Source organism: Hoplias malabaricus, chromosome 11 (genome assembly GCF_029633855.1).
Source record: "Hoplias malabaricus isolate fHopMal1 chromosome 11, fHopMal1.hap1, whole genome shotgun sequence".
NCBI lineage: Eukaryota > Metazoa > Chordata > Actinopteri > Characiformes > Erythrinidae > Hoplias > Hoplias malabaricus.
In genome coordinates this window covers 14,042,797-14,101,701 of record NC_089810.1, presented here as the reverse complement: position 1 = coordinate 14,101,701, position 58,905 = coordinate 14,042,797, and the positions used below count along the sequence as shown (strand labels likewise).

General features: G+C 39.3%; 4 protein-coding genes across 5 annotated transcripts; 3 read left to right on the top strand and 1 right to left on the bottom strand.

Moving 5' to 3' along the window:
• Window positions 1–4,787: 4,787 nt before the first annotated feature.
• On the top strand, window positions 4,788–14,167 carry wash1 (WAS protein family homolog 1). The gene is made up of 11 exons (XM_066685666.1): window positions 4,788–4,916; window positions 5,788–5,928; window positions 8,704–8,815; window positions 8,994–9,140; window positions 9,715–9,851; window positions 9,938–10,073; window positions 10,927–11,134; window positions 11,278–11,472; window positions 11,558–11,716; window positions 12,567–12,635; window positions 12,726–14,167. The coding sequence occupies exons 1-11, from the start codon at window positions 4,909–4,911 to the stop codon at window positions 12,872–12,874; spliced, it is 1,461 nt and encodes a 486-aa protein (XP_066541763.1). The 5' UTR covers window positions 4,788–4,908; the 3' UTR covers window positions 12,875–14,167.
• Window positions 14,168–14,189: 22 nt separating this feature from the next.
• Window positions 14,190–29,241, bottom strand: ddx11 (DEAD/H (Asp-Glu-Ala-Asp/His) box helicase 11). 2 transcript variants are annotated; one of them, XM_066685665.1, is made up of 26 exons: window positions 29,104–29,241; window positions 26,958–27,203; window positions 26,744–26,830; window positions 26,510–26,652; window positions 26,378–26,423; window positions 26,167–26,274; window positions 25,315–25,402; window positions 24,943–25,148; window positions 24,080–24,232; window positions 23,796–23,842; window positions 23,522–23,601; window positions 23,383–23,424; window positions 22,174–22,241; window positions 22,007–22,045; window positions 21,799–21,925; window positions 20,285–20,413; window positions 20,051–20,163; window positions 19,023–19,095; window positions 18,805–18,908; window positions 18,165–18,314; window positions 17,999–18,067; window positions 17,526–17,626; window positions 16,525–16,609; window positions 16,351–16,426; window positions 16,034–16,188; window positions 14,190–14,514 (listed from the first exon to the last, which is right to left on the bottom strand). In XM_066685665.1, exons 2-26 carry the CDS (start codon window positions 27,162–27,164, stop codon window positions 14,479–14,481), a joined length of 2,532 nt encoding a protein of 843 aa, XP_066541762.1. In that variant the 5' UTR covers window positions 27,165–27,203; window positions 29,104–29,241; the 3' UTR covers window positions 14,190–14,478. The 2 variants fall into 2 exon arrangements, with proteins under 2 accessions (XP_066541762.1, XP_066541761.1); XM_066685664.1 differs by lacking the exon at window positions 29,104–29,241 and adding an exon at window positions 27,681–28,121.
• LOC136710048 (peptidyl-prolyl cis-trans isomerase FKBP4-like) lies at window positions 28,682–34,362 on the top strand. Its single transcript, XM_066685667.1, has 10 exons — window positions 28,682–29,095; window positions 31,721–31,865; window positions 31,969–32,111; window positions 32,237–32,357; window positions 32,595–32,751; window positions 32,919–33,009; window positions 33,109–33,192; window positions 33,306–33,491; window positions 33,636–33,875; window positions 33,982–34,362. Exons 1-10 carry the CDS (start codon window positions 29,009–29,011, stop codon window positions 34,063–34,065), a joined length of 1,338 nt encoding a protein of 445 aa, XP_066541764.1. The 5' UTR covers window positions 28,682–29,008; the 3' UTR covers window positions 34,066–34,362.
• An 8,251-nt stretch (window positions 34,363–42,613) lies between these two features.
• LOC136709515 (peptidyl-prolyl cis-trans isomerase FKBP4-like) lies at window positions 42,614–51,540 on the top strand. Its single transcript, XM_066684810.1, has 10 exons — window positions 42,614–43,021; window positions 44,845–44,989; window positions 45,093–45,235; window positions 45,363–45,483; window positions 49,160–49,316; window positions 49,484–49,574; window positions 49,674–49,757; window positions 49,871–50,056; window positions 50,179–50,418; window positions 50,525–51,540. Exons 1-10 carry the CDS (start codon window positions 42,932–42,934, stop codon window positions 50,606–50,608), a joined length of 1,341 nt encoding a protein of 446 aa, XP_066540907.1. The 5' UTR covers window positions 42,614–42,931; the 3' UTR covers window positions 50,609–51,540.
• Window positions 51,541–58,905: the final 7,365 nt, after the last annotated feature.

Sequence of the window (58,905 nt, the reverse complement as noted above, 5' to 3'; positions counted from 1 at the left end):
GTGGGAGGAAACCGGAGCACCCGGAGGAAACCCACGTGGACACGGGGAGAACACACCAACTCTTCACAGACAGTCACCCGGAGCGGGACTTGAACCCACAACCTCCAGGTCCCTGGAGCTGTGTAACTGCGACACTACCTGCTGCGTCACTATGCCGCCTCTGATTCCAATTAATTAAGGTCTTTCACAATTTACTGTGTGTAATATTGTGACATAATTCAGGAAATCTAGATAAACCTCAGTCTGTTTAGGGGAAGACTGGATACTACTGTTAATTGTGAATAATCTTCAAGCCCTCAGACTGCTCTGAATGAGACACAGTCATGGTATAACAATAGCCACTTATGACAGTTGTCATGTAATGAGGCTGCAAGATGAGTGATACCACAGATGTGGAAGTATAGTCTGATTTTATAGAGACATTTGTTGACATCAAGGGAACATATTTACAGGGTATTTATTTGAGAAGGACAATGGCAGGCCTCATTATAAACACTGTAAAACAGTATGGCATCGTAGACACAGAGTGAATGCTGCCAAAAAAGCACCAAACTATCCACATATACCAATAGGAGAGTGTCTGCCATTCAATAAAGAACCTTTAACACAAGGCTGGTATAAAAATGCCAAACTGACATTTGCACATGATCACCAGGTCAAAAAGACAGCCTTTTGGAGAAGTACTCTCTGGTCAGATAAAACAATAGTTAAACTGTTTGGCAGTAAGTTTAAAATACGGAGGAAGAAGCCAGAGGCATTTGATTAAAAGGATACCATCCCAGCTGTGAACCAAGTCCCTTTCTGGGAAAAGGACTAATGCAGTTCAAAAAGTGCAAATCTCATTTCCAAAAAAGTTTGGGACACAATGCATAATGTAAATTAAAATAAAATGCAAAGATGTGCAAATAATTTAAACCCTATATTTATTTAATGACGCTACAAAGACAATATTTTTGGAGGATATTTGCCAAATTTAATGCCAAAAACACATTTTTTAAAAGTTGTGACAGGGGGATGTTTACCCGTGTTTTGCATCACCTCTATATTTAACAACATGCTGTAAGTGTTTGGGAACTGAGGAAATCAGTGGCTGAACTTTTGAAAGTGAAATTTTCCCATTTTTGCCTGATATAGGATTTCAGCTGCTCAACAGCTTGTGGCCTCCTCTACGCAGGATTATCATTTCATAACACACCAGTTGTTTTCTGTCTGATTGTTACATTATTTTACCCTTTCATGTTTTATTATTTTGGTTTTAAGTTTAAAGCTTGGACTAGTTCAGAACCCAGTCTGTTTTTACTAAGTAGCCATGCTGTTGTAATCATTGCAGAATGTGGATCATTTCAGCAAGACAAGGCCTTTCCGAAAAATAAATAAATAAATTCTGGATGGCAGCCTGTTGCTCCAAACCCTGTATATATACTTTTCAGCATTAATAATGCCTTAACAAATGTGCAAGTCACCCATGCTATGTGAACTAATGCCCCCTCATACCATCATAGACACTGGCTTTTGAGCTGTGTGCTTAAACCAGACGGTCCCTCTCTTCTTTAGCCTGGAGTATGTAACATCCATGAGTTTCTAAAATAATAAAAAAAATTGATTTGTCAGACCACAGGATGCTTTTTCAAACTTCATCTACAGTCATTGCCGAAAATGTAAGCACCCCTGAAATTTCCAGAAAATTTATTAATAAAATTTATATATTTTCACATAAAAAAACAAAAATGTGCCAGACAAAATTATTGGCACATTTTCAAAATTGTGGGTAAAATAACTTTGTTTCAAGCATGTGATGCTTGTTTAAACTCACCTTTGGCAAGTAACAGATGTGGGCAATATAAAAATCACACCTGAAACCAGATAAAAAAGAAAGAAGTATTTCTTCTGGGAGAAATACTTAATTTTCTGCAAACATTTCAGGGGTGCCAACACTTCGGCCATAACTGTTAATTGTGAATAATCTTCAAGCCCTCAGACTGATCTGAATGAGACACAGTCATTCCAACTTGAATGATCTCTGGACCAGAAATGTCACTGGCATTTCTAGAGCTTGCTTACATCTGGTTTCTTCTTTGTATTTGTAAGATGTTACTTGCATTTTTGGATGCAGCGATGAACTGAGATTATTGATAATGATTTTGGGAAGTGTTACTGAACCCATGCTTTGATTTCTGCTATAGAAACATGTCTTGTTTTAATTCAAGGCCAATACTGGTTTTGGGCAATGTCCCTTGAATGTAGGGATTTCTCATCCATCCATCCACCCATTATCCACCGCTTATCCGGGTCCGGGTCGCGGGGGAAGCAGTCGGAGCAAAGAAACCCAGACCTCCCTCTCCCCAGCCACCACCTCCAGCTCCTCCGGGGGTATACCGAGGCGTTCCCAGGCCAGTCGAGACATGTAGTCTCTCCAGCGTGTTTTTGGTCTGCCCCGGGGCCTCCTCCCCGTTGGACATGCCCAGAACACCTCACCAGGAAGGCGTCCAGGAGGCATCCGAACCAGATGCCCGAACCACCTCAACTGGCTCCTCTCGACATGGAGGAGCAGCGGCTCCACTCCGAGTCTCTCCCGGATGTCCGAGCTCCTAACTCTGTCTCCACCTTAATGTGGTGGAGGGGTTTGCGTGCCTGCGTGAGCCTAGGAGCTATGTTGTCGGGGCAATAGCCCCTGGTAGGATCTCCCAAGGCAAATTGGTCCTAGGTGATGGGCCAGACAAAGAAGAACAGGGACACAGCCTCCCTTGCCCCTTGAGTAGGGTTACCGGGGCCTCACCCTGGAGACAGGCCTGGGGGAGGGGCCCCTTGGCAAGCGCCTGGTTGCCAGACTTTCACTCACGGGGTCCGGCCGGGCTCAGCCTGAAGGAGTAACATGGGTCCACTCTCCCATGGGCCCACCACCTGTGTGAGAGGTAGTAATCCAGGTCTGGTGCACTGTGGATCGGGTGGTAGCCGGGGCATGGAACGTAGGGATTTCTCAGAATATTTTTCATCTTTATTATGCACTATAGATGAAGAAATACCCATTTTTTAAATTTATTTATTTATTTATTTTGTGCCATCCAAACTTTTTTAGTAACATGTTGCTGGCATCTAATACAAAATGGGCATATATTTGTCAGTCTGTTCAAAACATTTACATTTACATTTATGCATTTGGCTTTTATCCAAAGCGACTTACAAAAGAGGATCTAACATTCGAACTACAGCACAAATTATACAAAATACCTTACATTTAGTGCAGTATGCCAGGAAGTAATAAGTGCATTAAAGAAAGACATTCAGTGCAAAAGATACTCTCGGAAGAGTTGGGTTTTCAAGGATTTCTTGAATGCGGGAGGGTTTCTGTTGCTCTAATAGTGCTTGGAAGCTCGTTCCTCGTTCCACTTTAAAAAAAATGTAATCAATTGCTGTGCGTATTTCCATCACAAATTTACTAAATAATCCATAGATGAAAAATATGTTTGTTATGCGCATGAAATTTCTAGTGTATCCTAAAACTCATGCAAGGATTTCGAAATATGAACTATGCCAATTATAAATGAGTCTTTAAAAAAATAGGGGGGAAAAAATTGCAGAGTCTTTGAACCACAGTAGTTTTTTCCTCTCTGCTTTTGCTCTCAGTACTTTCACAACACCATCTGTGATGCTCATCCAGGCTGACTTATATTAGCCCACATTAAATATGGAAAAATAATAGGTTGCCAGAAAAAGGCTACTGCAGGTTATGCTCCATTATTTCAGCCACTGACTCCATCACATATGAGAAGGTTTGGATTTAGACTAAATTTATGTTGTGAATGTTTCTCTTATCCACCTGTAATTAGGGCAAGGTGGGTATACTGAAGCATCAATACTTAAAAAAACTTGATAGGATATTTTGTTGTATTTGACGCTAACACTGGAAATAAATTTGTAAGAATGTTTTCCTTTATCTTCTTTAGTGAACATTCTACAGTTTCATCCTCTAAATGGTCAGATTATATAGCAGTTCATTTGATTAGTGTGGTGCATTATACAATCTAATTGGTCAATGAGAACATTGGACATTTATCTTTGTGTATATTTATTTATTTATTTATTTATTTATTTATTAAACACAATGTCCCACCTTTTCCAGGGTGTGAGCTGAAAAGGAAATACACATAATATAGGAACACAGCTCCAGGGACCTGGAGGTTGTGGGTTCGATTCCCGCTCCGGGTGACTGTCTGTGAGGAGTTGGTGTGTTCTCCCCGTGTCCGCGTGGGTTTCCTCCGGGTGCTCCGGATTCCTCCCACAGTCCAAAAACACACGTTGGTAGGTGGATTGGCGACTCAAAAGTGTCCATAGGAGTGAATGTGTGTCTGTGAAGGACTGGCGCCCCCTCCAGGGTGTATTCCCGCCTTGTGCCCAATGATTCCAGGTAGGCTCTGGACCCACCGCGACCCTGAACTGGATAAGCGCTTACAGATAATGAATGAACGAACATAATATAGGAACTACTTTTTCTTCCGCCGTCCCTATATGCTTGAATGTGCGGTGACTGCTCTGCAGTTTATTTGGAGAAGTTTCTATAAAAAAATCCTCATAGGAAATATAAAAGATTTCGTTTTATGTACGTAAGCAGTGTTTTACAATTATCAGTAACAAAATTACCTAAGGACAGCGTCAACATTATTTTGTATGGAACTAAAAATAGAATGAATGCTATTACCCAGCCTTGTTCAGAAGCATGGTTCAGTGAGCAGTTGTCCACAAACTTTCGGACAAATGACTTATTTCCGCCATAGAGAGCTCAGCCGTGTGATCCTCCGCCTCATGTGACCAGTGGATGCGGAAGTTTTGATGTGGAGAATCGGGGCTGTGTTTACAGCAGAGACGGACTCGGATTTTCGCTGTTGTAACAGTTTAGAGCTCCAAGTGTAAATGGTCAGGTAAAGATGCACGTTACTTTATCATGCATCACACAATTTTGTTTTGCAGAGCTGTATGACAAGAAACTGCCCGTTTTTTGTTCGAACATTCCGTTCCCCCTTAAAAGGTGCAGTGCGTAATGTTAACGGCTGTAGCTACGTTTTAAGGTGGTACGGGCAATTTGATTTAGAGAGAAGACAACTTTAGCCTAGTTTGTTTTCGTTATCCTTGGTAAAGTCTGATATAAAAACAGAACCGCTGTTCTTTTTACTGGGCTGCCTTTTCTGTCCGCTTAGATGAATAAAAATATTGGATTCACACTCGTTTTCCAGCGCTTTTTAATTAGTTAAGACTAATTTTTTTGAGAGTGTACAATCAATTATACCCAAGGGCAGCGTTATTACTTTTAATTTATTTGCAACTGAACTCCCTTTTAATTCACTGTTTATTTTGCATATTAAATACTACTGGTATAGGATATTTGGGCCGTTTATTTCACCACCTGTGAAAAGAAAAAATTGAAATAAAAATATGTAGGTTCACAAGCTTACATCCAACCACTTCGGTTTGAATCCTCAACCGTTTAATTACAAAGAAATAAATAATAATAAAGTGATTCAATAATGAAATAACAACATTCCCTTTTAATGTACAAGAAATGCTCAAAGCTCATTAAATCATGTGACTTCATCAGACACTGGCTTCAATGCCCAGCACGTGTGGTGAATACCTAGAGAGGGAGAAACTAGTATGAAATTATATCAAGAACAGAATATGGGGTATTTATAATGGTGTGTTAGGTCTGAGCACTGTTCTGCATGCATTGGAGTTGTTCATGTTGACACATGGCATGATTCAGTGATGATGATGATGATGATGATGTGTTTATAGGATGACTCAGAAATATCACTTTGAGGGGCAGGTTTACTCTGTCCCTCTGATCCAGCAGGACTTGAGGAGAGAAGAGGCTGTGCACCAGATCACTGAGGCTCTACAGTACTTGGAATATATCTCAACAGACATCTTCACCAGGTACCACTCTTTGAGATCAAGCATGTCTTGATCAGATATTCATGGTCAGGGATTTGGCTTTATCAGTAACTACCTAGCACTTGTTTCTGTTTGTAAGGTGCAAAGCAGTGGATGCCTGTGATGACCTAAGTGAAGGCCATTGTTTTTATGTTGAAGCTGTTATAATATTTCAGTAGATTGAAACTTATTGGGTGACATCATATTTAAATCAAATCAAAGTTCAGCAGTACATTTATCCTATGATCCTGATTTTAAAAGAAGCACTCATGTTGGAGCTCTAGGTTTTTGCTAAAATCTGATATTAGTTGTGCTTATATTTTAGTGTGTTTTGTGGTTGTGCCATGGCACTTGTTGTAATAATTATTTTTAATTTTATTATATTTTTATTTATTTCCAATTTGAGTTTGACATGGACATGTCCCTGTTTACTGCTTTGTTGCATCCTCTCTTATTTAGAAAGTGAAATATCTTCCAATTCTTGCTTGACATAAGATTCCATCTGCTCAAATCTGGGTCTATGTTATAATATTTTAAATTTCATAATGAGCCAAATTTTTTCTGAGTTAGTTTAGCACTTCTCTTTTGCTATGGGACAGTGCTGTTGTAATTCATGCAGAATGTGTATTGGTATTATCTTACTGAAATAAGCAAGGTCTGGATGGCAGAATGTTTCTCTCAAATCTGTTGATATCTTTCTGTATTAATGGTGAATTCACAGATGTGCAATTCACTCATGCCATGTGCACAAATGCACCCTCATATCATCATCATGGATGCTGGCTCTTGGACTGTGTTTTTATAACAAGTCGGATGAGCCCTTTCCTCTTTAGTCTGGAATTTCTGATAATGTGCAATTATTTGTCATTGCACAACGTAGAACGAAATGTATCTTCTGCATTTAACCCATTTGTGGCAGTGAACACACATACATACACACACTAGTGCGCTAGGGGCTGTGACCACACACCCAGATTGGCGGGCAGGCAGCCGCTCCTGGGATTGAACCGGCAACCTTCCGCTACCAAGTCCGGTCCTTTAACCATTCTCAAAACTGCCTCCTTGGCTTAATTTCAAAAGAATTTCAAATTTTGATTTGAACTATAGTATGCTTTCCACTTCGTCTCAGTCTATCTTACATGAGTTCAAGCCCAAAGAAGTCAGCAGTGTTTCTGGATCTTGTTTATATAAGGCTGCTTCTTCACATTTGTAGGATTTATCTTGCAACTGTGGATGCAGTGGTGAACGGTTTTCACAGGCAATGTTTTGAGAAGTGGCTCTGAGCTCATGCAATGATTTCCACTGTGTATTTTTATTTCAGTGCCACCTGAGGGCACCGAAACATATTGGTTTTGGGCCTTGTCCTTTACATATAGAGATTTAATCTGATTCTCAAAAAATTTTAATGATATTATGCACTGTAGATGAAGATAAGTCCTTTACTGTTTTACATTGAAACATTGTTTCTCACTTTTTACCCACCCAATATTTCACAGAATGGTGAATCACTCTGCATATTTACACATTCGCAGAGTCATGTTTGGGTACAGCTTGATCAATCACATTATGTCACTGGATGTTTTGGATTTGGGAGACAGGAGATTCAGATTTTGAGATTTCTTCACATTCATGCAGAAAGGCACAGACATAATTTGGACGTAATTTCATTCCAGTCTGTGGCCAATCCAGTCCATATGGTGGGGGGTTGGAACACTACAGATGTATAAAGGGAATGATAAAATAATATTTTATATAATGTGGGAGGTAAAAATGCAAAACATTTGTGTGCTTATATCATTTTTATGGTACTGATTTGAGTAGCTTGTATATAGCATTTCATATATATGAATATAAGATTCATATATGAATATTTATTTCAGTGAAAAGCCATTTCCTAGGTTTACTATGGGAGAGGCTTGGTTTGAACTTGAATGTTAACTAGTATAATGTTTTTCAAATAACTTGCATATCTTTGTGCATGATTAATTGATCTCAGTTTTAACACAAGTAACTATTTTAACATTTTAAAAAGTTTTAGTGAACTGCACATAAGTTTTATATATATATATATATATATATATATATATATATATATATATATATATATATATATATATTCTCAAACACAGCTGCTGTTTGTGTAGGCCTCGGACAAAAGAAAAGATGAAGAGATGTTGGGGAAATGTGGGGAAAGGGGAGGAAGTCGCCTATGCACCTTATAAAAAATGTTATTGTGTGTAGCTTAGGGGTATCTTTTGTGGTGTGTGTGTGTGTGTGTGTGTCTGTCTGTCTGTTTGTCGTTCTCTGTCTCGGAGAGTGCTCAGATATGCTAATATCAGCTCCAGTAGCAGGGACCGAAAAACCATCCACAGCGTTACCATGACAACGTAGTGAAAGAGAGACCAGGGAACATGTTTGCCTGGTGTGCGTGTGTGTGCGTGGAGATAACCGCTGGTTTTCTGGGTCAGCTCCATTAGGATGTACTCTCATTCTTTTCTTTTTTCTTTTACTCTTAATTTCAGTCCTTTCCCCCCCTTTGCTGACAGCAGGAGCACCCAAGGCTACATTGTGTGTGTGTGTGTGTGTGTGTGTGTGTGTGTGTGTGTGTGTGTGTGTGTCCATATGTTACATAGTTTTCTCACTAACTGTGCAGTGAAAGAATGACTGCACTCTGGATAATTTTTTGCCATATCATACTACATGGAATAACTGAGAACACCAATGAGTTTAAATGAAAACGCACACAGATAAGACACCGTCAATCCTTTGATTTTGCAGGGTGTCACAGAGTGTGGAAAAGAATCGCACTTACCTCCAGACTGTGACAGACCGTATCAAACTGGCTCAAGCTCGAGTCCACAAGATCAAAGGGAGCAAGAAAGCCACTAAGGTGATACACACACCTCACTTGCAAACACATACTTGGGGTTGTGTCATTCTTTTCTGGTTTAGAACTCAATAATTAATTCAGAATGTACTCATGAAGGAAGCACTTGGCCTGCACAATATAAGCTGGGAGCATGAGTGTTTGCCTTTGTATTTACATCTGAAAATTGTTTGTGCTTTAGGTTTTTTCCAGTGCTAAGTACCCTGCTCCAGAGAAATTAGAAGACTACTTGTCCATCTTTAAGGGCGCCAGTGACCCCGGGTCTCAGAAACGACCCCGTTACAAAGTTCAAGGCAAGCTACGCCCCCTGGATGACAAGGCCTTGCAGGTGAGCATCTTTCTTCTCCTTATTCTGTATGTTAGCATTTTGTAATCATTGTTAAAGACCAGTGTTTTCAGAAATGTGTAGATGGTTATTTTCTTCTCTGCAGTTATCCTTTAGCTAAATTTAAACAGGAAGTTGATAATTAAATGTTACAGTTGTATAAAAAATATTATTTCATATGTACTTAATATACTGTGCAATATAGCATGTAAAGCTGCTATGACTTCATGTACGACATACCAAAGCATGGGGCTGCATGTCTGCATGGGTGAACCTTTGTTAGTAAGCTGTTCTTACTTCAATATTCTTGTCTCATCAGTTGTGGCATTAATTTGAAGCAGTTTTACAGTTATTTAGTTTACATATTTATCTTGAGAATAACATTTAAAAATATATATATAAATTAAAATGTATAGTTTGTTATTAGATTAGCTTTTTAAATTTTTATTTAAAAATAAATTGTTATTGCTTGCATAATATAAGACTTTGCTGCTTTTTTTTAGACATATGTCCTTTTTTGATTTGTTTATGTTGGTTTCCAAGGCTGGTCTTATCCATATATGTGTATGTGTTTTAGGAAAAGCTGATGTACTTTCCAGTATTTGTGAACACTAAGAAGCGCTCTGAAGATGAAACGGAGGAGGGGCTGGGCAGCCTGCCTAGAAACATAAGCTCAGTCAGCTCCCTACTTTTATTCAACACTACTGAGAATCTGTGCGTACATACACTCTCAAAATACCATAAACACACCAACAAGTTTATTTCTTACCCATGTTTGTGTTTGGGGGCTGTGTGTGTAGGTATAAGAAGTATGTGTTTCTGGATCCTCTTGCGGGGGCTGTCACTAAAACTCACACGACACTAGAGACAGAGAAAGAAGAAAAGCCATTTGATGCTCCACTTTCTATCACTAAGAGAGAGCAACTGGAGAGACAGGTGAGGGTCAGACTTTATACACATGATATACTCAGTGATTCATTAATTTAACTCCACAATTCAGTTTAGTTTACAATACTGGTGTCATATTTTTATCAGAATTCCAAAGAAAGAAAAAATTGTAGTCATATTGCATCTAGCTGAGTGGCATTAGGAGTGCTTGAGTAGAGCTAGCAGTGAAGTCTGAACTTACCTAAATCTATTTAAACAAACTAACTAAGAAGGAGTAGCGCATAAATTGTTTTACACTGTTTTTTTTACTCAGCACTTAAATTAATCAACAGAAAATTTGCTGCTTAAATAAAGTGCTGTTTTACAAATCTATAATACTGTAACACTGTTTTAGCACATTACACTTGGCAGACAACAGCTTCCAACCTCCTTTGATTGACTGTTAGTCCAACTGTGCCAAATTCTTTTATCAACAGCTGCTACGTGAGAAATATTAACATACTTAGTGCGAGCTTGACAAGCAAGTGAACAATCGGCTGTGACCTCTCCAACTACCGAGCATATTCCTCTTATGATGTGTAAATATGACTGATGTACTGAAGTTCATCCCTGGTTTCATTCAGAAAGCTGTAGACAGTAAGAGAGCGAGAGAGAGAGAAGGTGGAGAGCAGCCTTTATTTAGACATGCTCAGTTTAGTTCACAATACCAGTGTCCTTGTTTGATATAGTCGTAATAATTTGAACAAAATTCCAAAGAAAGAAAATGAAAACTTAGACATGTTTTTTCATGTAAGTAAAATAACTAAACAAATGAGAATTGGATGTTGTAAATGAAAAATGTACCTAGGTAAAAATGATATAAAGGTAAAACTTATTTATTTTTGTTCTGTGGCCATGGTAGACTGCAGAGAATTACTTCTATGTGCCAGACCTGGGCCAGGTGCCAGAAATTGATGTGCCTTCCTATTTACCTGACCTGCCTGGTATCGCTGATGACCTCATGTACAGTGCTGACCTTGGTCCAGGGTTTGCTCCCTCTGTTCCTGTCAGTGCAACCATACCCGAGCTTCCCTCATTCGGCACAGATCAGGAAGAACCCAATGGACCTGGTGAGTTTGCAAAGTACAACCAGAGCTTGCAAATTTCTGAGGCACTATCCCACACTCTCTACTTCGTCATAGTGAATAAATGAATCATAAGTGATGTAAAATTTTATACTGAGTTAATAATTTTTTTTTTCTACATATTTCAGGCTACCACTTTAGATCTGAGGCTCCTCCGCCTCCTCCCCCTCCACCACCACCACCTCCACCACCTCCTGAGCCTACTCATGTTCCAGTTCCTCCTCCTCCTGGAGTGCCTCCAGCTCCACCCCCTCCTCCTCCACCTCCTGTTGTAACAGATGGTACAGGAGGTGGGGTTGCAGCCAGTCAAGCCCAGCCCACAGGTATGACACATTAGTGACTAATTAGAACTAATCAGAAAAAAATCATATAGAATATATTTGCTCATTTTTTAATCATGTTTGTTAGGTGCAGTGAAGGGTGCCCCAACGGAAGTGTTGCAGCCGTCTGACGGGCGTGCTAGCTTACTTGAGTCCATTCGTAACGCTGGCGGCATCGGCAAAGCCAAACTCCGGAATGTTAAAGAACGCAAGATGGAGAAGAAGAAACAGAAGGAACAGGAGCAAGGTTAAAGTGATAGTCGGAATATACACCCTACACAACAGAGTGTTAACTATATAGATTCTATTCAATGTTCTGTTAACTAAGAACATACTACAATAAGGAACTTGCATAATTAGACTTGTTGGTCTGATGACATTTTATTTTGCGGTATTTAATGTTGATCTAGTTATGGTATAAAATAATTTTTTTTTTTGTGCATTATCCCTCTAGTAGTTTAAAAACTGCAACATGTAAATGCTGCCGTAGTAATAGTTTAGTAATTTAAATGGGGAATTTAGATGATCACTTTTATTTATTTAAGGTAATAAATATAAGCAGGAAATTGCAAGAATCCACACCTTGGTTATTCTCTATTACAACATGCTTTTTGCACTTAGTCCTCTTAGTGTGTAGTCTACATCCCCAAGACATCCCATAATGGATTCTTGGGCTTTGTAAACACAAAACATGAATGTCACCTTTAAAACAACATAACCATAATGATAAAAACATACTTTTTTTTTTTTCAGAGCCGCATCTTTCATGATTATCTCATGATATATATAACATGCAGTTTTGTGCATTGATGAAAACAAGCTTTGTATTGTTACAAACACAGCTGCTGAATGGCATTTAGAAAAGACAGATGAGGAATACCGCTTTCATTGAACACCGCTTTCATACTTGTTATTGACAAAGCTGGTTAGTTGAAATGATATTTTAGGTCAATTCAGATAATTAAGAGAGGTTTTTATTTTAAATGTGAAATGTTTTTGCTTGATACTTTAGCCAGTATGCTTATCATACACCTGTTGTTGAAAATTTATGTACCTCAGTAATAATAACTTCTGTTCTTTACACCTTTTCCTCTCAGTTGGAGCAACAGCCACTGGTGGAGACTTTATGTCGGACCTCTTTAATAAACTGGCCCTGCGCAGAAAAGGTTAGTCAGCATCTATTAATTAAAGCTTTTTGAGACCTCTGTAAACTACTCAGAACTTATGGCACATCTCTGTTCTTGTGGGATTGGTAGGTATCTCAGGTAAAGTTCCAGGAGGTGGAGACTCAGCAGAAGCGCCAGCAAGTTCTGGCAGTGCATTTGCCCGGATGTCCGACGTGATCCCGCCACTCCCTGCACCACACCATCCCACTGCAGATGATGATGAGGACTGGGAAGCATAACCAAAAAGCAGACATGCTTCCCTGCTCTGAATTGACTGAATACTGGATGAGAGGAAATGAAGACTTGTGTAGCCTTTGAAATCATTACAGTGTTTGACATTCTGAATTTGCACTTAAAGCTTGTCTTAACTCCACAAGCTGTTTTGATATGTGAAAAATTCACTTATCACTTTGAGGCACTGTTGTGTCTTTGGTGTGACAGAGAAAACAATTAGTGCTCAAGATGAGGCTACATAAAGGCAGCAGGCTGTCAACCAAACTGATGGTAGTGCTTATCGTGCCCACTTCCTAATCTGATCAGATATATTTTTAATGTAATGTGATAATTTACTTTAAGAAGAAGTTTGTTTACACACCACCAGAATTTGATTCATTCATTTTCTGTAACCACATTATATTGTTGTGGTGGGTTTGGTGTGGAACCAGAATCATTGGGCACAACCTGGACAGGGCACCAATCCATCAAAGGGCTCCACCAGACTTGAAAAATGAAATAACATGTTTCACATTGGGGTGGCACGGTGGCGCAGCAGGTAGTGTCGCTGTCACACACCTCCAGGGGCCTCTGTGTGTGTGTGTTGCCCTGTGAAGGACTGGCGCCCCCTCCAGGGTGTATTCCCGCCTTGCGCCCAATAATTCCAGGTAGGCTCTGGACCCACCGTGACCCTGAACTGGATAAGCACTTACAGATAATGAATGAATGTAAATGTAGATTGGCTGAAAATTGGGTCCTCATTTGACAAAACTGCATTAAATGTTACATTGAAATGTATCGGTTTTAATATGCCACAGTCTGTGATAATCAGCAAGCTGTGTACATGTAGGTTGAAAAAAACAGATTGAGGCATACAGAATAATTACTGGCTCTAAGTAAAAACAAACATGGCTCAAAATTGGTGGGGGAAAAAAACATGCCATGACTCTAACATTGTAAAGTACCATGTTCTTTTCCCACAATGTACAGAACTGTGCAAATGTGTGTGACAAAGCAAAACATTTGAATTGCATATAAAAAATATTTCTGTCATAGGAAGTGACCCTGTCATAATCTCTGTGAGTAGGAAATCCAAGACTGAAGAGCAATCGAATGTGTAAATTTGTCAAATTGCTTTTTCATTCACTAGGTTCTTGAATGGCTTGTTCAGCCATATTTTGATAAGTCGCTTGTCTGTTAGAACACTGCCACACATCATTATGCTTAAACGTGATCCCTTGTTCTGTGTCTAAAATTGCTGTGTACTGCAGCTCCTCTAAAAGAGAGAAATAAATGCTAATCTGTTACAAGTGTCAGTTTATTCCAGAAGGCATTAGTTTATAGTCAGTTTATTGCAATATTACACTTTTAATTTAATTCTGTATATCAGATATAAACAAATAAAGCTCCAACACGTTTATAATTGAACAAGAGCCCAAAATTGTGCAGTACAGAAATACAGCTGCTGAAAAGCAAGCTGAGGCACTAAGAAGAAAAAACCTGGAGGAGCATGCCTCAATTATTTACATGGCTTTTAAACAGTCACACAACTACATGCACTTTATACACACAGCAAGACGTGCTCATGAAAAGCTCCCGCTCGGATGAGAGATGTCTTCTGGTGTTCTGCTCAGAGCTGCTGCGTTTGCCGCTTCGCCAGGAAAAACTGCAAAATCAGACAAATATTCACAGAGACAGTTCATATTGCTGTGACATACACACAGACGTGCTTGTTGAGAAGCCTACTGACAGAAGCCTTGATACATATAAACACCATCTCCACCCCCATTCTTACAGCTCTTCAGTCTCTTTTGCTCTCACACACACATATAGTCACAGTTGTGTCCTGGCACAGGAAAATACAATGTTTCATAATTTGTCATATTAGACTTTAAGACAGAATTCAGCTGTAAACCAAGGTGCAGGGTGGCAACTTGAGTTTGAAGAGGCGAGTGTCAACATAATGACTGACCAGGGCCACTGGAGATGTTAAAGGCTAAGCACCACTTAATGGGCCTCCATGAATATTTCACATATATGTCAGTAACTAAAATAACAAGTTTGAATTAAAACGTAAATAGCATGCTTAATTTGCTTTAAAACTGACAATTTTATTAAATTGACGGAAAAACCCGAGCTCGCTACGGAAATTCTTGAACGCAACCGTGACGTCACTGGTGGACAACAGCTGAACAACGCCGCGGTAAAAGACCGTTATGAGTGTATCTAGCTAAATAACCAACATTATTCATGACAATAGCCTAGCAATAAGCTAAACTCAAATTTAGAGCTACCGTTATTCTTGTAAATGTGATCGAAGTTGAACTCGAATTTACCCGACACTATAAACCTCCGTAATGTAGCCGAGTATAATCTGAGCCACTGAGTTTAGCAAGTCAAGCTAACGTTAACTAACACCAACTAAAACAGGCGAAGTGTACTTACCCTGTTTACCTCCATGTTACAGAGGCTCTTGAACACCTTTCGTTGGTTTCCTTACATGCCCATATTGTTGGAAAAGCGCCAGTGAAATGAGCTACAGATAACGGAGTGAGCGGAGGGTCCTTTCCAAAGTGCCCGTTTAAAGTTGACAATATTAGTCCATTTTCTGGATATTTTGGGATCTTTGGGCCATTTGTGCACAGATGTCCCACTGTACATTTAATTATTGCAGCCAAAAACAACACACCTTTTCGTCATTTTGCATTAAATTAAGTGCAACTTCTACAGTTGTTGTCCACCATCTACGTCACAGGCAAGACGCCTATTAGAGTTTCCGAACACCGTTGGGGGGGGGGGGTCTTTTAAACCTTATTCCTTGAATTAGTAAGAAATAACATGTTTTCTGACTATCAATAAACACAAGTTAGGAACTCAACTTCCACTGTATTTATTTGTTTGACACTTTCATATAGCTGGTGCTTAGCCTTTAATATTCATGGACGAGGAAACTGGTAATCTGGAATCTGGTTCCCATTTATCACCACTGAACAATTCTGAAATTGTTTCTCTAAAAGGTTCACCTAGAATTTCGTTTTTCAAATCAAACCACACTGGATGGCTGATGGAATCTTAATTTAATTACAATGGAAAATCTGTGGGTCCTGACAAGGGTGGCACCAATAATTTTCTAGAATATTTATATCCTCATAATGTATGACAACAAACACACGGACATATCCTACCTTCCTGATACTGGCAAAGGCAGGACCAAAGCTGCTGTGTATGACTGTGCTGCTTCTGATCCACTCTGGAAGTTTCTGCTGTGTTCCAGAGCGCGAGTAGCGGTGATCACAAAGCACAATACAAGCGTAATCACCACAATGACGAATCGCCCGGCCTACAGTGGACAAGATGGTATCAGACACAAGAGAGGAAACAGAGGGGGCAGAAAACATACACATTCTTCTAACTCTGCCCTAAAAACATGCATAAACCCACAGAAGAAAAAGCTTTAGAAATCAATAAGACATCATAACCAATTTATAAATTTAACACTCACCAATTGACTGATTAACCGCCTTCATGCAGAGATTCTCAACTAAAGCTTTTCCTGGACTTCTGCCATCCACATGTGGCTAGGGTGGACAGAAAAATTAATAAAAAAAAAAATTTATTTAATTTTTATCCAGCTGAATTTACTGCGTTGCCTGAATAGTTCTCATTCTTCACTAACCATGTTTTTGTCCAAATACGCCATCTTCTCCTGAAGCTCTGGGGACTTAATGTTGGGATAGGGCATTCCAACCATCACAATACACCTGCACACACACACACAAATTCATTCATTCATTATCTGTAACCCTTATCCAGTTCAGGGTCGCGGTGGGTCCAGAGCCTACCTGGAATCATTGGGCGCACGACAGGAATACAACCTGGAGGGGGCGCCAGTCCTTTACAGGGCAGCACACACACTCACACATTCACTCACACCTATGGACATATTTGAGTCGCCAATCCACCTACCAACGTGTGTTTTTGGACTGTGGGAGGAAACTGGAGCACCTGGAGGAAACCCACGCGGACACGGGGAGAACACACCAACTCCTCACAGACAGTCACCCGGAGCGGGAAACGAACCCACAACCTCCAGGTCTCTGGAGCTGTGTGACTGCGACACTACCTGCTGCAACACCGTGCCGCCCCCACACACAAATTGGTAAGCTTAATTAAAAATGTAAATTCAGGTGAACAAGTATTGCCTGCAGAACTGTCTCAATATATTATTGTTAATTAAATTCTGTGACAAAGTACTATGGTAAAAGGGAGCATGAGCTAGATTCTAAAAGCTTACTAATTACATAAAATATTACAATATATTTCTAATAATATATAAATACGGCTGTTTTAAAATGTTTTAGTTTCCAACAAAAATAACAAAGAACCATTGGCATTTATATGCTGTCTGTGCAGATTGTTAGCATGGCTGGTAATAATACCAATTTCATAACACATCTGAGGATACAGCATCCAGACTCAGTGTGTCACGCTGCCTGTGGTGGAGGTGAGGGTTCTTCAAATTAACTGGCAAAACAATGGTTGCCAAAGACAGAAAGCATTACAAAATATAACTTCATTTATTTGTTATAAAAGAATTGACCACTGCATTCAGAAGAGATCAAGCAACATGGGCTTTCTGTAAAAAAAAAATAATGATTTGCTTTAACACAACCTCACCTTCCCAAGTCGTCAGAGAAATTGATTCCTTCGCTCATCTTTCCTCCAACCACGGAAAATAACAGTGCCCCTGACTGGCCTCCTCCATTACTACTATACCGCTATAGAAAAAACAATCATACATACAAATTTCAGATATGAAATACTCTTACACTTTATTTGAAAGGGCACACAAATATTTATCAAAGTGATCCTTAATTAGTTTTACATTTTTGTCCATAAAAATAAGGTGAAAAAGTGGTTTGCAGTCCCTAAACCAATCAGTTTATTCTATTCTATAAAGATGGCCCACAAAATGAGGGTGACCATGCTTATCATGTGTTTAGTATAAAATCTCTGACACATCCAGGCCACTAAGTGTCATTATAACAGCTGTTCTGTAACGTGAAGAAGAATGATTAGTAAAAATGATTGTTCCTTTAAAACATACACACGGACTTGAGCACCTACAGTTTACACAAACAGTACCACACCTGGATACACTTGGAGTATTCAGACAGCACCTGCTCCACTTGATTGGCTTTCTTTGGTTCCTGGAAAACCTGAGATGCACAAAGATTTTAGTGTAATGAAAGGCTGTTTTAGTCTGAATAGCACTGACATTAACATAAAAACTGTGCAGTCGGGAGTAAACATTACCTTCTTTTTGGCTGAGAGGCGCTGAAGGATTCCGTTACTCTCCCAGTGTCCCAGAATTCTCCTCTCATATTCATATGAGGGAAAGAAACACACAATGCCTCCTGGGACCACATTACACAGGTTAGACAGGATACGTCCTGTCTCCTGCATCTGAAAAAACATCCACACACACACACACACACACACAAATAAACAACATGGTGTATAAATTTGCATGGCAAATATTTGCAAGGAAAATCCATTACAAAATTGTAGAATATTTTGACATTAACCCATCTCCAGAAAAAGCTTGACTGTGCAAAATAAACATGCTAAAATTAGTTTACAAAATAGTTTATAATGTGTTTGAAAAGATGGAGCAGTTTTAAAACAATAATCCCTGTTTATACCTTAAACAGCAAACAAAAACATATTTATCCGTCAATATCTGTAGTAGTGGCAGTAGTAATAATAATACTAATGATAAATAAACTTTATAATAGCACATTTTAGGCTCAAGAGCTACTCTGTTTGCAACAAGATAAAACTAAAATAAGAAATAAGAATAAGATGCATAAGCAAAAATATATATAATTAAATCTGCAAAAAAAAGGCTTATTTGAATTACATGTGCGTGCTTTCATCGTATGTCTGTTTTTACCATCTGTGGTGTGTCTCTGGTCTGGTAGGTAAATTCAAGCTCTTGTCCAGAGGGCCCAGTGCAGAGGACCATGGGTAGAATATTCTCTGGAGGTATGACATGACCTGAAACATGGGATTTTTAACAACATGAACAATTCTGCAGATAAACTCTGGGTAACACACTATCACATACACAAATGTGTCACACATACACACACGCACACAAAAAACACTCACCACATGAAAATTCTGCAATACGCTCCTCAGAGACCCCTGCTGACAGCAGAAGTTGCTCCTTAAAATCTGCAACCTGCAACATAATTACTAATATAAACTCCCCGGATTAAACATTAATCTGCTGTTATGGACAACTAACAGTTGTAAATATAAGCCTCTATAAAATGTTAATGTAGAGTTATGTCAGTTGGCCAAATGGTTTGAGAGGTAAGTGCCAGTCTTCAGTTAAAGATTACAAAAAGACTTTTAATATCTCTGTTTCTGTGAGCCTACCCTTCCATTAACTGCGCTTCATAGTTAAGCGAAATATAATATTGACTCTGGGATGACAATTAAAGGATGTTTTAACAGAAAAGATTTATTAAAAAGAAACAGGACTCATGAATATAACTGGACTAGGGTGACCAGATCTGAGATGGTGAAAAAGAAGGTGGACGACTACTGACGTGCAGACTGACCAATTAAATGTTTACAGAGAAGGTTATCGACCAATAACGGTAGCGCAACAGTCATACTGTCCAATCAGAAGATTTTATTCTACTTCACCACGCCCCCTTCTCGCTCAAGCGAACCAATCGGAGTAGGGGAGGGCGGGACTAGTTTGTGAAAGAAACGCTTCTCGAAGGTCTATGTAAGCTCTAGAAAAACAAAATCCCATACGTTTGTGAAATTCCGCCAGGACATTTTTTTAAGTCTAAAAAAGAGGACATGTCCCGGTAAAAGAGGACGTCTGGTCACCCTAAACTGGACCCCTGATCAGCTCTCAGCATGTGAAATGCAGAAATGAGCATATAGAAGAACTCTGAAATCTGCACTTTTTTCTTTTTTTTTATTCACGTTTTTGAGAAAGTAAACAAAAACTCTCTTAAGTGACTAGGGCAATGCCTAACAGGATTGATGCTGCTAATAAGGCATGGGCACACACAACCATGTATATGCATTTTTTTTTTTGTTTGTTGTTAAGAACCAAGATCCTTGTTTGCCTGCATGTGTGTGTGTCCGCGCGCTTGCAAGTTTTATATGCTTACAGGCTGCATAGTTCCACCAGCAATTATAACAGCCCTGCACTCTTTGAGAATCTGTGCAAAATGAACTGCTGCATTCAGCATGAGGAACTTTATACTGCCCTGAGCCAGACATTCTGTAAAGAGAAAGAAGAGGAAAAGCAGGGAAATATTAATTATTTATGTGTGTGTGTGGGGGGGGGGGGGTGGTAATGCATACTTTTCTTGTGTACACTTTTGTATTTATGTGAAAATCACCTTGTTTGTCCATCACCACTCGTCCATCTTTGTTGGAGCTGGTCAGAGCAAAGAGAAAGCTTTCAACTAGCATCATGGGAGATGCCATAATGGGTCTGTCTTCCACTGCCTCCTGCTGCTCTGGAGGAGCTACAAGTCACAAATAGCATATAAGTGAAGAATATCCAGGTACTATTCCAATATCTAATTTTTTATTGTGAACAACAACAGTTAGTGTTGTTCACACATTCTACACACATATTGACTGTGTCCAAATATAATATGTATTATGCAGTAACTGAGAAAATTGTAGAATATGAATGATGTAATGCCACAAATATATACTTTAATATTTAAAGTTTGTAATTCCCTGTAATATTATTTTTTTTATTATTATGTTTTCTCAAATATCTGTATCAGGGCAGGCTTTTTTGGCAGGACGTGGCTAAATCAGTTCAACAGCACTTCAAAATGTTATTGTGATTATATTATTCATTTTGTTCTAATTGTAATACTGCAATGCTGCAGTTAATGGAATATATATAAGCTATTTATAACATTGTTTTCTTTGTTATTTTGCACAAATTCATACATTAAAAAAATCATATCAAACAGCTTGGAAGCAGGCACTTCTTAAAGCACTGCAGAGATATTCAGTTATCAAGCAGACACTCTGGATTGATTTTAATAACTGCAATGTTCTTGAAGTGTGCACTTTTCAAGTGTTATTAGGAAAATACAAGTATCAGATCGACTTCAGACTGTTCTTTATTGACAAAGCTATTGCCACACTCTGAACATGGCATAATAGACCACAGTACACTTGTTGTAACTCTATAAATTGGCATTGATACTGGTCTCTGTTTATACATATATATATATATCCCCCTATTTTTCTATTTGTTTGTTACACTCTGTGGTTGATCATCTGTTTCCCATCTGAGTCTTGGTCTCTCAGGGTTTCTTTCTTATGCACTGAGAAAGTTTTTCCTTGCCAGTGTCACCTCAGCTTTTACACTTAAGGCTAAGTTTTGTTACAGAATATTTTCCATTCTCCACCTTTAATTAGAATCAAATGTGTCAAGGATGAAGTATTTTATAATCACACGTGCAATGGAATCTCTGGCGTGGAAAATCTGGTGAGGCACAGTCAGTGAAACTACAAAAAAACCTACTTCCTCAATTAAATTCAAATGCAAACAAACCTCATTAATAAAATCTCACATGCACTCATTTACAGAATGACATGCAAGATTATGGTGATGGCTAAATGTCATGGTGCATAGCAACGCAATGCTATAAACAACATTCACTAAACCTTGTCACATTGTGCAGATCGTTTATTTTTATTGGCTGCCCAAATCATGCCCACAGCTCGTTATTGAAAGTGTTCAACATACACACAGTGTTTTCAACTGCTCATTTGGTTAAACCAACGCTGACAGCTCCATGATGGTGACAGAAGACCATTGCTTTTGGGACAGTATGAGGTTATATATTGTTACTCTGCATCCTCAGACTTTTGTGGTACTTACCTGCAGGTTTATTCTGGAGGCTCTGGAGGAAGCGCCCAAGTCCTTCTATGTGGCGATTCTCTTTGTTCAAAGAGCTTGAGTTTGTTTTGACACCATTCCCTTCATACTTCTCTATAAAACCACAGAGCTGCACACATGCACACAACAAATCTCAATAATGTCCACAGTTATCCAAGTATGAAAATGTGATACTTGCCACTATACGTACCTTCCTGCTGATCATACTCTTCTCAAAATATTTCTGCACCTGTATTAGATTGTAGAGAATTAGTAAATATTTCCAGAAAAATAATAATAATACTTCACATTGACTTTTAACTGTAAACTACAAATATAAATTCAGAATTATCTGGGTATGTGTATGTGGGTGAATACCTTGAATAGGTTTATATTGTCAATCTGAGCTTTGAAGAGGAAGTCATTGATGGTTAGTAGTTCACTTCCTGCAGTAAAGGCATAGGTTCAAAATCAAAATGGTATATTTTCAAAATATATATTTCATTATCATCAGTCAGTTTTCCTCTCTGCAAACTAAAGCAGAATTGAGGTGACCATCTTGTTTACAGGGACAAACTCCCACACTGCGTATAAGAAGGAAGCCCATTATATATTGTTGGTATCGCTCAAACTCCTGCATCATTTCCTCTCCCCACAGTGAGATTACATTCTATATGCCAAAAATCAGTTTCGGTTGCAAACTTTCACGCTGCAATGGGTCCATTCACCCATTTTGTTGCCCCCACCCCCTAATGTCCCCCACAAACCAGGCCCCAGAGCCAAGTCCCAGTGACATTATTCTGAATGAGGTGATCCACTTTCTTGTCCCATGTTTCATAAGTGTATTTTCCTGGACTACGTTAATCTGGATTTTCACTCCACATGTTTGCAGTGGGAGATCCTGCTGGGAGCCTGACCACACTCGCACAAGAATATCAGTTGTATAAGAGATGAGATAGAAAATGAAATTCCTAACAACCACACAGACCACCAAAACTGTCATCAAATAAGCAGTATTTAAACCTCCCTGTATCCCGCCTGTGCGTGTTGGCTCCAGACCCAGTGCTGTAAGCGGTTACAGACAATGAATGAATGAATTCATTAATTAACATGACAGAAAAGAAAGCTCCACTTTGCTTCAGATGAAAAGGATGAAATCAAACAAATAAACTACTGAATTTTTCAGAAAACATATACCAACCGTCTAGAATATACACCTCAGCATTATTGAATGTGTGTGGGATCATTTGAAAGAGAACCTCCTACAAACTTTAAAAACTATACAGTTTTAGAAATATATCCATGTAGGCTTCTTTAAAAAAATAAGCATTTTGCAAAAAATAGAGTGGACAAACTAATAACCGAAGGTTATTAACGGACAGAATATATTTAGTTTTTTTCTGTCTAATGTCCCCCTTAAATAAAGCTTTCAGGTATTTTCCCCAAAAAAGAGAATACATTTTTCTTTGTCCATAACTTAGTTAATGAATATTTTGGCTCCAAATTAAATGAAATAGTAGGCACTGACTTTTGCACCGTACTGTACATTGCTGCTAAACAGATAAGCACAGATGTCTGTGTTATTACCTGATTCAGTTCTCTGGGTGACAGGATTCAGTCCCACTTTCCCTGTAGTTAGAAAGTGTGTGTATATTAGAATTACAACATAACATAATAACACTTCTAGCCCAAGATAACTACCACTGACATACAACACACAGCTGACCTCCAAGAGTCCGTACGAGCCCCTCGAGTACAAACAGAATCTGTTTGATATACATCAGATTCTTGGCCTTCAGACGACTCCTGTTAGAGATAACAGTACGACGCAGGTGTTTTTTTTTTTTTAACACAGTGCATGTTATCATTTATTGCTTTTAAAATAATACATATTTTATAATCAGTTCCATGCATGACCGTGGTACCACATACGGACAAATATAACATACTTGTGGACATACACAGTGCATATAAATAATGTAAGAGGGATTCTATATTACCTGTAACGTTCACAGTACTGAGAAAGCTGGGAGTGAGCCCGGCAGATCTAAAACACCAGAGAAATCCAACCCAATTAACTACATGTCCAAACACCACACGGTCAAAATAGTGTGGAGGGCTCATTTGCACACAGAAGCCTTCTGGGACAACAAAGCTGCCACAACAAATATTATGATACCGAATCAACAATATATTGTTATTGCTTATTTTATTAATATGTAAATTCTGTTGCATGTAAATTGTACAGTGTACTGCATAGTTGCATGAGTGTGTGCTTCGATACCTGTGCTCCATTGACCTCAGCACTGTGTAATGCTGTGATTGTATCACTCAGGTTGTGAGCTTCATCAATTATGACAATCTGGTCCTTCAGCTTGATTCCTGATGCCTTACGGGTGGCTGCATGCAGCAGAGACTGATACGGCAGCACCACAAGCTAAGATGTAAAGTAGAAAAATTAAACAAAAATATTTTTGTTTCAAAGAAGACAAAGAAACATTTGTGAATTATCTGAATAAAACTTTAAAAACGCTTGTTAAGAGAAGGGCAGAATTCTAATACAGGTGGCAGATGTTTACAAAGATGTCATATTTGTTAAAATGATTATGCATCATATTGAGTAAAAGTTACCACTTTTCCATGTCCAAAAACCCCAGGGAAATATATAGTTAAAAGATAATTACACAGGTGTGTTTTTGGACTGTGGGAGGAAACCGGAGCACCCGGAGGAAACCCACGCGGACACAGGGAGAACACACCAATCTGCTCACAGGCAGACACCCGGAGCGGGACTTGAACCCACAACGTCCAAGTCTCTGGAGCTGTGTGACAGCGACACCTACCTGCTGCACCACCGTGCCGCCCCTACCCCTGACATTTCTTACGTTAATACCAGCTAGGTACAATATTGTGATCCTAAAAAAAAAAAAAAAAAAAAAAAAAAACACTCTCCCAAAGCTGTCACAGCCACTTATGATACAAATAGACAATGACATTCATTCAAAAATACAATTCAAAAACTCTTGCAGAGCTGCATGTGTTTACACCTAAGAGAAAGCATTCAGTAGCCTCTAGTTCTGTATACAATTTTTAATTTGATGACTGCTGAGTACTAGGTTGAATGAATTCACAAGAAGTGATGTGTACCTGAGCTGCAGGAATGGCTATCCTGGTGCTGTAATAAGGGCAGGTGTGTGTGTCTCGTCCATGCTGCAGGAGCTGTTCAATATCTCGTACTTTCACCAGCACCTCGTCTCGCATCGCCATCAGTTTCTCATAGCCTGAATAAGGGCATGTTGCCTTGGCGACACCACGACGGCGCTTCGGTTCAGAGTCTGACTTGCTCTGCTTATCTGGAGACAGATCATAGGTCACTAACTTTCTCTGGAATCAATGCAATCTCTCCTCTGAGCACCTCCCACTTAAATTTATCTGTCCAAAAATATTTAGACCCTGTTTACTTTCTAATGACTGCAGTGAGAGACGTGTTTGAGAATGTGGTTTTTGTACTTTTCTGACCATGTTTGTTTTTTTGCAGCTCCATACAGCGATCGTTAATCAGTTGAAGACTCCCCAGCCTTGCTACATCTGGATTAACACACATATTCTGGAAACACAGAAAAAGATAAAGTAGAAATTGATGTAGTTACTGTGCATGAGTATTTCAGGCTCCAAAATACAGATGACAATGAAATAATTTTTTAGGACTGTGGTGGAGTGTTACCAAAATTAGAAAACGCAAAACTGCTGAGCTGTAAAAAATTAACAACTTATTAACATGTTAATTTGATGTAATGTGTTTATGTGTTTTAAAACAAATGGTACAAAACCTGCTAAGACAACACTACTGAGAACTCCATGTGGAGATTCATGAGTCATGCAACTATTTTAATAAATTATTGTAATTATGCATTCTGGTGACACTCTGTCTGAAATAATTTTTACGGACAAGTTTCAGCAAAAAAAAAAAAGAGGTGATTCCTCATAATTAACTGCAATACATAATGCTATTAACAGCAATTCATTATTTTAAGTTTCACAGCATGAACATTTATTTGTGCTGCAGGATTTGTCTTTCCATCTCCCAGATGAGCATTCCTGTTCTATTCTGAATTATATTAGTCCGTATTATACAGTCAGCTTCCTCATAATGGCCAACAAACAGGCGAAATGATAGCTCATACCTTCAGCAACATCAAAGTACACTTCCATGTCTGAGCAGGCATAATCAATAGTGAGTGCCTTCAAGTGTTTTGTTTCTTTCCAGAACAAAGCATTTTAGAAATCTATGAAGCCTAAAAGCAAACCTAATAGCCACTTTAAAATGTCATCATATGTGCAGCGTGTGTATGTGTGGGTGTGTGTGTGTACCTGTCTAGAGCCTAGATTCACCAAACTGACTGTTGACCCAAATGGGCTCTTCTGCACTTCATGCACAAACTGGGCCAGCTGGGAGTGTGTTCGACTGCAGTAGTAAATCTGGTAGGAAATTCATGTTATTTTACACATACAGCACTCTGCTTAAGTCATTTTTCAGCTGACAAAAAATATGTGTAACAAAAAAATAAATAAAATTAAAAACCTTTGTGATATGCTCCTCCTCTAGATCATCGTCATCGTCGCAGGTTCTATGAGAGGGTAATGTATGAGCATCACAAGTCAGAGAAATACACACAAACTTATTTTCACCAAATTTATATATGCTTTATTATACCTGGTTTTGGGTGTGGCTTCTTCATCACTTTCATATTCAGCAACAATGAGCCCCTCATCTTCATCATCTTGAGGTTTTTCTTCTGAGGTCAGCTCCTGCTTACTGAGCTGCAGCAACTTTTCCACATCATTATCATCGTTGGTCTACGGTAATAAAGACATGCAGAATTACATAATAAAGAGAAACAAGAACATTTTGTGCAGCTATAAACAATCAAGCACCACACAGACACACCTTTCTCTTCATGGCATATTTAAGTTGAGCATTTTTTCTGATCAACTCCAGCCTCTCTTCTCGCCTCTTCCGTTTCATCTCCTCATCCTACAAATGGTAGAAATTAATACTGAACTAAACATGCCTGTTTGATAGATGTGTATACACATGACAAGGTAGAAAAAAATATATTTACAGTGGATAGAGTTTTTAATTGAGTTATTAACTGAATTACCTTTAATTTGTTCACCATCTCCCTCTCTGCTCTTTTCTGCACAAAGTCAGAGACCCAGTCAGGCTCAGCTGTTGTCCCACTGCTTCCTTTCTCCTTCTCCTGGCCACTATTAATATTCTTTTCTCCTTCTTTTTCATTGCTCTGCCTCTTCTCATCCTGCAGAAGTCTGGCAGCCTCCTCTCTCTTCTTCTCCTCAAAGTCTCTCATCCAGGTAAGAGCTCCACAGATCAGACTCAGAGACTTGCCCTACAAAATAGATGACTCAATAAAAAGACAAATTTGAGCATGGCATGTGCATTTTATTTGTTTCTTCAAATTTTATTTCTGCATTATATTTGCAGCTTCTGTATTTGTTTTGTAACCGTTACCCATTAAACCCATTGATTCAAGGCTCGAACCCAGGTTCCTGAAGTTGTGAACAGCGACACTGCCTTTTATGCCACTGTGCAGCTAGTGACTACAATGGCACAATCGCGCATGCGTTCAAATCTGCTGGCTTGAAACAGCTATTGTAAACTTACTGCTAAAATAACTATAACTTAATTATGTTCATAATTTTTTTTACAATTAATTTGTAATAAACTTTCTTAGTGCACCGATAAGAAATGTTTATTTTGTATATAAATTCCCGTTGTAAACAATTGTGTATACTACGGCCTTTTTACATATCTTGAAGGATGCCAGCAGGGGTCGTAGTTCTGCGAGTTCTCTCTCTGGACTGACCGTGCCTGTGGGGCTTTCGAAGATGCCCACTTTGCGCTGATCCAGCACCGCGTACAGAGCCTCCATGAAGCGCTCCTGGATGTGGTACGGCCGAAACGGGAACGGAAAGCGACCGCCATCCATCGTGAACCTCCTGAAATCCCCTATTATACTGAGTCAATCAGTAAAAAGGTCCAAAAAGGACAAAGCTAAATTAACCCGATTATAAACACCTTTCACGACACCGTACTTCAGTGAGAAAACAAGGCGGATCTGATTACTCAAAAATCTACTTCGGACCTGGAAACACTATAATGTATCTTAAAAAATTAACCAGAACCTTATAGACCATATGTTTTAAGGTTAAATGAACGAGAAGCCAGCCATTTCTCAAACGCTGTTAAAGACAACAACGCAGCTCTTCCTTGAACTGTCCCGCCACTCACTCCCTGCGAACCCGGATTTAGGGACAGTCTTCAAACTTCAAACCCTCCTCATACCGCTATTAAACACGTAAGGTCGTGCTTTCACACGTGTCTCAACTGAAGTATTTGGGGGACAATATCTAATTGTGATTTTTTTTCAGGCAAATTTTGCAGTTGCTATTTAAATTGCAATTATTTTCTATAGAGTACTTTCCAGGCACGTTTTTTAAACAAAGAGACAGTGAAGACCTGTCTTGAATTTTGAATACTAAAATCAGACCGCCAGACTGTCACTGTTGTGCTAACACTGCACTGCTGTTTGCCTCCAGCATTGTTTCATATAATCCAAATGTCCACGTGTAAAACTTAATACTTTGTCTTAACTGTGTAGCTTATTGCAGCCTAACAACTAAAAATTAAATAACAGTTGCACTTTTTGTATAAATTGCGTGTGGTACCTCCAGTTATTTTCCTAAAAAATTAGTATTCGTACAATAAAATGGGAACATGTATATCGTTTGGGTTATGTACAGTGGGCTAATGTTCTGTATGTCGCTTATTTTTGTAGTCAGCAATTTGCAGACGGTCCCCGACTCGCTCCTCCTCTTTGAGCCGCTCTGGAAAGTTCGTCGTCGCTGTTCCAGAATCATCGAGCTCGCCTTTGATTAAGCCAGAGTTTCAGGGTTTACTGCTGAATTTGAATACAAGACTCGAGGCAACTGTCTGAGTCAGTGAGCTCCACGTTTCACTTTATTGTTCTGAATATTAAAACAAGTGACTGGTGTGTGAGGAACGAAGCTGTTTAGTCAGGAGAGAGACGGGTAGAAGTAGCTTCAGGTTTGACCAGTGTAACACATCTTCGCTCGGAGTGGCATTCAAGAGAACACAAGTTTTATTTTTCGAAGACATTTTTCAGAGCTGACAATGACCGCAGAAGACGTTGCAAATGATGCAAGCATCCAAGTCGAGGGAGAGGACATAACGCTGAAGAAAGATGGAGGAGTTCTGAAGGTACTCACGGTTTCTGTAGTGAATACAGGCCATTTCTATATTTCCAGAATTTATCAGATGCCTGGTGGACTCAGGGAAACAAACAAGCTGTTAATATATATATATAAACTTATCGCAGTCCCATTAGCAAAGGCTGTATGCCAAATGGCTGCCTGCTCCCTAATTGGCGCACTTTGTAGGTCTCGAATAATCAGCTGCTGGTTATAAATAGTTCATTTATATAGAGTCTAGAAACATATTTATGCTCAGCCACAAACTGTAACGTTACTTCCCGACCACTATTCAGCACTGATCCAGGACCTGTGCGGTGTAATTTGTCAGAGAGTGATTTGGAGTCGTTTGGGACAAAGCCAGAATGTTGAGCGAGTTTGACGCCTGCACGTTTAGGCCACGGAGGGAAAAGTAGCGAAATGTTGAAGCATGGTGGTTTCATACCGCTCCCCCGATAAGACACCGGTCCGTTGTGAAAAAGCAAGATTGCTGTGTGACTATTTCAGGGGTAAATTAGGCAACTTAAGGTTCAGTAAATCGGGGAGCTAACAAACCTAGCTTTTAGCTTTAGCAGGTGGTATTTTAGAGAGGGGCTTTTCCCTCAGCTTCGGGTTTTACTCTTTACAAATCAAACCGGCTGAGCTCTTTAAACCAGTCTTGAGTCCGTGTGTAGGTCGTTCTTTGAACAGTTATGCTAAATGGAGTTTGATATATATACAGCAATAAAACTGCAACTTGGGATGAGTCCCAAATGCTTTAGTTTCTTCTGTAGTGCATTGTGTAGGTCAGGAAATAAGGGCTTTTTCACTCAGTGAAAATAGTAAAATAAATGGGCATCCTGTATAATATTTGTACTGCATTATCTTGAGTGCAGAAGTCGTAGTTTCAAGACCGTGCAGTGCGCTCTGTGGGGAGAGTGCTTCATTTGAGACTCAGTCTCAGTCAACAGCACTGCAGTAGTCTAATGAAGTCAGTGCAATGTGCTGTGTTCTGTAATAAAATACCAACATATCCACCTTACTGAACATCTCATAGAACTTTGTTTAGAATTCAATAGACCAGACTGTTTCTAATAGTTCTGTCTTTAGAAAGTTAATTAAGGGCATTGGTTGGGTGTCAGTTTCATGTTTATATAAATTGCTCTCTCTTACTCAGTCTCTAATTAGAAAAAAATAAGTACATTATATACCAGGGATTATTCTAATTTATTTAACATCTACTGTTCACAGATCACAGTTAACAGCAGACGCTATTTTTACCCTTTTCAGGATAATAGCACGTGTCTTATAGGTCCTTTTCTGTATTTCAATTTAAGATAGTGTAACACCTTGTATATTTACTTAAATAGACAGCAGTTTAACCCGTAAACCAGTGGATCTCAAACTTTTCAGACCAAGTACCACCCGTTATCAAACTAAAACCTCCAAGTACAACCTATGATTTTTACCACAGATACATGTGCGCCCGTTTCTTCCTTGCTTGAATTTTTGCATGTTTTCTTTTTGCTTTTTTATACTTGAGATTTGCAGGCTTTACACAAAATTATGTAAAATAATTATTAAAAATTATAGTGAGAATATAAATAGCTAGGCCTAAACTGAATGTGCTTTTATACGCCACTGATGAAAACAGCATGGAGCTTGGGTTAGGTGGCCACAGCAGCTCTCTACGCTTGTAGCAGAGGCGCAGCACTGTTATAGGACTCTAATGATGCGAAGAACAGCCACGTTTTCCTTCAGCTGAGTGTCTTGTCTTCACGTGTACAGAATTCTTGCCTCATTTTTCTCTGTTTTTGCCTCTGGATTTAGTCCTTCTGGGCTCCGGAGTAATTCTTGAGTGTCATCTCATCATCATCTTGTTTTTGCTTTGCACGTATTATAATAAAGTCCACATTGCTCATGTCTGTCTTTATCCTTTGCTTATGTCCAGTAAGCAACTGAAACTGGGCTTTCTTTACACAGATTTCTCAAAAAATCATGGGATTACGATCCTTCCCTGGAAAAAAGCGGCAGAATGCTGACATATCAACTGTGGTGTATGCGTAGCACATTATATTTTTCTACAACACAAATTAATTTCATTGGGGCATAAATTTAGTAAATTTTTCGAGGTCATTTTACGTACCACCTTTTGCTGCTTCACCTACCGCTAGTGTTACGCGTACCACAGTTTGAGAACCACTATTGTAAAAAATTATATTTAAACCTAAACGAAAAGAAACAAGTACCTTTGGTGAGTTGGGAAGTTATGCTGTGGCATACTCAGATGGGAAGTATCGAGACTAAGCCACTACTCTGTTTGCTACCTTTTATGGAAATGTTACAAGGGCACTACTCATGGTGAATGGTTCTCTACCAATAGAGACTACCACGTACCAATCAAAAAACAAACACAAGTAACACAATAAACCTGTAAATACCCCCAAATCCACCCCAAACACGCCAAAAAGGAATCCACAAAGCATGCAGTGAGCCCTCCAACTCCTCCCACACTCTGTGCTGCCACCATACCAACTATAGCAATAAAGCAGCTTAAAGGATGTATACATTTACAGATGCTGTCAGGAGGAAGAATGAATGTGCTCAAATATGCAAGATGTAGAAATCTGAAAAGCCTTTTTCTTCTATTTTCCAGTTGGTGAAAAAGGAGGGCACAGGTACAGAGTTGCCTATGACGGGTGACAAAGTATTTGTGCACTATGTTGGTACACTTTTGGACGGTACACAGTTTGACTCCAGTCGAGACCGGGGAGAGAGGTTCTCCTTCGAGTTGGGCAAAGGTGGGTTTACACTGAGCTTTCTGTTCATGCATGAACGAGTGCTGGCCTTAAAAACCGATTACATGAAGGAGACTCAATTTCCTGGTTTCTAACTCTTCTGCAGGTCAGGTTATTAAAGCATGGGATCTTGGTGTAGCCACAATGCGCATTGGTGAGATCTGTCAGTTGATCTGCAAACCCGAGTATGCCTACGGAGCTGCTGGCAGCCCACCCAAAATTCCACCCAACGCCACTCTGGTGTTCCAGGTACAGCATACACACACACACACACACTAGTATACAAGCCAAAGAGTTATTCAGTCTAAAGAGCACAAATAGTAGGTCTGACCATTTATTTGTTTATTTATTTGTGGTTTGTCTGTGTATGATAGGTTGAATTGTTTGAGTTTCATGGGGAAGACATCACCGAAGATGAAGATGGTGGAATTATCCGTAGAATCATCACCAAAGGAGAGGGCTACTCCAAACCAAATGAAGGAGCTTCTGTAGAAGGTAAGCATGTGCACAAGGAGCCTGGCACTGTGTTGGAGTGGGACACACTACAGATGGCAATAAAGGGGGCAGTCTGAATATATTGTAATGTTATAAATTAGATTGGCATAATCAATACCCTTTTCAGAGCACATCATGGATTTATTTGCACTTGGTTCCTGACATACAACATGTAACATAGCTTGAAGTCACTCATTGCTTTTTTTCTACCTCACTCTCACTCTTGAACTCTCTCAGTGCATGTGGAAGGCAAACACGAGGGTCGTGTTTTTGACGACCGGGAACTAAAATTTGAGGTGGGAGATGGAGAGAATCTTGACCTGCCTCCCGGTGTTGAGAAAGCACTGCAGGCTATGGAACAGGGAGAGGAGGCTCTATTCATTATTAAACCAAAGTAAGTACACGCTTTAACAAACATACAAGCTATTTATCTCTTTCTAAATAAGTGGTTTATACCATGTTTCACACAAAAAATCCCACCACTAATTCTTTTAAACATGCTAAAATGATACAGCAGTGATGCTGTCCTAATGACAAAACTGATTTTGTGTATATTTATAGATATGGGTTTGGGAACGCAGGCTGTGCCAAATTCAACATTCCACCTGGTGCAACGCTGCAATACAAAATCAAATTGACAGCTTTTGAAAAGGTATCTTCACTTGACAAATCTGACAGTTTACTTTTATTTTCTAATCACTGTTAAATGTTGCACTTATATTTTCATTTATTTAAATCTATTGCCTCACAGGCCAAAGAATCCTGGGAGATGAACACTAGTGAGAAACTGGAGCAGAGTGTTATTGTCAAAGAAAAAGGAACTCAGTATTTCAAAGTAAGAAACATTGTATACACACACCATGCGTAATAACACTGACACCACTCAAAACACTAAAAATCACAGTGATATTTGTCTTCACAAACCCAACTAAAGCTGTTTTTGTGTAGGATGGAAAGTACAAACAGGCAGCAGTGCAATACAAGCGCATTGTGTCCTGGTTGGAGCATGAGTCCAATCTGCAGGGGGAGGAGGAAGAGAAGGCCAAAGCCCTGCGGTTGGCAGCTCACCTCAACCTGTCCATGTGCTACCTGAAGCTACACGAACCCAGCCCTGCCCTCGAGAATTGTGACAAGGTGGAAAACCAAAAACAAAATCTTATTCTCACATATTCATATACATCCTCAAAGTTCTATCTTCTCCCTGTGCCAATATAATGCTGAGATAGTTTTGGATCATGTATCGTATGTGTTTAATGGACCCGTGTTGTCTCTTTGTAGGCACTAGAACTGGATGCTAATAATGAAAAGGCTTTATTCAGACGTGGAGAAGCACTTTATTTTATGAAGGAATTTGACCGTGCAAAAGATGACTTCCAACGTGTGCTGCAGCTCTATCCAGCCAATAAAGCTGCAAAGAGCCAAATAGTGCTTTGTCAGAAACACATCAAGGAGCAGCACGAGAAGGACAAACGCCTCTATGCTAACATGTTCCAGAAGTTTGCAGAGAGAGACGCCAAAGTAAGTGTCTGAGAGTGTGCTGTTTTTATGTTACATTTTTTAAGAAGACAGTATTTTAATGGCTGTGATCTTGTTCTGTTTCTCTCCCCTCCTTTTGTACATGCAGAAGGAAGCAGAGCAGGCAAAGAAAAACACTGGCAGTTCAATGGAAATTGAGGAAAATGGAGCCCAGGAGCAAACTGCAACATAAGATTATTTTAATCTGGTTATTTTTTGTGTATAATTACTTTTATTTTTAAGATCTATTGTTTTTGTACCTGCTATTTGTTTCTTTGAAATGAGTGCTAAGAAGAATGTGAGATCAAATGTATGATGCTGATGTAGGATATTCTTTGCTTTGTCCCATCCTCTAGGCCTTGCTGGCAGTGTCTGCATAAAAACACACCACTGTAGACACAAATTGGTAGGCTTAGTGGATAATGTAAATTTAGACAAACAGGTATTGTCTGCTGAATTATCACAATAAATTATATTATTGTTAACTAAATTCAGTGATGTAATAGCACTGTTACATAGCCTGTGCTAGCTTCTACAACATTTATACAATATTTTGGTTTCCAACTACAAGAACATGAGGATCCAGTGGTTATTTACCTGTTGTCAGTGCACAAAAGCCAGTAGCTCAGCTGATACTACCAAAATACCAGTGTGCTACACTGTGGTGGAGGACAAGGTCCTTCAAATTACTAGCACTTTCTAGACAAGCTCAATAATTGACATGCTGCATCAAGCCGGTAACAAATCTGAATAAGCTTCTTATTCCCCAGGTTCTTAGTCTTTTATACCGTTCCACCTTAAATCGTGCTTTTAATTAAATTAAACTAGTTCTTTTGCTGTGTCAGCAGATTGTCCTGATGGAGCGAACGCTATCCCCAGCAAAGTGGTGGGAAACTAAAGTATGGCTGTGGAACTACACAATCTGACAATGTTTCACTCTTTTACTGCGATACACTGCTGGCGATGGCATCTGCTTAATCGGGGCAAGCTGTTAGCTCCAGTGTGCAGATACCAATGGTGAAAGTAAGTTCTTTCACCCCAGCTCCTTAATTACATTTCCAGTTTCACCTTAAATGTTACTGCAGCTGGTTTCTGTGTTTTAACACTGAGAAAAGTTTAATTTAAAGCACAATTTAAGGTGGCACGGAACCCGGGGGATAAGGAGTGTTCATTCAGATTCGATAGCTGCTCGCTGCAGTTTGTCCTGATGGAGCAGACACCACCGCCAGCAAAGTGCTGGGAAACTAAAGTGGATGTGAAATTGTAGCTAGTTTATAGCTCTTTGACTGCAATTGGTGCCTCCCTGGAACCGGGTAGGTTTTCAGTCCCAGCTCCCTCAGGGTTCCAGTCAGGCCGAGTAGGTACTAAATGGTGACTTCTAAACCCTGCAGAGCGCAGATTGGCCAGAGCCATGTCAATCACCATGAAATGCAGAGCTCATTCAAATTCAGCACAAACCCTCAGCTTGTAAAATGTTAAAATCCTAAAAGTTACAGAAGCTTTCACATTTCTTTTTATCGGGCAGCTCGTAACTTTACCTCAGGGTGTTTTGAAGAGCTTTATATGCTCCTTGGGTCGGAAGCCGACGAAACTTTACAGTGAAAGCCAAACGTTCAACAAGTAAAACTGATCTGTTTGAACTGGGGCACAAAAAATACGTGAATACATATGATGAGTAAACAGCGCCTTAATTTTTTTGCTGCTGTGTGGTTATTGAAAAGCCAGCGATTCCTGTTAGAGAGGGGGTTTTGCAACATCACCAGGTTCAGTTCGCAGGGGAGCCCTGCCAGTGGAGAAGCGGCAAGCTTTAAATGTCCCTAGTCGATTAGAGCCGGACCCATGTGGTGGAAAAGCAACATAGAAGAGCTCACTATAAAGCACTTTGTCACTAAAGTCGATGTTTTACACTGAATATTGCGTAAAACACGAGTGTTCACTGATATTTCTCATAGTCAACAGTGAGGAAGGTCCTCCGCCTTCATTGCTATGCTGTCAGTCATTATACCATGCCTCTCTCCACTGATGTCCCTCCTCCAATGAGAAGTGTCAGAAGTCTGAAACTGAAAAACAAGGATCTGAATGTGACTAAAAAGGATCTGAAATTTAAAGTAAGATTTGTGACTGAAAAAAAATATGAAACTAAAAAAATAAGATCTGAATCTGAAAACTAAAAATCTGCAACTGAAAAATATAAGAATTCAAATATCAAAATATATAGGAAAGTGAAAAAATAAATTATTAAAAAAAAATCTTAAATTAATTTTGAATACATTGTTGTATTTTTCTAAGTTCAATCTCAAGATTTGAACTTTCAGTTTCAGATATATATTTTTTCAAATTAACAAATCTTTTGACCCTAATATAGCACCATAATTGCAGAATTTACACTAATGCTGACTTAAGAACCTACCACACCCAAATGCACTTGGAGAACTTAGACAGCACATGCTTGATTTGACTGTTTGTTTTTCTGGAAAATGAAATGTCCAGAAATATTTGTGTAATGAAAACTGTTTTAGTCTGAATAGCACTGACATTAACATATAAACTGTGCAGTCGGGTGTAAGCATTGCTTTCTTTTTGGATGAGAGGCGCTGAAGGATTTTGTTAGTCTCGCAGTGTCCCAGAATTCTCCTCTCATTCATATGAGGGGAGGAATCACACAATGCCTCCTGGGACCACATTACACAGAACACATCTGGTCTCCTTCATTTGGAAAAACACACACACAAATAAACTACATGGTGTATGAATGTGCATAGCAAATATTTGCAAAAGAAATTTTGTAATGGTTTGGCATTAAGGCTTCACTAAATCAGTGATTATGTTTAGCAGTAAAAAAAAACATTAAACTTACTATAAAGGCTTAAATTAAGTCTGTGGATGTAATTTAGTCTAGCTCCCAGTCTTTAGAACAATATAATTTCTGATGTGCCGGCTTGTGGGGGGTTCAATGTGTGTGCTTTTCTCACGTGTCTCGTGTTTTACCATCAGTGGATTGTCTATGATATTGAAGGTAAATTGCAAATGGATTTTTAAATGCAAATGTGCAGTTAGCGGTCAATGTACAAAATAGAAATATGTCTTTAGCATTTAACCCATCCATGGCAGTGAAGACATACTCAGAGCAGCATCAAGCTCTTGTTCAGAGGGCCCAGTGCAGAGGACAATGGATAAAATTTTCTCCAGTGTGCGACATGACCTGAAACATGGGACTTTAACAACATGAACAGTTCTACACACAAAACTCACCATATGAAAACTGCAATGATGTGCTTCTCAGAGATCCCTGCTGACAAAAGTTACTCTCAAGGCCACTTACAGTACGACACGTTACAGGGGAACATAGTATGGTAGAATTACAGCAATAAAATAAGTTTACAGATTAAAGCATAAGGGTGCAGTAAGAATGCGTAGGCCAGAATGCAACTATGATAAACTAGTGAGGCAATAAAACTGAGAACTAATGCTTTTTAATGTAATCATCTGTAAGTTTATGTCATTAGTCTTTTTTTTTTAAGATTTCTGTCTGTGAGCCCACTCTTCCATTAACTTTGTCCTTTATTATTAAGAAAAATATTGACACTCAATGACATCCTTGTGTAATATATAGCTGCTATTTTACTATCATCACTTATTAACACAACCGGGATGTTTACATTGATTTATTGTTTCGTTCACACTTTCAGTTCTCAGTTAGATGGTAAAGAAATATAAATGAATAACACTGACCATTTATCCATTCCTGTTTTTAATTAGAGACCTCCTCTGCCCCACTGTGTAAAGACATCTGCACCCGGACAGTAAACTGGTTTGACAGGGAGATATTAAGCATACAGCTAAATTGTTTTGTAATACAGCATAAAATGCCCTATGCAAGTGCAGAAAACTTAATATGACCTACACTGAACCCTACATAGTGTGTAGGGAGACATTTAAGATCTGTCCACAGCAGCCACACTTCTTAAAAGCTTCTTCCAATGTAGGCATGCTGTTCTATTGATTACAAACAAACTGATGGAAAATAGGAACTTGATCTGTAGTATTTCTTAATGGCGGCAATACAAAATATGTCCATGCATTTTGCAAATACTGTATTACAAGCGGGCAGCATGGTGTCGCTGTCAAACATCTCCGGGATCCTGGGGTTGTGGGTTCGAGCCCTACTCAGGGTGACGGTCTGTGAGGAGTTTGGTATGTTCTCCCTGTGTCTGTGTGGGTTTACTTCAGGTGCTTAGGTTTCCTCCCACAGTCCAAAAACACATGTTGATTGGCTACTCAAAAGTGTCTATAGGGGTGTGTGAATATGTGTCACCCAGTGTGACCATCGACTCTTGTAATCTTAATACATGTGCCCAAAGTAAAGGTTTCAAACATGCTTTTATCTAAAATCCTGGATAATATTTGTATTATTTATTTTTGAATAAATGCAGATTGTGTAATATTCACTACAAACCCTCTAGAAAGCGGCGTCCCCAAAAGTCGAATATATGTCAGTTTTCCAGTTTCCTTTTATGCTTGTGTGTGTGTGTGTGTGTGTGTGTGTGTGTAAATGTGCATGTAAGGTGTAGGCATGTGAGAAGCCCTGTTTAAAAACTGAATTAATTATTTTTAATAACTATTTTTACGTTTTTACTATGAGTAAATTTGGAATCATACATTTATATCACTACCAGAGTAAAAAAAAACATGTCATACTTTAATTTTTACTTGAGTATTTTTTTATTACTTTTACATTTACTTAAGTAAAGGACTTAAGAAACCTTTACTTTTTTCTGTTAACTCTACATACCTATTTAGGTATCAATGTGGATGCACAGGGCAGTGCTTGTGACGTCTGCATCTTTGGCCAATCAGATTTAAAGCATGTTTTTGACACAGTGCTCCACCCTATTCCAAGAGCAAAACCAAAGTAAGGCTCAGAGACTGAAGTCCCATTTATGTTTTTGAGGGATGTTGGGGTTCATATTTTGTAGCTCTCATGAATAGTGATTTAATAGATAACGCAAATATAAAAAAGAAGAAAACATTTATCTGTGTAACCAGAGCAGAAAATAAAAGTAACCTGAAAGTTACAGTGGCTCTCTGATTTCCCAAAACAGAAACGACACTTGACAGAAATCCAGATTTCAAGCATATAACTCAGGATTTGTGTTTTTGGCATCAACATTGTCTAATATGCTTAGAAAATTACCATGTGTTTGGGCTTGAGGAGTCTGCGGCTAATATTTGTGAAGTGGTTTCTATGTGTGTCTGTGTGTGCGCGCGAGTATATGCACATGACAGTGGAAATGCAGGTTCTGCGTTCATTCCTTGGCATTTCCTTTCAGTTAGCATGCTTAGAAGCCTGGTAGTCTGGTATGAATGATAGTTCATGATAGATGGGTAGTGCCTGTCTAGCTATGGGGTGGCTGGGTGTAAGGTGTGAACTGAATGTTGGGCAACAGCAGGCAGAACAGGAACATACTGTATGTAGTGGTAAAGTGTTTGAGGCAGACTGTGCTAATCAGGTTGGGTGCATTCCTGGCCTCATATATCTAATTCATGATCATTCTTTCTGCCCTAGTCCTAATTGACTTGAATGCCAAATGTGCTATCAGTGACAGCAAGCTGCCTAGTTTTAGACAGACATCTTCAAGAGTTCCAGTTTGTGCTTTTCAACTGTACTAAGGTACAGGAGTAGGAGAAGGTGAAGAATCTTTATTTTGTACGGTATGGTATTAATGCAGACACTACTGTGTCCTTTGTGGCGTTGTCAGATCTACATGAAATGTTGTCATCTGATTTTCTGAGAGTGTCAATCATGTCCTATTACATAGACAAGGCTTCTTTAATTCACAGATGAAGCTGTAACAAAGACCATAGGATATATGTTCCATGTTTTTTTTTTCTTTTTTTTTTACAATGCATATATGTTGAAATAAAACTTGTTTTGTTTGTATGTTAACATTACAGTCCTGTCTGCTGTTTAAACTTATACTTCCTTATGATTTATTTAAAAATATACAAAATAACAAGATCAGTGGAACAAGATTATGGATTTCCCACACTAATCTGGGAAGATCATCCCTTATATATATATATATATAAGCATTCATTATCTGTAACCGCTTATCCAATTCAGGGTCGCAGAGGGTTTAGTCCAGAGCCTACCTGGAATCATTGGGTGCAAGGTGGGAATACACACTGGAGGGGGCGCCAGCCCTTCACAGAGCACACACACACACACTTTTGAGTCGCCAATCCACCTGCAACGTATGTTTTTGGACTGTGGGAACACCCGGAGGAAACCCACGCGGACACGGGGAGAACACACCAACTCCTCAAAGACAGTCACCCGGAGCGGGAATCGAACCCACAACCTCCAGGTCCCTGTGACGCTACCTGCTGCGCCACCGTGCCACCCCCACCTAGAACATACTGGTATCTCCCATCTTCACCCAGTATATCAGTAAAAAAAAAAAAACAATAAAATAAAAAGCTAAATTAACCCAAAAAGACAAAACAATGTACTGTGTATTTGACCTGGAAACGTTACTGGGGCTGAAAGACACTGCCTGAAAATTAAAACTTTAACCACAGCCCACAGTCGTTACAGAGCTAGAAGCGAGTAATTTCTCACACGCTGCTGAAAACAAAAGCTGAGTTCATCATTGTATTTCCCGCCACTCACTCTCGGCGAACCCGGGTTTAGGGACAGTCTTCAAACCCGTCTCTAAACCTCTACTAAAACGTGCGGTTACCTCTTGTCTTTGGGTGTGCCAGTTATGAAAAAAGGCTGAATCTCCAGTGACTCCCGGCTCCCAATAAAGTACAAACAGGTCATGTATTTATGTTTAGCCATAATCTGCATGATTTGTTTTAGCTTTTAGTAGTTTTTTGTGAGCAACTGTTACATGGGCATGTTTCATAAGGAGCCATGTGACATGAGCTCATGTTCACTTTCCATTATTTGAGTGTCACAGCAAGCATACTAGAAAATAAATGCTTTATTGTTTGTGTTATGAGTCAAAATTTAAATAACAAAAATTAAAACTATATTAAGGGCAAGGGCATGTTACGAACAAAGGCAGCACAATGTCACTGTCACTGTTGCAGGTTCAAACCCTGCCCAGAATCACTGTCTGTGAGTTTTACCGGTGTCTGCATGGGTTTCCTCCCACAGTCTTAAAACGCACATTGGCAGATCATGGATTGGCCTTACAGCGGCACGGTGGCGCAGCAGGTAGTGTCGCAGTCACACAGCTCCAGGGGCCTGGAGGTTGTGGGTTCGATTCCCGCTCCGGGTGACTATCTGTGAGGAGTTGGTGTGTTCTCCCCGTGTCCGTGTGACTCCGGTTTCCTCCCACAGTCCACAGTCCAAAAACACACGTTGCAGGTGGACTCGACTCGAAAGTGTCCGTAGGTGTGAGTGTGTGTGTGTCTGTGTTGCCCTGTGAAGGACTGGCGTCCCCTCCAGGGTGTATACCCAGGTGGACCCCCCGCGACCCTAAATTGGATAAGTGGTTACAGATAATGGATGGATGGTTACAGATAATGGATGGATTGGCCTTACAACATAGGTGTGAGAGTGGGAATAAAGGGATGAGTGTGTGATGGACTGCCAAATCGTCCTGCCTTGCACCCATTGGTTCCAGGTAGGCACGTGACCCGCTGTGACCCTGAACTTGAAAAGTGGTTGAAAAGTGGTTAGACCATAATATCCAAAATGTTTAAAATATCCAGGATTTGATGTCAAACCAATTGCTAATATGTTCTATTAAAAATGGCAGTTTTTATAACCAAAGAGACCATGAAGAGCTGGCTTAAATTTTGGACAAAAAATACAGACTGCCAGACTTCATTTAGTTGTGGCATGAACACAGCACTGTTAAGTGCAGCCCAATGTTCCCATTTAAAACTTATTAAGACATAAGTTTTCACAATGTACCCTATAAATATAATTACAGCCATTGCAATTTGAAAATTGGGCAGCATGGTGGTGCAGCAGGTAGTGTCACAGTCACACAGGGGATGAAGTGATTAACTGAATCGAAGGCTTTAGAAAAGTCAACAAATCTTGCAGTACACTGTTGATTGGCATCCAAAGCAAACCTTTTAAAACGGCTGTAATACAACTATAACCTGGTCAAAAGACTTTGTATGAATGCAAGTGTTCTTATCATTCAGATAATTTTTCACTGCTTAATGAAGAGTATCCTTAGAAACACAGGGAAGGATGGAAGCAGGCATGTAGCAATTTGAGTCAGTTCACCACTCTTAAAAGATGCCAATGCAAATTTGCAGTCTGTTAGTATTTGGACAGTGAAAATAAAAAGATGTGTATTGGGAGCATAAACAATGGCAACTGCTACTTTTAAAAATATATCTATCGACCTCATTTGATCCTGCTGAATTTTTGGGCGTGGAGCCTAATTTACCCAGAACTTTAACCTCATTAGTGCCCTCAGTATTGAATGAGAGAGATAAGAGGCTAAACTTGAGAATACTGCATTCGGACATGAATCACTATGATTAAAAACGTGGGGGGCAGGTCCAGACTGAAGGCTGTTGAAAGTATCAACCATCAGTGATCAGAATGTATTTTTCCCCCTTCCGATATGTTATAATAAACTATGCAATAAAATGTGAACATGTATGCTCCCTGTAGAGGCTATGTGCCTTTGTGTACTTTTTTGTGTGTGACTGTATACCGACATGTCGCTTATTTTTGTGGTCAGCAATTTGCTGACGGTCCCCGACTCGCTCCTCCTCTATGAGCCGCTCTGGAAAGTTCGCTGCCGTCTGTCTTCCAGAATAATCGAGCTTGTCTGTGATTTACATATCTAGCTAGTTTCTCCTGAAGTTGACGCAAAGCTGTTGCGTTTCGCGAGCTCCTAGTTACATAGTTTTGCTCTGGGTATTAAAACCATTGTCTGGCGTGTGAAGAACGACCCTGCAGCTGAGTCAGGAGAGAGACTCCAGAGGACAGAGACACGAGGAGAAGTAGCATCAGTTCTGACTTGTGTGTGAATATCTATACAAGTTTTATTTTTCGAAGACATTTTTCAGAGCTGACAATGACCGCAGAAGAAGTTGCAAATGATGGACACAGCATCCAAGTCGAGGGAGAGGACATAACTCCGAAGAAAGATGGAGGAGTTCTGAAGGTACTGGTTTCTGCAGGGAACACAGACCATTTCTTGCTTTCCAAAAAAATAATCAGATCCCCGCTGGACTTAGGGAAACAAACAAATTGTGAATATAGCGCTATATATAAACTTATCGCAGTCCCATTAGCAAAGGCTGTATGCCAAATGGCTGCCTGCTCCCTAATTGGCGCACTTCGTAGGTCTCGAATAATCAGCTGCTGGTTATAAATAGTTCATTTATATAGAGTCTAGAAACATATTTATGCTCAGCCACAAACTGTAACGTTACTTCCCGACCACTATTCAGCACTGATCCAGGACCTGTGCGGTGTAATTTGTCAGAGAGTGATTTGGAGTCGTTTGGGACAAAGCCAGAATGTTGAGCGAGTTTGACGCCTGCACGTTTAGGCCACGGAGGGAAAAGTAGCGAAATGTTGAAGCATGGTGGTTTCATACCGCTCCCCCGATAAGACACCGGTCCGTTGTGAAAAAGCAAGATTGCTGTGTGACTATTTCAGGGGTAAATTATGCAACTTAAGGTTCAGTAAATCGGGGAGCTAACAAACCTAGCTTTTAGCTTTAGCAGGTGGTATTTTAGAGAGGGGCTTTTCCCTCAGCTTCGGGTTTTACTCTTTACAAATCAAACCGGCTGAGCTCTTTAAACCAGTCTTGAGTCCGTGTGTAGGTCGTTCTTTGAACAGTTATGCTAAATGGAGTTTGATATATATACAGCAATAAAACTGCAACTTGGGATGAGTCCCAAATGCTTTAGTTTCTTCTGTAGTGCATTGTGTAGGTCAGGAAATAAGGGCTTTTTCACTCAGTGAAAATAGTAAAATAAATGGGCATCCTGTATAATATTTGTACTGCATTATCTTGAGTGCAGAAGTCGTAGTTTCAAGACCGTGCAGTGCGCTCTGTGGGGAGAGTGCTTCATTTGAGACTCAGTCTCAGTCAACAGCACTGCAGTAGTCTAATGAAGTCAGTGCAATGTGCTGTGTTCTGTAATAAAATACCAACATATCCACCTTACTGAACATCTCATAGAACTTTGTTTAGAATTCAATAGACCAGACTGTTTCCAATAGTTCTGTCTTTAGAAAGTTAAGTAAGTTCAGTGTCAGTTTCATGTTTATATAAATTGCTGAACTGCTCTCTTTCACTATAATTTAAAAAAAAAAACCACAGTACAGTATATACCAAGAATTATTCTAACAGATCACTGTTAACAACAAAAGCTATTTGTACCCTCTTCAGGATAATAGCATTTGTCTTATGGGTCCTTTTCTGTATTTCAGTATAAGATAATGTAACACTTTATATACTTAAATAGACATAAATTAAACCTGTAGGCAATTATATTTAAACTTAAATGAAAAGAAACAAGTACATTTGGTGAGTTATGCTGTCGCATACACAGACGGGAAGAATCAAGAATAAGCCATTACTGTGTTTGCTACCTTTATGGAAATTTCCTTACAAGGGCCCTAAACCATAAGGAGCAAGTGAACACAGCAATTCTGTCTTGGTTTATGGCGGAACTGACAGGTTCTTATTTCCCCTCCACCCCAAATTCAGGATGGTGACTCAGACAAACACAAATAACACAATAAACCTGTAAATACCCCCAAATACACCCCAAACTCCAAAAAAAGGAATCCACAAAGCATGCAGTGAGCCCTCCAGCTCCTCCCACTCTCTGTGCTGCCACCATACCAGCTATAGCAATAAAGCAGCTTAAAGGATGTATACATTTACAGATGCTGTCAGGAAGAATGAATGAATGTGCTCAAATATGCAAGATGTAGAAATCTGAAAAGCCTTTTTCTTCTATTTTCCAGTTGGTGAAAAAGGAGGGCACAGGTACAGAGTTGCCTATGACGGGTGACAAAGTATTTGTGCACTATGTTGGTACACTTTTGGACGGTACACAGTTTGACTCCAGTCGAGACCGGGGAGAGAGGTTCTCCTTCGAGTTGGGCAAAGGTGGGTTTACACTGAGCTTTCTGTTCATTCATGAACGAGTGCTGGCCTTAAAAACCGATTACATGAAGGAGACTCAATTTCCTGGTTTCTAACTCTTCTGCAGGTCAGGTTATTAAAGCATGGGATCTTGGTGTAGCCACAATGCGCATTGGTGAGATCTGTCAGTTGATCTGTAAACCTGAGTATGCCTACGGAGCTGCTGGCAGCCCACCCAAAATTCCACCCAACGCCACTCTGGTGTTCCAGGTACAGCATACACACACACACTAGTATACAAGCCAAAGAGTTATTCAGTCTAAAGAGCACAAACAGTAGGTCTGACCATTTATTTGTTTATTTCTTTATTTATTTGTGGTTTGTCTGTGTATGATAGGTTGAATTGTTTGAGTTTCATGGGGAAGACATCACCGAAGATGAAGATGGTGGAATTATTCATAGAATCATCACCAAAGGAGAGGGCTACTCCAAACCAAATGAGGGAGCTTCTGTAGAAGGTAAGCATGTGCACAAGGAGCCTGGCACTGTGTTGGAGTGGGACACACTACAGATGGCAATAAAGGGGGCAGTGTTACAATGTTGTAATGTTATGATTAGAGATGGGACTGATCTGATACAATATTGGCATCAGGTGCAGATATTGACGTAACTAACATATCGGATATGCAACAAACGGAGCCGATCCACTTATCTATCCGTATTCCAATCCCCAGCCTGCGTTGGACCAAAAACTAAAAAGTGTTATTTTAACATCAAATTCTTCACTGATCTGTATTCCAGTTCCACAGCTTACCTTGAACCCCCAGCAGTTTCAGTCTGCTGAGTGAGCAAACATTAGCTGTTGGCTACAGAAAAAAAGGCAACTGTGTAGCGATTTTTCAGTTTGGAAATGCTGAACAGCAGAACAACTACATGTAAGGTTTGTAATCAAACACCTGCAGAGGTTTCATGTCAAAAATACCAGGAGTTTGTGCAAGTAAACCGACAGGAGGACACCACAGGGCTGCAGACTCTCACTGAGGCATTTTAGAAACATGCTTAACTCCCAATAGACTGCCCAAAGCCTAAAGGAATCACAGAAAAGTTGCTCAACTTTATCATACTCGACGACCAACCACTCCGTGTGGTGGAAAATGTCGGATTTCGCGGACTGTTGGAGCACTTAGAGCCCAGGTATAATCTGCCATCCAGGAAATACATTTCAGAAACTGCAAAACTACTATCAAAACAGTTAGCTGCGCAGTAAAGAAATGCTAAAGCTCTGAGCTTTACAACAGATATTTGGACCTCATATGTGAGTTCAGTGTCACTCATAAGCCTAACTTGTTGAACTCAGACACATGAACTACAGAGTACGGTGCTTCAGGTGAAAAGGTGTAAGAGGTCACACACTAGCAGTTCAATTACAACCTCCATTAGAGATATGCTTAGTGATTGGAAGATTCCACTGGCTAAAGTGCACTTAATTCTGTGAGACAACGCAGGTAATATGAAGACGTTTAATGGAAGAGGTGGCAGTCCCTAGCTTGGGTTGTTTGATTCACATAATGCAGATTATTGTGCATGAGGAGCTAACTTCATAACGCAGTGTTAACAATGCTATAGCAAATGCGAGAAAAATCGTGGGGCACCCGCAATGTCTCGCTTGAAAGACATCCAAACCGAACTGAAAGTGCCCAAAAATCGTCTACCTCCAGACGTACAGACAAGGGGGAACAGTTCTTTCTATATGATTCAAAGCCTTTTTGAACTGAAGCAAGTCCTTTGCATGTATGCTGTTGATCACGGTCTGCCTGTAAAGCTGTCGGCCAATTAGTGGGCATTACTGGAAAAACTGTGACGATGCTGGAACCCTTTTAAGAAGTTAACGCGGAACATCAGCTCAGCGACCTCCATTACAGCCGACGTTATCCCAGCTATCACAGTCTTAAAACGCCTGTTTTCAATGAGAATAGTACGGACAGTGGCATCGAAACCATGAAAATTGCACTCCTGCAAGCTGTGGACCGACGATTCAGCAACGGCTAAGGGAATCCCCTCTATTCAGTTACAAAGACAGGTGAGTATTTTTTTTTATTTTATTTTTTTTTAATGAAAAATAGAAATATTTTTTGATAAAATAAATTCTTAATGTCCTAAGGCTGGCTACCTTTAAATGGGAAATGTAAATCTTACAAAAACAAAGCAGCCTGTCTTGCCCAAAATGGACATGTTTAAACGTGAAACAATTTGGAGAGCTAATTGCACTCATATCAAAGGCTTATCAATAAAATTTGTGAGATATATCTGGAATGTGTTTGATCATTGCCTGGTGCTGGAATGTGTTGTACTCAAACTGTTTTATTTTTTGTGTCAGCTGTCAAGCATCCCAAGACTGCCCTGACAGAGGAAAGTTGATTTGAATGCAAGCAGCTGGTCCAAGCAGAAGCCAGAGCAGCTTGACAAGTCTGTATGATAACATTCTGGAGGAGCATGAAGAATCTGGATCTGAGAGTACCAAGAGTGCTGTTATCCAAATGCATATTTAAAAGAACTAACAATTCTTTGATGTGACAGCCTTTTCCAATACTGAGGGAAGAACGAGGCTCACTTTCCTATTCTTGCTGCCATTGCAGTCAAGTTCCTCAGGGCTCCTTCAACCAGAGTTGAAAGTGAAAGGGTGTTTAGCACGGCATCTAACATTGTGGATGAGAAAAGGAATCGACTAACAGCAGAGAGAGCACAAATTTTCCCAAGAAGAACCTGCCAAGGTTTCTTAAATGAAGCTGTTAAAGCCCCAGATTACTCAGGTTAATCCAGGCCCCTATTCGAGTTGAGCAAATTCTTTTGAGCTTCAATGGTGATGCTGTTTTGTTGCTTTACAGTGGTTGTTGATGCACAAATGCACTTCCCTGCTTGACTTGTTTTCTTCAGATTTAGGAAGCAGCCAGATACATTTATTTTAAAAGGTAAAGGTAGTTTTGTATTTATTTCAATGATTTAATTAGAAATCTTTACAATGTTGTTGCTGCTGCTGCTGCAATTGTATTAATATGTGAACAGTTTAAATGATGTAGCCAATCCTAGTTTAAGATGTTTATTTCAGTTTTGTGTGTTAAATATTTGACATGAAAGAAATTGTTACAGCTTTTGCTCGTTCCTGTTTGTTGCTGTTACAGACTACTGACTGAAAGCATTTTTTTTAAGGGTGAAGGTATTTATTTCTCTTTAGTTTTGCACTTTATTTCAAAAGTTGTTGTTGCTGCTGCTGCAATTGCCCCAATATTTGTCCTGTTTAGATGATGCAGCCAAGCATGTTTTGTTAAACGTGCCAGAAAGGTTTTTGATATTTAAGATGTTTATTTTAATTTTGTGTTTAATATATTTAACTTGAAAGAAAAATCTCGCCTGTTTGTATGTAAAATGTGACAAATAAATTTTCGAATGCATTTACATTAAATGCACTTGTGTATATATTTTTTTAAGTGCTGTGTGCTCTATTTCAGCCACATTAAGTAACCTTGAACATAGTACCAATAATAATTATAATAATGGACTAAAACAGCTCTTGTCTTGGAAATTGTATCCATATCAGAATCAGATTGGAACTGAATAATGTGGATCGGCCCATCGTATGATGAATCAGGACGATCAATGCACTTTTCTGAGCACATCATGGAATTGTATTCACTTTATCCCTGAAACAATACATGTAGCATTTAAATGGACATAGTGTGGATAAATTAACTACAGGATGTCCTCGGGTTACGTCAGTCCCGAGTTACGATGTTTTGTGGTTACGACACATCTCCCATTTACTGTATAAAGCCCTGTTTCGACTTAAGTGGTTTTGCGTCGTAAACGTTGTAACTTCGTGTTTGGTGTGCGCGGCGGAAGAATACACGGCTCGGTACCGAGGAGGATAGGTGTTAGGATAGGATAAGTGCTTACAGTATGTTTTTTACGTACAGTATGTACGTATGTTCCGACATACACCGAAAATTGGTTTAGGACGCGACGTAGGAACAAATCAATGGTGTAAGTCGAGGACCCCCTGTGTTACTGTGCTTTTGGGTGACATTTTTTAGTGTGGCCCTCCAAGTACTCTGTGTCTCTGTGTTAAAATACTATAGTGCTTATTATGACAATGCCTGTTTGTCAGCCTCACCCTCACTCTCTCTTCACCTCTCTCAGTGCATGTGGAAGGCAAACACGAGTATCGTGTTTTTGACGACCGGGAACTAAAATTTGAGGTGGGAGATGGAGAGAATCTTGACCTGCCTCCCGGTGTTGAGAAAGCACTGCAGGCTATGGAACAGGGAGAGGAGGCTCTATTCATTATTAAACCAAAGTAAGTACACGCTTTAACAAACATACAAGCTATTTATCTCTTTCTAAATAAGTGGTTTATACCATGTTTCACACAAAAAATTTCACCACTAATTCTTTTAAACATGCTAAAGTGATACAGCAGTGATGATGTCCTAATGACAAAACTGATTTTGTGTATATTTATAGATATGGGTTTGGGAACGCAGGCTGTGCCAAGTTCAACATTCCACCTGGTGCAACACTGCAATACAAAATCAAATTGACAGCTTTTGAAAAGGTATCTTCACTTGACAAATCTGACAGTTTACTTTTATTTTCTAATCACTGTTAAATGTTGCACTCATATTTTCATTTATTTAAATCTATTGCCTCACAGGCCAAAGAATCCTGGGAGATGAACACTAGTGAGAAACTGGAGCAGAGTGTTATTGTCAAAGAAAAAGGAACTCAGTATTTCAAAGTAAGAAACATAGTATACACACACCATGCGTAATAACACTGACACCACTCAAAACACTAAAAATCACAGTGATATTTGTCTTCACAAACCCGACTAAAGCTGTTTTTGTGTAGGATGGAAAGTACAAACAGGCAGCAGTGCAATACAAGCGCATTGTGTCCTGGTTGGAGCATGAGTCCAATCTGCAGGGGGAGGAGGAAGAGAAGGCCAAAGCCCTGCGGTTGGCAGCTCACCTCAACCTGTCCATGTGCTACCTGAAGCTACATGAACCCAGCCCTGCCCTCGAGAATTGTGACAAGGTGGAAAACCAAAAACAAAATCTTATTCTCACACATTCATATACATCCTCAAAGTTCTATCTTCTCCCTGTGCCAATATAATGCTGAGATGTCTTTAATGGACCTGTGTTGTCTCTTTGAAGGCACTAGAACTGGATGCTAATAATGAAAAGGCTTTATTCAGACGTGGAGAAGCACTTTATTTTATGAAGGAATTTGACCGTGCAAAAGATGACTTCCAACGTGTGCTGCAGCTCTATCCAGCCAATAAAGCTGCAAAGAGCCAAATAGTGCTTTGTCAGAAACACATCAAGGAGCAGCACGAGAAGGACAAACGCCTCTATGCTAACATGTTCCAGAAGTTTGCAGAGAGAGACGCCAAAGTAAGTGTCTGAGAGTGTGCTGTTTTTATGTTACATTTTTTAAGAAGACAGTATTTTAATGGCTGTGATCTTGTTCTGTTTCTCTCCCCTCCTTTTGTAAATGCAGAAGGAAGCAGAGCAGACAAAGAAAGACACTGGCAGTTCAATGGAAATTGAGGAAAATGGAGCCCAGGAGCAAACGGCAGCATAAAAATTTTAGTGTTTATGTTTTTAAGATTGATTTTCTCTTTTTTTTTTCATATCTGCTATTTGTTCCTCTGAAAGAAGTGCCAATGTGAGTGTGAAACTGAATGTATGATGCTGATGTCGAATATGCTTTGCTTTGTCCCATCCTCTAGGCCTTGCTGGTAGTGTCAGCATTGCGTGTTTTTGTGAGGCACCTAGGTGGCCCAGCTGTGTAAACTTTGCTGCTACTTTGTGGCGGGAGAAAGACTGAAAGCTAGAAAAGCTAACTGCAGCCCTACTGCAGCCTCTCACACAGGCCTGACATTGATACTGATATTGAACTGTATCAGATCATCAATATGTAGCGCTGCTATACTGTTTAGATACTTCTCTATTCTGCTGGTAAACCTAAGATGCATGAAAACGGTCATCAGGGCAACAAGACGTTTGTGGGTATTAATTAACTTTATGGTTTTTATACATTTAATGGCTGTTTTTCTATTTAAGATGAATATCCTAAAGTTTTAGGAGCACTTGATAGGTCTAGCTTCATAAAGGAGCTCTTAACCAAGGAGAACTGCTGAGTTGCTGCTTTATTTGTTCTTTTGAGTGCAGCACGTTTACATTAAGTTTTTGTGCAGGTCAGGAAAACAATGTAGAGTCTTTCAGAAGTTTTTGTTCTAGTCAGATTTGCTTTAATGTTGAGTCAAGCGCACCAGTGTTAATAGTGGATTTGGATCAGGATCTTGGATTCTCTGGAGAAGAAATACCTAAATGTATAAACCAGACTGGAGCTATACATGGAACATGCACTTAGGCAGCCCTGTGTGGTACACAGTTCCTTGTTGGCAGCACAATTGTATGAAATTAATAAGATGGAGAGGAACATGAATAGTTGAGTTTGAGTGTCATTAACGCTCCACTGATGTCAAAATAAATAAACAACCTTCAGTTGGTTCTGCTCTTTATATTTCTCTTTGTAGTCCATCTTCATAACTTAGTGAAGGACAGATAAATATTGATTCATTCGCTACTGCTGATGTAGTAGTTATAATAATAATAATAACTCAGTTGCTTACATTTTTCAATATATAAAAACACTAATACATCCAAAACATTTGTATACAAATACAGTACAAACCCTTACCAAACACAGAACAAGCATGAATACATTTATTATAAGCAAGGGTTAAAACATATTTTTAGAGGATTGATATATGAAGAGGGTTGAAGAATGTTGGACCAGAGGGGGAAGAGAGTTCCAGAGTTGTGGAGCAGACCTAGAGAAAGCATGATCACCACAGCTGTGGAGGCTGGAAGGAGGGAGAGTAAGCAGCCCGGCAGAGGAAGACCTGAGAGAGAGTGGGTTTGTAAGGAAGAGGAGCAGACTGGTATAGAGCAGGTTATTTAGAGCTTTGTAAGTGAGAAGAGTATTTTGAATGTGGTCAAAAGCAGTAAGTTAACTATCAGAAATCTTTAGGCCAATTCACAAACTATCCCTTAATACTCAATTGTCAATTGTTTTTTCTATTCCTAACTGTACAGACATTACATCTGAGTCTAATTTGAGAAGTTTAAAGAGGCTGAGCAGATTAGAGTGACCAGACGCCCTTTTACCCGGACATGTCCTTTTTTAGACTCAAAAAATCTCCGGGGGCGGAATTTCACAAACGTCCGGGATTTTGTTTTTCTAGAGCTTACCTAGAACTTCGAGAAGCGTTTCGTTCACAAACTAGTCCCGCCCTCCCCTACTCCGATTGGTTCGCTTGAGTGAGAAAGGGGTGTGGTGAAGTAGACTAAAATCTTCTGATTGGACGGTCTGACTGTAGCGCTACCGTTATTGGTCGATAAACTTCTCTGTAAACATTTAATTGGTCAGTCTTCACGTCAGTAGTCCTTGAAAGGCAAAGCTCATGTACCTACCCGCCCCCCTGGGAGTCCTCTTTTTCACCATCTCAGATCTGGTCACCCTATGGCACATGGAATGAAAACTGGAGAGAATTTTTTATTTTGTCTCTTATAAGTATTAAGTACTAAGCATGAAACCTAGGGTATTTGTTATTAATAGTGGTAGGAAATAAGTATTTATGAAATTAAGAAAAAGGTGATAGCCCTGACGTGTGAGTTGATCAATGAGGCGGTGCATAATGCCCCCGGACATTGTACTTTATAAGGAAGCATGCCCGCCCTCGTGTGGAGATTAAGAATAAAGTGCTGTCTTCCACTAAGCTTAGGAGTGTTTCCCAGGCGTCCATAACTGTATTTTACTCAAAATAAATGAATGATCAGTGGATAAGCAACACTTAACTTGTATCTAGACTCATTATCTACTTTATCAGCTCCACGAGTCAAGATTCCCACAGGAGCACAACAGAGCAAATCAAGTTTGCGTGGTGGATAATTTTCAGCACTGCAGTGACACTGATGTGCTAGTAGGAATGGATCAGAGACAGCAGCGCTGCTGGAGTTTTTAAACACCTCAGTGTCCCTGCTGGACTGAGAATAGTCCAGAGAAATCATCTGCACACCCAGGGGAATCTGCCTGTCTAATCAAAAACAAAAAGAAGAAGAAAAAAAGATGCTGTCACTCTCTTCTGTCTTTCTGTCAGCCCTGCACACACCACCCCAGGTTAAGGGTGAAGACTTGTAAAGTCCCCTTTTAAAGTGGAATGGGAAATTCAGATAAGGAATTAATCCAACAATTATAGTGGCAATTTGCCATAGAACCCAGTGAAGATCAAGCTAATTTGCAGGTTTATTTTAAAATGATTACTTTCAATTAATAAGAGATGCACACAAACTACATCTACCCTCCAAGTGGGGTGTCTGTACGACCTACGATCTCTTCCGCACAATGACTTTTACAGGATAAAAAGAATAATAATAAGAAAAACCCTAACAAATACAATAGGGTTCAGCAAACTCACCTGACCATAACCCCATAGAAAATCTATGGGGTATTGTGAAGAGGAAGATGCAATACGCTAGACCCAACAATGCAGAAGAGCTGAAGGCCATTAGCAGAACAACCTGGGCTCTCATAACACCTGAGCAGTGCCACAGACTGATCGACTGCATGCCACGCGGCACTGCTGCAGTAATTCAGGCATTCAGGAGCCCCAGCTAAGTGCTGTACATGTTCATACTTTTCATGTTGGCCAGCATATCTAAAAATCCTTTTTGTAATTCTTACTTAATTCCTTAAGTAATATTCTAATTTTCTGAGATACTGAATTTGGGGTTTTATTAGTTGTCAGTTCAATAATAATCATATTATTAATATAATTAATAATCATCAAATTAAAAGAAATAAACACTTGAAATATATAAGTCTGTGTGTAATGAATGAGTGTAATATACAAGTTTCACTTTTTGAATGGAATTATTGAAGTAAATCAATTTTTTATGATATTCTAATCTTTATGAGCAGCACCTTATTTGCAATTTACTATCAATTCTGTACGGTTTAATTAATAAAACGTAAATATTTTAGGGGTACCTAAATATACTGTGGCTTCCCCCCCAGGCTCTGTGTATGATAGGGATCTCAACAGGCTTTTGGGCTTTGCCTTACACTGTAGCCCCCAGCATTCTTCGCACTCATGTTGAGAGAGTTTTTTCATCATTTTCTGTTGTTTTTTTATGTTGTGTGGTTGTGCTTTTGTTTGAGGACAATGGATTGTGTTATGTGACAACAGAAGACTCCTAAACAGCACTTTCAACATTTTGATTATATGTGCTATGTTCTCCATCACCTTTTTTTTAGATCAACCCCATAATGTACTACTAAATATTATCTGTAATTCACCAATTTTTAAGCTTAACGTCTAGTGAGATTTGATTGTTATATTTGTTCATAAAAACAAATGTTGTTTAGTAGCTTTTGCCTTTAAATAAAACCTGTCCAATCCCTTGCTCACAACAAAGGGCAGGAAGGACATAATAAAGACTCCATGCCTCAGAGTTGCATTACCTGCAGCGTACAGCTAAATTGAGTTAATAACCTCTCTCCCATGAACAGTGGAAATAATATCCTTGAGTACATTATTAGAAGATACTACCTTTGCTAACAACAAAGAGCATTGTCAGAAAGGCACCATCAGAACTCCTCTGAAGCGTATTGGTTTCTGTAGGCTTTCTGTCAGGGCTGAGATGCACTATTATGAATAAAGGTGCTACTGAGCAATGCCATTAAAATGTTTGTTAAAGAGATGTGTGAGTGTGAAGAACCTTGTAAAGTTTTAAAGGGCCTTCACTTGATATAAAAGTTCTTTACCTATTTAAAAGAAAAATCAAAGGGTTTTTTCCTATGGCATTGTGCAAATAACCTTTTGTAGCACCTTAATTTTTATGAGTTAATGTGCATCAGAGATGATTATTGTATTGTTTGCATTATAAAAATAAAGGATTCGAGTTTTTTTCTCTCTTTTTAAAACAGTTAGTAGTTCATTCACAAGCTCAGAATTCGTGAGGGTTAATTCCCCCATTAGCTGCCTTCTCCATAAGAGGGAGCCACAATATTCTCAGCATGTGAGTTGTTGTACAGCAGCCCCACAAACAGCACGTCTCCCTCATTTAACCCCCTAATAATAATAAATATAATATCCATGTACTCAGATTAAATGCATTATTTTTATCTAAAAATTCAGTACTGTGCAAGGGTCTTAGACAATTAAGATTATTATTTTAAATCATTTATATTCTCGGTAAGCATGGTGCTTGTATAAAATGATGTATGGTTTCAATAAATACAGAAATTACAACATTAGTAGATGCATTTTGAGCGAGTGTGAAGAACGCTGTTTCTTTCCAGATATTCTCCTTGAGTGAATGGATTTGTAAATCAACAACACAACAACACAACAACACATTTGACTTAACATAATGAAGTAATTATTAACTTTTGTTAAGGTATTGAATAAAATCCTCAGATAATACTGGACTGCCAGAAGGAGAGATTGGGAAAGGGAAAACCCATACATTCACAAACGGAATATCACTACATACTGTAATAATGTGGTTTGTTTTTATTATTTTATTAGTTTTTTTTTTAAATCTCATTTTCTCAGGTGTCTAAAACTTTTGCACAGTACCGTGTGTGTGTGTGTGTGTCTGTGCTTTCCTTACTCACACCTGCTGCAGACTAATATCACCCAGTAACATAGTAGCAGAGCAACAGGTCCCTTGGCAACAGCAGCAGCTCTCTGGATAAAATTACACATACAGAGAGGGAGGCTGTGGGAGCAGATTTAATATATCTTGGCATAGATTCTACGAGTCTCTGGATCTGTACTGAAGGTCTGGGACACCATTCTTCCAACAGATATTTTCTGATTTGACATTTAACATCAGTCTCCTTTCTTGATTGGGATAAATTACTGTAAGGCCATAAGTTTTGCATTATTTTCATAATCATTCTTCAGTGGGTTCTAATCGAGACACAGAATGGTCTTGGAAGAGACCCCTCCCAGTCTTGAGCCTTCTCTCCAAGGCAGTTTTGGTCATGGATGGCTGGTGTTACTCACTGTTAGGACGTTCTCATACTGAAACACACAGTGAATCTGGCAGTTAACAGATGAGATGAATCAGGTGAGTTTGCACAGGAGATTCACCAAACTGTGTTTAACATTGACCCTCAGAAAGTCCCTCCTGCTCTCTTCTTTCCTTTAAAAAACAAAAAAAACAAAAAAGTGTCAGGTGTGTGAGTGAATCTGAGAGTGTGTGTTGTCCTGTGAAGGACTGGCGCCCCCTCCGGGGCTTTTTCTGCCTTGCGCCCAATGATTCCAGGTAGGCTCTGGACCCACCGTGACCCTGAACTGGATAAGCGATTACAGATAATGAATAGATGAACATTTAGTTCCACCTTAAATGGGTTAGTTTATGAGTCTGATTTGCGTCCTTCACCAGCTCCCACCTGAATACTCCAATCCATCTTAAACAGATGGATAAAGATAACGTAAAGATAGTGTTTTATAAATTCTTTTGAAACTATTTATAATCCACACTTTATTCAGATCAAACACAAAACCACATACATAAATCTACCTATGATAGTGAAACCCTTATATTGGTGTTATTTGCCAGCTTGAAATATCCATACCTTAAATAGAAGGATATGCAATGCTTTTGAAACACAGCTTCCTTAATTTGTTTAAAACAAACACACCACGGAGAAGCACACTTTAATCTATGATTACACACTCTGGACATTTTAAGATTGCATACAGTAAATATATCACAGATTGTTCCTTTAAAGACCTTAGATGATAAAAGACTTGAAACCTTGCCTTGAAAAATTTCTGTTTGAACTATTTCAAAGTCCTTTTATGAAGTTTGGCATAAAGTGATGAACAATGACCTCTTTTTGCTTACAAAGACTGAGCCTTTTGTAAATGCTCTTTTTTATAATTTTAATAGTCACCTGCTTTGTAATATTTCAGTGTGACATTTTTCAACCTGTCCAAACTTTTTAGGGGGATTTGTTGCCACCATTAAATTTATATTCATAAAAAGTGACAGTGAAATCATTGTTCATTTGTCTGTTAAACGCAAATCTGTATAATCTGAAACTGCAAAAACAAGTATATATTAACCTTATGGAGGACGAAAAAAGCAATATTCCAAGAGCCAGTTTCAGTAACCAAGGATCAGAACGACCTCGGCTGCCACACGATCCACAGTGCACCAGACCCGGATTACTACCTCTCCCACAGGTGGTGGGCCCATGGGAGACTGGACCCATGTTGCTCCTTCGGGCTGAGCCCGGCCGGACCCCATGAGTGAAAGTCCGGCCACCAGGCGCTCGCCAAGGAGCCCCTCCCCCAGGCCGGGCACCAGGGTGGGGCCCTGGTAACCCTACTCTGGGCAAGGGAGGCTGTGTCCCTGTTTTTACTCTGTTCATCTGGGTCTTTATGGATCACTCTTTGTCTGGCCCATCATCTAGGACCAATTTGCCTTGGGAGACCCTACCAGGGGCTATTGCCCCCGACAACATAGCTCCTAGGCTCACGGAGACACGCAAACCCCTCCACCACGTTAAGGTGATCCAGGGAGGGGGAAAAAAAAGCAATATTCATGATTTTCAATGTTTGGAGGGCTCTTTGCCTTTTCTCTGCTGTGAGAGAAAGGAAGCCTTGCATGTCTGACAGAACCTCTTTTTTTTTTTTTTTTTAACTCGTTTACTGACATGAGTTTCATAAACATTTTGGACCATTTTTCAATGCAGAAACAGACTGGAGAGCTAGGAAATAATCTAACTCTGAAAACTGAAATAAACAATAGAAATTATCAAAAAATACATAAAAGCTGTTATGTTGACTACCATAAAAATGTAAAAATATGTGTTTCATTCCTCTGAAAAGCTTTTCATACACAAGAGGTTTTGTTCTAACAGTGACAATTTTGGTATGGTACGGAAAAAGTATGGTAAAATTGTTCATTTGTTATTTACTCATTGCCTCTCTGGAGCCTTCTACACTTCAGTTTTCTCATTTAACTTATCATTTGTTGTGCTGATCTAAGAAACAGACGTGTAGTACAATAATTCTGTTTCCCAGTAATATATATATATATATATATATAATTATTATTTTTTTTAACTGTGCATTGTTATTGAATGTGATGGTCTTAAAATAACATGCAGAGCAAGGATTATGAAACAGCACAGAACAAACTAGTTCTACGCAAACCCTATATTTTTTGAAAACAGTACAGAGAAGATATTTCATTAGAGAGAAAATCCCCAGAGAGTCTTTTAGAAGTAAACACAGGGAGGTGTTCACTTCTCTGTTAAAGGCTGAGTGGGCAAATGGTGAAACATTCATTCATTATCTGTAACCAACACTTAAAGTATAATGTTTCTCAACATATCAAAGAAAATGTGGATTTCTTCATCTACAATACACAATATCATTAAAAGATTAAGAGATCCAGAGAACTCTTTACATGCAAGGTTCAAAACCAATGTTGGCTGGCTGTAATCTTAGGGCCTTCAGATGGCACTGTATTAAAAGTGGACATATTTCTGTTGTGGAAACCTTTTAGAAAATCATTGTCTGTAAACATAGTTTGTCACTGCATCATCAAATGCAAGTTTTAAAAAAATGTTTTGCAAAGAAGAAACCACAAATAAATATATATAAACAAGATCCAATAAAACACATCACCTTGTCTAGACCCTGAGCTCATTTAAGACGGATTGTGGCAAAGTAGAAAAGTGTCCTGGGCTCCAACAAACCAAACCAGTTTTTACCTAAGAAGTGAACCAGTAAAGAGCAGAACATGTGACACCTAGCTCACAGTCTTGAAAGGAGAATGGAATGG

Coding starts and splice junctions, on each gene's coding strand:
- ddx11 (XM_066685664.1), bottom strand. CDS start 27,803: ATGGATGGCGGTCGCTTTCCGTTCCCGTTTCGGCCGTACCACATCCAG. Junction 26,831..26,957: donor AGATGGTGAACAAATTAAAG/GTAATTCAGTTA, acceptor TACCATTTGTAG/GATGAGGAGATGAAACGGAA. Junction 14,515..16,033: donor CCTTTGCCAGTATCAGGAAG/GTAGGATATGTC, acceptor CTGATTTTGCAG/TTTTTCCTGGCGAAGCGGCA.
- LOC136709515 (XM_066684810.1), top strand. CDS start 42,932: ATGACCGCAGAAGAAGTTGCAAATGATGGACACAGCATCCAAGTCGAG. Junction 43,022..44,844: donor AAGATGGAGGAGTTCTGAAG/GTACTGGTTTCT, acceptor TCTATTTTCCAG/TTGGTGAAAAAGGAGGGCAC. Junction 50,419..50,524: donor TTGCAGAGAGAGACGCCAAA/GTAAGTGTCTGA, acceptor TTGTAAATGCAG/AAGGAAGCAGAGCAGACAAA.
- wash1 (XM_066685666.1), top strand. Junction 11,473..11,557: donor CAGTCAAGCCCAGCCCACAG/GTATGACACATT, acceptor CATGTTTGTTAG/GTGCAGTGAAGGGTGCCCCA. Junction 12,636..12,725: donor ACTGGCCCTGCGCAGAAAAG/GTTAGTCAGCAT, acceptor TGGGATTGGTAG/GTATCTCAGGTAAAGTTCCA.
- LOC136710048 (XM_066685667.1), top strand. CDS start 29,009: ATGACCGCAGAAGACGTTGCAAATGATGCAAGCATCCAAGTCGAGGGA. Junction 31,866..31,968: donor CTCCTTCGAGTTGGGCAAAG/GTGGGTTTACAC, acceptor ACTCTTCTGCAG/GTCAGGTTATTAAAGCATGG. Junction 32,752..32,918: donor CTATTCATTATTAAACCAAA/GTAAGTACACGC, acceptor GTATATTTATAG/ATATGGGTTTGGGAACGCAG.